The sequence below is a fragment of the Microchirus variegatus genome, assembly GCF_963457635.1.
Source record: "Microchirus variegatus genome assembly, chromosome: 11".
Classification (NCBI taxonomy): domain Eukaryota; kingdom Metazoa; phylum Chordata; class Actinopteri; order Pleuronectiformes; family Soleidae; genus Microchirus; species Microchirus variegatus.
In genome coordinates, this window is record NC_139812.1 from 10,735,645 (window position 1) to 10,796,592 (window position 60,948).

At 39.6% G+C, this 60,948-nt stretch overlaps 1 protein-coding gene across 1 annotated transcript; it reads right to left on the bottom strand.

Annotated features, from left to right (window-relative positions):
* Nucleotides 1-19,358: 19,358 nt before the first annotated feature.
* srbd1 (S1 RNA binding domain 1) lies at nucleotides 19,359-60,362 on the bottom strand (the record flags this gene model as incomplete). Its single annotated transcript, XM_083898021.1, has 20 exons — nucleotides 19,359-19,651; nucleotides 21,257-21,441; nucleotides 25,693-25,842; nucleotides 26,164-26,331; nucleotides 27,414-27,520; nucleotides 35,657-35,739; nucleotides 38,403-38,494; nucleotides 49,185-49,292; nucleotides 49,401-49,491; nucleotides 50,513-50,670; nucleotides 50,856-50,963; nucleotides 51,531-51,634; nucleotides 57,171-57,357; nucleotides 57,520-57,616; nucleotides 57,829-57,967; nucleotides 58,062-58,179; nucleotides 58,480-58,646; nucleotides 59,204-59,440; nucleotides 59,535-59,919; nucleotides 60,298-60,362. 20 exons carry the CDS (start codon nucleotides 60,360-60,362, stop codon nucleotides 19,359-19,361), a joined length of 3,042 nt encoding a protein of 1,013 aa, XP_083754147.1.
* Between the last annotated feature and the right edge of the window lie 586 nt (nucleotides 60,363-60,948).

The window sequence follows — 60,948 nt, forward strand, 5'->3', positions numbered from 1 at the left end:
AAGAAAGGGCTGCAATTAATTACTATTTTTATCACAAGACATCTGTTATTTTCTCAATAAACTCAATCACTCTCTTGGTCTTATTGTACAAAAAATATTCATTCATGTTTCTCTGTGTCCAGTTTTAGTCTTTTACTTTGTCCAACCAACAGACAAAATAGTAAATTTACAATAACACTAAACAGAGAAAGGCATTTTATATTTCTCTCTGCTTAAAGTTTTTTTTTTTTTTTTTTTTTTAACGATCTCAAGACTCCCAGGATTTATTTTGCAGACTAGGTTCACAATTTCTACTTTGGGAACATACTCTTAAAAAAAGACACGATAGAGTTACTCAGTGAACGTAGAAGCAGACAGTGCATTGAAGTGTGAGGGAAATGCAACCACCCACCAGGGATACACAACAATGTTGTGGTATATCTACAATAAGAACATATTTTAATTAAACAAAATGGATAAGGTATCTCAGGAAAATGTCCAAAATTACATTCATATCATTTATTTCTAAATGCTCCTCTATATGTCCAGTGCACACCAACAAACACACACACTAAACTATATGTTGATAACCACGTCGTCCCAGTAATATGTGCAGCTATGACGACAGACGACGGAAGGAGGTCGAAGGATGGATGGAAGGATGCAACTTTTCCTGTAAAAATAAATGTGAAACAAGCACCCAGTATGTGGGGTCTTTACTCGGCGATGCAGGGGGGTCAGGTTTCGTTGCTGTGACGACAGTGAACATGAGGCCAAGGGCCTCAATAACTGCAAGTGGAATAAAACACTGTGATTGTGTGACAAGTGAAAATCACACGCTCACGCACACAATATTATCAATGACGACACAAGACAACAGTCGATCGTCAACCGATGACATTAGCATAAATAAGTTCACATGTCTATGCATGAATGTCAATGTATGACTAGCACATGCAAAATATGCATAGAATGAGTGCAGCCAGGGTCATTTGATTAGAGGACACCATGGGATAACCACCCACCTGAGCCGGAAACACAACACTTTCAACACAATTCTGGGAATCCCTTCACACCCCACACAGACAGACAGACACAATAAAGTATACATATTAAATTAAGACAGCTTTAAAAACTTAAATCTTGGGAAGTTCTTATGTCAAATCCACCTAATTTTTCCACTTCAGAAAACAGGTCAAATTGAATGCTAGATATTCATTTGAGTACATAGTCAGTGGCGTATATAGATATCAGTATGGTGTGTGTGAACAAACTTTACTCTGTTTTCTATTTATTTCTTGCATTCGCCTCCTGTCTCACCTGAGCTAAAAGGTCCTGGGAACAACTACTAATCTTGTGCTGAGTGACGGCCCAAAGGCAGTCACCTCTGCCTGCAGGTGAGCTGTAGCCATCTCAAGTTTCCATTTCAACTTGCACAGTCATTCCTTCCCTTGCTCTTTTTTTTTTTGTTAATCAAAGCTCTGACACTTTAGATTTGAAGGTACATGTGCAGAAAAACTTGAGCATATGGATGCATCTATGTATGCCTGCATGCAAAGGAATGCATGCTGTAACACAAACATGCAGAAAGACAGAAATACAGCGACAAGAAAATAAACCCATAATGACACATCCGCCTCCCTGAGGACCAGTGTGTGTGTGTGTGTGTGTGTGTGTAGCCTGAGGTGGTGGGGTTTCTATTACAGTGAAGCTTCCTTTCCCAGGTGAAAAAGCCAAGCAGAAAGAGTGAGAGTAAAATCTCACAGCCTCTGGAGGATACAGCACCAGTCATGTACAGTACTGTGCAAAAGTCATAATCAGATTTGTTGTTTAAGCGAGGCTTAAATTATCATACAGTATAATTATTTATTGATCACTTTATTGTAACGTGTAGGAAATACAGAAAACATGTGTGTAGTTTTATAATAACAAAATAGGGGGAAAACACCTTATTCAGGTTAAAGTGTGTATTTAGTGTGACCTAGGTGGAACCCTAATTAATCCTATTGGCAAAACCTTTATTTGTCCTTATTTCACATCGAGCTTTGAAACAGCTCTATAAGGTTTATTCAAGACGAACTTGAGCATTACATACACATGTTGTACGAGTTAAACTCATTGACAGCTTGCGAATAACTTCGGTTGCATTGTTCCAATACAGACGTCAACAATCGCACAATTTGACAGATGTGAAAATATCAAAGCTGGTGGTGTCTTGAGACTTTTGCACAGTACGGTAACCTCTCATGTCCCACATCAACCAGGAAGTCTATCTACATTTATACTGATAGTTCGATCATCGTTCTAATAATGTACTGCACTTATAACAGCTGTCATGTAAAACCTCAGGGAAAAAGTACACGTGAAACAGTCGTCAGAGGTGGAAAGTAATGACTTACATTTACTTGGGTTACTGTAATTGAGTATAGGTTTTTTGTGTACTTGAAAAAAAATGTTGCCCTGAACTAAAAAAAAAAAACAAGGTGAGGACAGGACAGGTGAATGAATGATGAGGACAGGTGAATAAATCATGAGGACAGGTGAATGAATGATAAGGACAGGTGAATGATGAGGACAGATGAATGAATGATGAGGACAGGTGAATGACAAGGACACGTGAATGATGAGGACAATTGAATGAATGATGAGGTTGAGGTGATTTGGTGCTAATTAAGGTCCCTGAGTGAGTGACATGTGTGACTTTTGACCCATTTTGACTGATACATCATGTGTTTACACATTTTATTTTGTCAGCACTTTCACTTGTAAAGGTTTGCCTTTAATTAAAAATTATTAATGTGAGATTTGTGTCCCCTTGTTCTTTGTGCACGACACAAGAAAGAACCCCAACCTTGATAAAAAAGTAACTAAGTAATATTTACTCTGAGTACATTTTAAACAAGATACTTTTTTACTTTAACAGTAGTACATTTTTAGACCAGTACTTAAAATGAAAAAATAGTAGTACTTGCAAAGGTTTTCTGACAGTGTCAGCAATGTGGGTCGACTCACGGTGGCTGAGTAGCTAATGAAAATGCAACTTAAAATGACCTATTAATTAGCGCGGTACAGGAAAAAATACAATGGAGGCAAAAGGTGTTGCTATGTGGCATCTGCCACCTATGAAGTTTTCTCTGCTCACATTAAAAGAACAATTACCAGACCACAATTCATCTTATAATGTTTACCACATAATAGTGATTCAGTAGGTGTCAGCATCATACAGTCTGCATGCATCATAGTTGATGTCTTTAGGGATGTACAATATTGGAGTTTTTGCCAATATCTATATTGGGAGCACTTAGGCTGATTACCAATACCTCTTTTGTCCAACTACAGAGGTCATTTAGTCTCTTCTGTAGTAAAATAAACATAATATTTTTCATACTCATGTCGCAGCAGATGTGGATATATAATATATTTATTGTGCAGAATAAATAAGCATCAAAAATAAGAATGTGCTTGCAAACAAGTGAAGTAGGTAGCAGCTTTTTTAGCCTACTATTTTTGTTATTAGTCATATCGGCTGATCATGGCGAGTTTGCTGATATATGAGAAATCATTTTAAAGCCACTATCTGCCTGTAGCTATAATGCGCCGATAATATTGTGCATCTTGAGAGGTCTTAACTAAGTTTATTTTAGATCCAAGATCACACAGCGTAATTCAAAATGATCTCAAAGATTGCTGAAATCTCAACAACAGCACTGGACTGGTTTTATTTCCAGTTATAAGTTCCAACAAAACTTATAACAACAAATACACCCATCAGTTGCCTTCTTTTACTTAAGACGTTAGCTGCAGTGCATTAGCATTCAGATACTGAACAACAAATCATGAAGACGATAGTTAAAGGTTGTAATGTGGTTGCTGCATGCTGCAGGTAACCTTTACGGTGTCTTTACACATTTTTATTACAACTGTCATTTTTGGTCATAGGCTCTTCAACAGATTAAAGGTCTTCAAACCTTTTAAACCACAGACTGTTTTTAAGTCTATAATTTCTTTGTGGACATTGCTCTCCTTCCCACAACTCTCTGGACAAACACAACACACCACTCTTGGTCTGTGGTCTGATTTAAAAAAAAAAAATGTCATTTCCTGGAGGAGAGCATTTTTCCTGAACTACATTTTGAACAAAGTATTTCAATAAAAATATACCAACCTTGCACAGTCATGATTCATTTTAGCTCTGCGATGTCTAAAGAGCTCTCCAGAAAGTTCACTGAGCAGTCTGGGCTCCAGCTTCCAAGCCATTAAAAGTCAAAAAGTAGACCTGATACAATGCAAAAGGGAGTCAAGCTGTCTATACACGTGTAAAGCTACAGCCATAATTATATTCATATTCATAAATATGTCGGTATGATATACAGAGAGAGCAGGTGCCAGGCTTATCCTGAAAGGTAGTCTGGAGTGAGAGGCTGAATTTGTCACTTTGTGTCACTTTCTTTGAGCCAATCTTTGTACTTTGTTAAAAGTATGTAGAGCAGAGGTCAGATTGAATGCACAGAATGAGCTGTGAGAAAATAAAACAAAAGGGAGACAGGATTAATCTCAGCCATTTAAATGAGAGTTCTAGGGGGAAAAAAAGAGGTCCGTAAAAACTGTGTAAAGTGAAACGGCTGTACTTCAGGCCATTCATTTCCTGCAGGATCTGGGTAAATATTATGAACTCGACTCTGAAATATCGAGCACACTATCCATCATGACTCACACAAGCCAAGTTTAAGTTTGGGGTTTACTCCACTGCCACCGTAATTACTTTGGGAGAGAATTACAAAGTCTATACACACACACAATGTGCGTATTTGATGATGATGTTTTGCTCCTGGCAAATTGGCAAGTTAGAGAAACATATTGCCTCATTCCAGGATACTGAGTTCCTGTAACTACAACAGGAGGGCAGGGAGCAGAAATCTTCACACATATGAACACACATATGAACACACATATGAACACACATATACTGATGTACATTCTTATAGCATTAATAATTCTGCAGCTCAGCGGGCTCTGAATGCATTTTTAAGCTTTGTTATTTATATTGTGTGAGAGACACTGAATCATAATGAATGCATCCGTTTGCCAATCAACTTGACCGGTTTGACATCACAGTGTTGGCTGATGCCTCCTAAAACCACATCACACACACCTTCTCCTAATGCACCTGTGGTTACAGTTTACACATGAGTAACAAATGTTAGAGCAGGAGAAAGACTGTTTCTTCTGTCAACATATTTCTGTGTAGCTCAAAATGAACTCAAAACTATGCTTTGACTGATCTGTTTTTGAGTGCATCACTCAGCTCCTGCTGTGTCACTATCTTCTGTCTCTACATAAATGTGTCAACTCCCATGGGGGGCGACAGAAAACGACGTTGAACAGAAGACTTTTGAAACCCTCCTCTGTGTGCGAACCTGCACAAGAGGGAGACGAGGAGAAGTAACTGGATGGATCCCTCTCATTAATTCCAACACTACCTGCCAGCTGGCCAGACAGAAGCACAGACTTCTGGGATAGATTTATGTGCAGCGGTGGGTCTAAATTGGCCCCACATCGAGATGGCCTCTCGCTAAAGTATTAATAATGACGGTTCCTGTTGGAGTTCTGTATGTGTGTGCAGGATTCTGGCGGCGTTTAGACGTCTGGCTTGCCCTCTCTAAGCTGTTCTCCATCAGCAATACCACACAAGCACACACAAATGGAAAGAAGCACATGACCAGAAGCACTTGAACAGACCAACACACATGCATGCAAGCACACGTCCACACAGACAAATACACACACCACCTCCTTATTCCCACTTGGCTCTGGATGAACCGACTTCAACACAAAAAGTGGCTCGAGAGATAGAGCATGATGACTAAAACTGCTTTTCATTCATCACTCTCTTTTCAATCCTCTCTCTCTCTCTCTCTCCTCTCGTCGCCCATCATAAATACCACTGGTGCGAGAAAATCTATTTCCCCCATGTCCTCACACATGCACACTATAATGGAGCCATTTCAATGCCTGTCTAAACAATCATTTTCATATCTGAGAAGACTTGTTTGATACCCGGCTGAAATGTTCTCAATATACCCCGCAAGCCAGAGGATTCTCAAGTTAAGTGCCTGCTTTGAAAGAGGGGCTCATCTGTCAGACGCAGGATAGTTTGGCACAAAGTGGTAATACACTTCCACCAGCACCAGTTATCTAAAACTACAGGCAATCAGTGTGTGAAAGTGTCCTTTTTGACCAGGATGTGAAATGCATCACTGAGGATTAAAGGTTCCATCCTTAATTTCAAACCAACTCCAAAAGGCAATGTAAGCAATACCTTGTTTTAGGTGTTGCATTGGCAGGTTAACTCATTACAAGGGACAGAAGTTGTGATTCTACTGTAAATGATATATTGAAAGACAACCATATAACGAAACATTGCAGTAGTTGTCCAACTGTAGAATAAAATAGGCCTATAAAAACATAAAGTGCTGTATTTAGGGGCATTACATTCTTTACACCACTGTCGACCACCCTGAATCCTGTGAAGCCACAGATCGTCATAAAGTAGAGATGATAGTGAGTCAAATTTTTTGTTTAAGTAAATATCGATATTTAACTCCAGCATTATCAAACACTGTATCTCATGACTCTCATGTCCCGTTATTACTTTAAGTGTTTGGAAATGTTGGCTTGTTAAAGTGTGGATCGACATTGCAGATGCAAAGAAAGATCCACATCGTAACTTCAGTGCGTGTTGTGCTCCGGTGCCTGTACGCAGGCATCAAACAAAAGGTATTTAAAAACCTTTCGATCAAGTTAGGCTGCGACACACAAGCATATACACGCAAAGAGAGAAACTCGAGTGGTTTCCATGAAGGAGAAATACCATTATACAGCTTACTGTACATTACAAATGGGCTGCCGACTGTCTCTGGAGTATCACATGACCACATGTGGTTCCGACGATTGGCTGGCTGCTAAAACAGCAGTAGTATCAGGTTAGCAATTGATTGGGTGATGTGTGGTAGAACAGATGGAACGGAGAGGAAGCGCATTCCCAGGAAAACACCGCATACCACGGGTTTTTCCACAGGCAGGTGAGGTGGACACACAAACACAGACTAACAAGACAATTCCTGACCCTACACTACAACCCCCCCCCCCCCCCCCCCTCTCTCTCTCCAGCCCTCACAGGCCATTTGGTTTTGCATAGATCTTCATTATATTTAATTACCTTCTCAAGTTTCCTCTGGAACGAATCCATGTATGCAATAAAGGAGGGGGTCATTCTTTTCTTTTCTTTTATCTGCCTAAGAGTTACAATAAATTACCCCAAAAGACAAAAAGCAGAGCTGATACGCACTGCTCCACAGTAAGATTTATATTGACCTTAAACTGATAAATCAGCATATGCTTAAAAGACGCTTATAACACTGGACATGACATGGACATTTTGAAACAAAGAGAAAGCAATAAGGACCTGTCTCAATTCAAAACCTAGCCCTAGATTTGAGCCCTTGCCCTAGATTTTGCATGAGGAGGTAGGGTGTCCTAATACTTTAGGGAGCAAGGGGAAGTGCCTATCCTCCCCTAAAAATGCCCCTCGCCACCCCTTTGGTCCAGGCTTGCAGGCAAGGGAGTATCCCATGATGCTACATATTTCTTCTCCGTTGATTTATCAAACGAAGATAAATCAACATAGCCCACACAGCAGGCAGGAGCTCTGTTGGAACCAGCATTCACAAACGTGAATGAAAATAGTACTTCTTCTGTATGGTGGTATTGCAGTTCACAGGCAATGCGTATCACCGCCATCTACTGGACTGGGGTGAAATCTGACACGTCGATGATGCAAGTGACGTAGGAAACACGTTAGCTACGCTAATTTGCATACTAGTGATGTCCCATTTCCAGTTTAGGGTAGTTACTCAAAAAAAGTAATTTGTTACCAGCTACTTCTGTAAATTGTAATGAGATTACTTTACTAGTTACTGGATTTGAAAAGTACCTTTACTACTTATTACTTTACTTTCCCATTTCTTAATTTACAAATGATGGACAAACATCACTTAGCTGCCCACATAGTGTCTGTTTATTGTATAATGTATATAAAATGGCATGTAAAACCATATGATCCAACGGAGACTGGATCCTTTCTTCGCAGTTTCATCCATATTATGGATGTGTGGATATATATGACCGAGGATCGAGAACAGTCGCGATGAAATACAGGGGACCCGAGTAGATCTTAGTAAAACATGTTGACAGTTTCTCAAGGGCGCACTTTTCTTTGTTTTCACTCCGTGGTCTCAATCTTTGTGTAGGAGACACTATAGCGCTGCAATTAAGGGAATAACAGATGCATCAGATGAGCTGATCTCTTTAGTTTACTGCTCAAAGAGAGAGAAGAGAGTTCTGTCGTAGGGAGTTCATAATCTGCGCTGTTTGCAGCCAAGTATCGCTTTTGCGCAGAGACTTTCCAGCATTTTAATAGGTGCTGTTCCACAGTGTACTCTTGTTGGAATCGTTTTATTGGTGTTCCAAACTGATCTTGGACAGACTCTAAGTGGGTATAGAGAGGCGCATGCTGGCCACAGTTTTTGCGTGCGTCATCACAACATCGATTCGGTGGTCATCGGGGGAAACGGGAGGAAAAACATAGGCCGTCTTTAGGACGTCCTGCCTAAAAGTAGGGCATCTAATATCTCATTATTTTCAGTACAGGACATCCCCAGGACGCCTTGCTGGCTAAAAGCCTGTTCTCCGGCATCTCCATATCCATCTCCATTTCCTTCCTTCACACCAGCAGCTACATCACTCAAATCGATCTTCATGACAACAGTGCCCAGGTAAGCAAGGTAATCTGTTACTTTATAACTCGTTACGCCCAACACTGCCCATTTCTTAGGGGGAAATCTTCCCTTGCACTTCCCTCATTGAGGGGACTTTACTGTGGAGGGAACTCCCAGAGAATTGGGACTGGGCCTAAAACTATATGCCTATATTCAGAGTCTCCAGAGGTTTGACATTGTCAACAGCTTTACTGTAATTTAGTATCAAAAGATTGACTTCACTTTATTCCCTGCTCTCTCAGCATGAGGTAAGATGAGAAACATTTAGAGGCTGGCCAGTGTCTGGACAAACTCTGTGTTGTATTTGAAGTAGATGGATGGAAAGACAAGACATTGCAAAGGAATAGAGGCATGGGGGGCAACAAACCAATAAACCAATACAATGGATTACATCGTGGTCATTTTGTAAGAGAGAATCACGCAGTATACAGTACCTCTGCCCACTGAGAACACTTTGCAAGTGAAAAGGTGAAAAGAAAGTGAACATTATACGACTGTGAGATTGGCTGACTATGATGTTTTGAGGAACAGTACATCATCCAGACCTAATGGCTAGACAATATTTGCCTTGTGTGTACAACTGTATCATATTCTGGGTTAGGGAAACACAATAGGGGGCAGACAAATTGCTCAAGAACATTGCAGGTCACTGATTTTATTTACTAAAGAGCAATCTGAGCCATGCTTCTAAAAAAAAATCCTGTCTCTTTTCTCCTTGGTGAACTGTGTAGTATACATTTCAATATTTTCTTGACAAGACAGACTTAAAAGAAAATCCATCTGCATAGATTCTCTCTCTGGGTTCATTCCACAAGAGTATTTTCCTCTGCAGGGAAATAAATTGTTCGATATTTCTCCACCATTACACAGGAGCCAAAAATGCCAGGAAAATAAACAAAAGCAACGGGGAAATACTCCCAGGGGTGAGGAAATAAACAAACACTTTGTGTGAATATTCTTTTTGCTGATGCTGAAGATGTAGTTTTCTGTCTGGTAAGTGGTGAGCACAGTCACTCTCTGGAGAGGGGTAAATAAATAGCATCTTTTGGAAAAGCCTCTCACTGGGCGACGGCGGATTAATTTTTGTAACACCGTTAGTTTACCTTTAGTGACCACATATGCTTTTAAACAGTGTCCTTTCTTATATAATTAATTGATTTTTTTTGTCAGTTCTCTTCCATTTCAGTATTGCCACTAAACCTGTCAGTCTTTGGTCCGGATACAGAAGAGAGAACCACAGGGACAGCTGCCATTTTTTTGCCGTTAGGTATAAAGAATTATTTATTTGCTTATCAGCTTGGCACTACTATGACAGTCTTTCAATCATATCACATAGAATTTCAGGGGAAAAGAAACCGTCAATGTTTTTGTAATGTATGATACAGCACTAAACAGTCTACTGTATAGGTTGAATACTAGAGGACTGCTATCTTAAACAGATCTTATACCTGTGCGGTGGATGAAAAGGAATGGATCTAATCGCATAAGACTCTCATAACAGCACATCTGGGACAAATCTGGTGCACAAATGTACTCCTCCTGTACCACTATTTTCAAGTGTGTCGCCCACTGTGAGGAATTCTGCTTTGCTACAGAAACCTGTGGGGGTTTACAAAATGTCCTATGAAATCCAGCTGCTACGAGCACGCCAAATATCACTCATAAGTCTCACCAGCGAGGGAGTGGTCTTTGATTTGCTGCAGTATGACGGGGATGATTTTACAGGTGTAAACTGCATCATTCTATGATTCACTAGCTGAGCTGGTAAGAAAACACAAAAATCGATGATGGTTTAGGAAAACAATCATTTTCAAGAAAAAAACTTTCCCAGTGAAAACCAACATAAACACTCACCTGCACAAAGATATGTACTGAAACAAATATGCTTTGTTTGAAAAGGACAGGAGGAGAAGATAAATGAAAAAAGAAGTCAAAGGAGTATGATGTACTGGGTCACAAATAGGCAGTAAATACAAGTCCAGTACAAGACTGGATTTAACCCTTAGAACACAGGGCATTTTGGCTGCTTTTTTCCAATAATATGTTTAAATGTACAATATATTCAGAGGCTATAAGAAACATAGAGTGTCTTGTATCCTTTTCTTCAGCACAACCACGCAATCTGATGTTAAAAAAAAAGTTCTAAGAGCAAAAAGTAAATGTTTAAAATCGGTCTGAATTTGTGAAATTTGGAAATAACGTCAAAGTTCTCTCGTTTTTATGAACAAAAACAAAAGAAATACGGTCTAATTATGTGACTTCTGCACAATTATTGCTACTTGATATCACTACTAAAAATACAATATAAACTGAATCATTAGTTTGACTCAATAACACATAAGAAGTCAGGTCCATAAATATTGGGACATCGATACAATTCTCTTCTTTTTGGCTACACCACTACAATGGATTTGAAATGAAACAAACAAGATGTGCTTTAACTGCAGACTTTCAGCTTAAATTTGAGAGGCCTGGCAGAGCATCACCAGGGATGAAACCCAGCATCTGGTGATGTCTATGCCTTCCAGACTACAGGCTGTAATTGACTGCAAAGGATTTGCAACCAAGTATTAAACAATGAAAGTTTGATTTGTCCCATTACTTTTGGTCCCCTAAAAAGTGGGAGGCACATATAGAAAGTGTTGTAATTCCTACACCGTTCACTTCATTTGGATGTAAATACCCTCAAATTAAAGCTGAAAGTGTGCAGTTAAAGAACATCTTGTTCGTTTCATTTCAAATCCTGTGGTGTATAGAGCCGAAAAGAAGAGGTTGTCCATATAAGGAGTTGTGTATTATTCCCACAGCAAATTACCATGGGTGCACCTGCTGCATAGATCCGTGCTGCATGAGCACAGATCCGTGCTGCATGAGCACTAAGGGTTAGGCTTCCGCTCCGCCTCTGATAGGCAGTGCAACAGCTTTATACCACAGGACATCAGAACTCTTAATGCACAGAAACACCTTACTCACCATACGGATTACATCTCATTCATTTGCTGCCATTACATTATTCTTACATTACATGCTTCATATTCCTACATTATTCTGGTGTGTTGCATTGTTTATTTATTGTTTTGTACTATCTTTATTGCATCAAAATAAACGAGATAAGGCACCCGATGCAGAAATGTTAAATGTTATAGAAATAACTATATAAATTAACGGATATCTTTAAATTGGGAAGAATGAATAAAGGATGTTTATATTTTTCTTCATCTGAGTTCCTCAGATAGTTTTCATTTGGACCTCTTTTCTTCTTTTTGAACACCTGCAGGAACAGACGGACAGTATTATGATCCTTAAAGGGGAAATAAGTAGTTTATAGTGCCATCTAGAGGAGAGGCTGAAATTTACAACAAAGACCTGCTGCTCTGCTCACCCCCTCCCTTCCCTGAGCGCTACGGTATCCGCAGCTGGTCAAATGTCGTCCTCGTTGTCTTTCTCCGTGTCAGCAGATGAGGTTCGTGAGGTGAGGGAGAGGGCGAGCTACCGCGGCCGTAGCAGACGAAGCGGAGAGAGAGGAGGCGGGACTTCCGCTACAAGTAAAGAGACGCTTGTTTTGTTCTCTCGCGTTTGTCCTTACAGGCTCCGGTAGAAACATGGCGTCTCGCTGCTAACAGTGGCTATGCAACAGCGGTCCGCGGTCATGTTATTTATCATGACTTTTTGAAACACTACGAAAATTAAACAAAAACTATTATACAGCGACTAGACAATGCAGGAGCACATAATATGTATAAAAAAAGTGGATTTTGGGTTATATAAACCCATAAATACTACATATTGTACCTTTAAGTCAATACAGGTTCAATTAATATTTTAATTTTAAGTTTAATTTGTGGTGCCTCTTCACTAGCTATAGTATAAATGATGTGTAATCAGTGATTGTTGTGAACGAAATAGAAATACATTTCAGAATAGTGAGTGTTTTCTAATTTTCAGTCAAAAGTACACACATGGACCTCTCTTTGAAAAATCATCTCTAGTTGTGTTAATAATATTTAAGGAAAATTGGGACATGAATTTGAAATCTAGCTGGCAGCAACCTATTTATTAAAAAAAAATAAAGAATGAATGTGAACTAGTAAATGTTTTTAACAAAAAAGAGAACAATGATTGCATTTTCATGTGTATGAATTGAGATTTTAACCAATTCTTGTTGAGTGTGAACTGGCACAGCACTCAGTTAATGTTGCGTATCATTAAAGGTGCATCACATCCCTAAGATTCCATCTCTATGTTAAATCCATGTCCAGGAAGCACTACTTTACCAGTTCAAAATCCATGTGTAATCTGTGTTAAGGAAATTGCTCCCATGAGTGTTAATGCTTCTAACAGCACTATTAGGCCTGGGTATTAATGGCTTGCTGATTTATGCAGCTAAACAAATAACTGCCACTGGTGCTAACTGTGTGTTTACACAAGCTCGAGATGCTGCTTAAGCCTTCAGACAGTAGCAGCTGTGCGAAGAGCTTAAGTGGTTTGAAGTGATAATTTTTATAAAACAGGATTATACGACACTGGGATGAAAAATGTTAATCGCCCGTTTGATATAAAAACAAACTTGTTTCAAATAATTGTGTGTATAAAAACATTAATATCTCGTAGAGCTATAGTGACAGATCAATCTCCTAATCAGATTACCATATAGAGGGTTTGATGATGAGCAGCATCTTAGCTGTACATACTCAACAGCTACATGTTTGTTTTTTTCACTGAATCTTCCAGAGAAAAACAACTTTATCTACAAGAAATTTGATAAAACAGATATTTTTCTTTAATATTCTATATCTTGAATGTTTCCGAGTGTAAGTGAATTCCCCCTAAGCTCACACTTCCTTCCTCCCCCCCCCCCCCCCCCCCCGCCACAAGGTTATGGTCTCAGATTGTGTTCCCTATGGGATGAACGGGAGATATGTCAATGAGATACGCTCATGTATACGTGTGTCAGCAGGGCTTTGGACACCATGTCTGTATGTGTTTGTGTGAATGTGCTTTGACATTATACGTCTGTGAGCGAGTATTTTGTATTGAATGTGCATAAAGACTTTGCTTATGGTAAATCCCCAGAGGTGGCAGCCGAACCCAAACACTCAGCTGTCAATCACTATAAGCCACCAACCTCGGTCATGACCCCGAGAACAGGAAGAGGCCTTGTTGTCCCTCAACGGATCCGACTGTGTTACTGTGAAGGGAACCATGCACTGTAAAGAGAGATGGATCTGTGTGTTTTACTTCCTATTTAGTATAATGTATGTGGGAATTCAGCACAAGTAGTTATCATTTTGCATGACTTCTGTAACATTTAATCAACTCGACGGAATTATATAAATCTGAGACAAAGGTGAAGTGCTAAATATGAAAACTGTTATGCACAAGAAAAGTGCTGTATGAATCAAGTCAATTATAATATATCTTTCCTGCACGTAACACAATATTTAAACAGCATCTGAGTCAGCCATGTTATAAAACAAAAGATTGCATTGCAGTAAATCTTCCTGGCGTTTTTTATTTGTTATTATTTACTCTGTGGGATGAATCTGATATGGTGAATTGGTACCGGCCCTGATAATGACCTTATTTAGCAGGTTGGGTATCAGCCATGACAAATCAGATCCATGTTACAGAGACGACAGTTTGTTTTTCGATGTCATTGTGAATTTGTGTGTTTGCTATCAGTTCCATTCATTTAATCAGGCCATCAACTCAACTTTCAATGGAAACAGATCATTTCTCGAGTGTAATGTTACTTCGCATTGCGTTGATTTCAGTGATTTCTACACAGTGATGAACGCAGATTTATTAAACCAAGCATGGGATTAAAGACTGAACAGTTACACAAATTGTGTAAAAGTGTTTGTTTTTACCATTTGCCAATATTTGGTGGTATATTCTCTCGTCTCTATATACAGTGAAAAGTGGGAGGCACATACAGAAAGTTTTGAAATTCCTACACCGTTCACTTGATTTGGATGTAAATACCCTCAAATTAATGCTGAAAGTGTGCAGTTAAAGCACATCTTGTTTGTTTAATTTCAAATCCATTGTGGTGGTGTATAGAGCCAAAAAGAAGAGAATTGGGTCGATGTCCCAATATTTATGGACCTGATTGTATGTGGCCCCTCATTCTTTACTGTACGAGTTTAAAATAATGCTTTAATTTAGAGCAGTACACATGGTCCATTAAAGCAAGAACATGAGAGATGTAAATATAGAACTTGGTGTGTAAGTGAAGCGATTTCTGAATTACTCTCTCTCACTCCATTTTTGGCATGTCTGACAATCTGTTGTTTCCTATACAGTGTGTTTATTACGATCATGGAGTGCTGTAGTGGAGCAAAACATTATCACAATATTAGTCCTGATAATAGCATATCAAGGGAAGTCTCAAAGCCAAACTGCATTTCCACTAAACATCCAAGAAAAAAAAAGCAAACTCTCCTGACATTTCTAACTTTGTGGAGATAAGTGGCAAAGCTCGTGGAGACTGGGAATTGTGATTTATGCATTAGTGTTGGGGGGGGGGGGGGGGGGTGGGGGTTAACAAAAAAGCTGATAAAGAGTTGAAATATGAATATTAGCATAGGTGGCAGTCCTGAGAGATAATGAGATGCACTGGAAGGGTATCTCCAAAGATACTTGTTCATTCACTACCGTTTTACCTTCAACTCATCGCCAAAAAAAATGGCAGTAACAGTACTGTATTTGAGCTTATGCACTTTATGTGAGATAAGTAAATGTATGTGGTTTTCATTTTCAGTAGTGAACAGATTTTCTTCTCTCTGTGTCAATGACTGTGTCAGGCATCCCTGTGTGTGATGAAATATGTGAAAGGTTGACAAAGAGTGTGAGAGAGAGAGACAAAAACACATGTCACTGTGTGATTGTCCGCATCCAGCGAATGAAATACACACAAGTGTGTGTGTGTGTGTCCTGGCACGTGTGAGGTGGTGTGTGGGCGTCGAGAGGGAAAGCTCATAAAACCCATGATCACACTGATGAGGTCACAGGGAGTGAAACTGGAGAAAGCCTTTCATTTCCTGTCTCGTTCCATCCCTCTCTCTCCCTCTCTCTCCTGCTTCCATTCATCATCATCTCTTCTTAACCCTCCTGCTCATTCTTAACTCCTGTTTCTCACCAGTGATGCCAGAAGCCAAAGTCTATCTCACCCTCTGGTTTTCAGGAAATTTCTGGAAATATGTGCTGGGAAATATTTTTTGAAGTGACAGATGTTGGTGTAACACTAGTTTTTTTTGTTAGCATAGTTAGCCCGGTTTATCCTGCACCAAAAGTTATTTCCAGTCAATATAACGAAACACACTTAAAGGCACCCTTTGTAAGAATGTGGCCAAAAACGGTTACTACGCTCAAATTCAAAATACCAAGGTCTTTTAGGTATCGTTTTCTCCGCCATTGTAGCTCAAACGTAACTGGTAACCCACGGTTGCTCGGCAGCGGAGACTCTACTGACTGCTATGATTGGTAGACGGCGGTAGGTTAGCGCCACATGCCGAAACATGATTTCAAAACATAAACATGATTTGCGGTCATGTACTCAAAGAAGTAGTACAGAACAAATATGAATAAAAAATAGTTAAACTTGCGTACTAGTACTACAGATGACCTACATTTCAGTACACACTGCACTGAAAATTGTATACGAGCAGGAAGTTGGTTGTAGTTTTTCTCTGGCCGCAAAAAATCATGGAGAATACAGTTGGCTAACAGTGGATTTTGTAGAAGTGAAATGCAGATGCTGAGTTTATGCGAGTATAACCTTTAGCAAAACTGTTCAAATGTGCACAGACCACAAAGCATAGTTTTACTCCTGACACACATCTGTAGGCCAAGGGAGACCAAAATAATGTCAGCGGTCACGCCGCTAACCTGGAGTTATTTTCAGTTGGAACGAGAAACCAGCTCAAATCTTTGTAATCAAACTGTGGCAATCATAGCAATGAAACAAGAGAAAGGACGGTAGAGTGGACCAACACAGGCATCTGAGCAATGGAGACTACAAGACTGGAGGTGTAACCCCCCCCCCAACTGTTAAATACCAGGAGCCATTATAGCAAGTCTATTCAGTGTACGGATTATTACAACTGCAGCCAGAGAGGCATCTCCTTTTAAAAACAAAATATGTGCATCTGCTATGCTCCTTCATATTTTCAGTCAGTCAATCATGAGCGATAAGCACTCACTGAGTTGCTGCTCATGCACAGCAGCAAAATTCGTCAACTGTGTCTCATGAAAGTCCACCATAAATGCCAGAACGTGTTTTTTTTTTATGTATTACCAAGACAATTTCATGTCCAGATATTGTAGTGAAAAGCAGTATTTGAAACGAAAGGAGGGCGCATAATAACTGCGGCTTTCCAAGGGGTTATCTTCGGTGCTCGAGATTTTACTCTTGTTTTTTTTGACAGGCGGTCTGAGAAATCTGAGCTCACCAGAGAAACATACATTCTACACTCGGTGCTCGCTTAGCAGGACACAATTACTAGCTGTGAGAACCATTCCCTCTGCTACTGTGTGAGAAAAGTTAAGATGACTTCGTATCCACCTGCGTCTCCATGGCTGGATGTGGAACCAAAGATGATGAAAGATAGCACCACATGATCAATACAATTTTTTTTGTTATGTTGACTTTTAACAGCTTATAGGACTTCAGAATCAATGAATGGCTCGGGTGTTTCACGAGTGCGTCTGTGACATTCATTTAGATGCTTGCTTACCATCAATTTCATTCACATTTCACCAAAATCTCAAGGCACACCTGATCTCAATCCATAAAACAACAGCTGAGAACCAGTGCAGCGCAGGATAACACAACTACAGAGCTTCTCCCGCAGTCACTCTGCTTCTTATCACAGGCTCATTACTGGTCAGTGTTTGTCAAAAACTCTAAGGGGCAGCAGTAGCTGGCTGCCAGATTGCCTCTCCCATCCGTGCACTCACGTTTAGTAGAGAGAGGAAAATTAAAGGTGGGAAAAGCAGGAATGATGCTGAGGGAAGCTGTGTTTCCGTGCACAAATATGTGTGATCCCTACGACATAAAAAACACACTGGAAACATTAAAACAGTGTGCCAAGCTACAATGTGAGGGATCAAAAGAAATAAAAGACAACAAAATGACATAGGGACTTAACATCAAACAAGACACCTTGATTACAAAATGAAATTCCCTTTTTTCAAAAATGACCAAGTCAAAAAAAGGCAATGAAATGCAGCTCCTGAATCAAGTCTGAAAGTGTATAGATTTTCTGCCACTAATCTTGCTCTAAAATCTCTGATTGTGCTTGTAGAATATATTCCATTTGTTTCCCTGAGGGGAGATACTGAGGCAGCAGTGCTGACAGTGATTGGGTATTCTGTATGCAGTATAAGGTTTAGCACAGGAGACCTCGGGCTTTCTCGGAACCATATTTTATGTTTTTTTTGTTTTTTTATTTATTCCAGTTTTCATAAACACAAACAGATTGGATAATGTGCATGGGGAGTCTGGGATTAATTTTGAAGCAGCTGATTAGAGTGTGTTTGTGTCTGTGTGTGTCCTGGGCTAATTGTGTCTGGGACATTGCCTAAAAAGCCTTCAGGCTTCACTGCAGTCTGGAAGATAGAAACACTCCCCCCTCTCCTCCTCCTCCTCCTCCTCCTACTGCTGCTGCTCTTCTCCCTGTCTCTGTCTATCCCCCCCTACAGCCTACTTGATCTGTTTTCTCACATCTTCCTGTTGTCTGGAGGAAAAAAAAATGACTGGAGTCCTCTTTCTCTCATCACTTCACACATCTGCTGTTATTTCTACCACCACACTTTTTCCATGTTAAGTTTCACTCGTCCTCTTTTCCACTTCCATCCATACCTCTCCTCTGCAGAGTGGACTAGACTAGACACTATCATTGTGAGAACAGTCAACATCAAGACATACAGACAATATTTATAATGTTAAAAGCCAATTCTGACCATGTTTGACATGTTAAGTGCTACAGACGGATTCATTTAAGTCCACTTTTAATAACACAAACATGAAAATGTGTCTTCAATTAACTTTTTATGGTGTTACAAAACAAAAGTTGAATATTGATTTATCCATTAACTATTTATTTAAAAAAAAAAAAATAGTTAATCAAGTATGAAGTTATAAGCACAACTGCTACAGTGCAAACTCAAAAGGTTTTACCATGACAGTCAAATGATCTGTAACAGATAGCAAGCAAGAATCAAGGTTGAATGTTTTTCTTGAAAATGCAGAATCTGGTGTAGTGTCCACACACAGGAAGCATTATTCAGGTTATGAAACAAAAGGAAGTCTGCTTGTATGTATGTTTTTGACTGAACTGGCTTTAAATTAACAAACCGTCTCTGATTGGACCATCTTACAGGAAAAATTGCAGAAATGCAGATTATAATTTGTAAGTTGTCAGCAATAATTACAGTCAGTGTAACCATCAAGCAGTCATTTGAAATAAAGTCTTGGGTGTAATTTCCTGTCATATATCAATTCCAATTTTAAAGGAATTCTAACGGTAATGAGTGAGTCTATTCTAGAACCCTGATCAGGTCCAGGCCGATCCGTCCTCTCTGAGGGTCAACATTCAGGACTCGGACTTCCACACGTTCACCTGGTCCCAGAGCCAGGCTGCGACGGCGCAGGCTGACGGGCAGCTTGTCCAGTGTGATGTTGCTCTTGTGGATGAGGCCAGAGCGGCCCACACCGATATCTACAAAAGCCCCAAACAGAGTGGTGTTGTCGACACGGCCCGTCACCACTGCACCCACCCGCAGATCGCTCATCGACACAATGCCCCGCTTAAAGTCCGCCTGCCCAAAATCTGGGGTGGGCAAAGAGAGAGATCGGGAGAACATTTCAAAAAGATGAGGTGGCAATGTGACAATGAGGACAGAAGATCAATTACAAAATCTGGTACGGGTGGTAGTTGGAACAAATGTTTGGGAGAAGAAACAGGAAACAAGGATGCAGGAAAGTGAGGGGGTGGGGCAGAAATGACAAACAGGGATTACATTTCAGGCAGTAACCAAATACTTGTGTCCACATTCTTCAACATTTCTCGGCATTATACACGACCCCACTTTCCACCCGGCCTATTCATGAGATAATTTTTTCCTCTCCTAGCATTAACACAAACAAGGAAGGCTCGTGCCCCAGGAAATAGTCTGTTCCAATTATCCTCCCTACAGCACTGATTTCATGTGGTAGCTTCGGTCCATCTGTTTACTCAGCTGAGCACCGGGTAGGAGGCCAAGCATAGTGCACTGCAACTGAATAGGGCCAAACTGAGAGTGAACCTGGAAGTGGCGTTCTTTAGCACTGACTGGACATCCGGGTTTTACTTTGGTCCTCATTACAGGAAAGTGTATGAAAATGGACAGCTTGGTGATAAATAAACAGGTGAGATTTTACTGTATATTTAACTAGCCGGTTGGGACTGGGTTTTATTTCTATCATAATAGATACTTATTCTTTAAATTGTGCTTCCAGAATCATTCACAGATACACATACCCCAGAGTAGTGACTATACTCTGAAATGTAAGGTTTTCTTATTTGTTCAATAGTAGCAAAATTACAATTACTAATCCTGGGTCACAGATATGAATAAGTCTACTGTACGTAGCATACGTAGGATACATGGCTCTTAGGTAACTACTATAGCACCATTTTTAACAAAGTAGACGAGGGAAAGCAAATGTGAGACAGCAATGTTATGTGAATGTCTTGAGAGAAATAGTCCAGGGGGAAACAAAACAGAAAAATATCTATAGGTTTATGACTGTATATGATTTCATTGGGATATTTATGTATGCCTGATCTCACATTAAGGAGACAGACAGACAGTCTTTGTGTTTTTGCGTCTCTGTCCAACACCTCAGTCTGTTGGAGCCATCACACCCTGTCAGAAACATACTGCTTGTGTTGTAGGACTAAATGGAGGCAGCCACAGCACTGTCAGATTGTATCAAGTTGCACTGCTAACATATGCTTATTATAACAAACGCGCAAAAACAGAGTGGGCGCAACTAGTAAACGAGTCAAAGTACTTGACAAACACAAGTACAGCTTACTGAGAGTCAGTGTGGAAATGTTATAAAAGACAAAATGGCAGACTTAAGATAAGTTACTGTGACAGCTAGGATACATTCAATATTTTGTTTCATATCATCAAAAGCACTTTTTTTCACACTTTTTTTTGTACAACTAAAAGAAACTCCCCCGCGACCCTCCTATGGAGGATAAAACTAGAAAATGGATGGATGGAACTGAAAGAAATATTTTATTGTATGTTTATGATAGTTGTGTCCTAATAACTTGGTATTTTCATTGATGTTCATTGATTTGAACACACCACTAATCGGGTTTACTTGCCTACACTGTAACATAACATTAGTGGATGCCTAACTAATTGTGATTGGTACTTACTTTGTCTTATGTCAAACCCAGGGGGCTGCGTGAGTCCATCTATGATGAGTTTGAGGGTCTCGGGTGTGGTGTCCACTGTCCTGGCTAGTTCCTCAACACTGCTGGTCTTAACCTTGCTTTCCACACACTGTCGCAAGCCGGCACTTCCAATATGGTCCACACTTTGACCCAAATGGGACAGGAATCTACAAAGGGATGACGTGTGAAATATATGTTAAATATAGCACAGTATAGAGTATAAAAGTTAAACATTCAAATCTACAAGAGTGACATAAACAAAATAATTTATAATAACTGGGCAGAAGGATATACACAATATACTTTGGCACCTGAGGGAGAAAACGGATTCTATAAGGGATGTAGACAGAGACAAGATGAAAGACTGAATGAGGAGGAGAAAAATGATGACAGACTGGGTAGAATGACGAGGAAAAGAACAGTAACGCTGTAAAAGATGAGAAAAGCAAATGAAAAAAAAAAGGCTAAGCTAACACAGGTAAAGTGAGAGGAAAAAAGTGGGGAGGAGGGAGGCCACAAGAGGCATAAGAGTAATTACACAAAGTCAAAAGCTGCTGAGACCTGGCTTTCTGTTCTGGGAAAACAAGCCCACAAATACATGTATGTTAACCCACTAGTAAATCAGATAAGTCCGTAGTGGGCTGTAAACGCCCTTACACCTTGTCTCATGAAACGGCCTCCACTTTGCCGAGATTGGACTGTTTGTCTGTCAACTGCTTGGAAAAAAAATCTCCTTATATTTCTTTATTCTAACAGGATGTTCCACCTTCAAAATGTCTAGACACTCAGTCAAGCAGCACTACTAAAACTGAAGCTGTGAATTAAATCCAAGCCAATTAGCTGGTCCACAATCAAAACAGATTTAGTAATAAACTGGCATAGGAGCCAAAGTAGCAAATAGGGTTGATGGAAAAAATGTGTGACATGTTTCTGAGTGTGGTGTATTGTGCATAATGTATACATTATTTACAGTAGGCACTTTCCACAGTTGGTGATAGATGTGATGGCACTTTCCTCTATGCATGCATTCATGTGTGGACCAGCTGGGAAAGCATCCATGATAGATGTTGCTCACTGGCAGCTTGACGCCAAACAGACGACGCAGCTGTCCCCACCCCCCGTGATGGACACAACAGGTGGACTTACACACAAGAACCTACACACAAAGTTGATTCATATGCAGTGTTGTTCAGAGATGCTCATTTGGCAGAAGCTGGAACAGTGCGGATGTAACGCGACACGTCTTGTGTACAAACTATGTACAAGACAGCTGTGAGTGGAGAGGCGCCTGCCAGTGGAGTCCCCATCTACCATCCAATATCTCATCACCAACAGGCAAGACCAGTACAAAATAGTAGCTCAGTTTGCCCTAAACTGGCTTAGTGGTGAGGAAACAACACCTTTGGACATATATTTGCCTAAGACAGGGATTTTCCCTCCTGTGTCTCCAAAGGCTTCCAACCAAATACATCGCTGTACAGAAAAAGAAATGTTTCAAGGTGGCTTGAAAGTAAATCACACAAAACACATCATCCCACTTCATCTCTCTGACAAAATAGATACCAAATTCAACTTTTCTAATATTGCAAAGGCAAATAGACACCATTAGTATTTTCAAAGTCTCCTTTCTTACACACAAAGTAAGGAGAGTTCAATTAAGAGCAGTCTACTGTGGACCTTACACTAGTATGTGTGTGTATGTGGGTGCGCGTGCATGTGTGCGTGTGTGCATGTGTGTATGTGTTGCCCATCTCATTTTTCAGGGATGTATGTTAGTATTTAAGAGGTACCAGGAGTCTTGAGGCCCCTACCACTGTTGGATTCATACTTGTATAATTACCACCAACAGTCTCCCTCTCTCTGTGTGTGCGCGTCTGTATGTGTGTAGGTGTGTGTGTAGTTGGGTGGGCTAGGATATAGATTTTATCCAGGCACCACAGCAAGAGTCCATTCTGCCTTGTATTATAGAAATATTGGGCCCCAACTGTTACATATCAGAGAACTATTCCTCATGCAGCGGACCCCTCACACCAGAGTAATACAATATGAACCAATGATGTTTTTATATTTATATCATAAATCTGAATATCAGCATTTCTTACGCAAACATTTTACTCTTCTATCACAGATAAGGTATGCTGTGTCTGTTGTGCCTCTGTGTTTCTGCTTGTGTGTGTGTGTGTGTGTGTGTGTGTGTGTGCATCGTATATGCTTACAAAAAGGAGGCGATGTGTAGGCTGTGAGCTGTAATGGAGGATCCAGTTTCTCACATGTGATGAACATGATATCCCTTATAAACCATAAAGACACATACACACAAACTGCATTCCTCCACAATCCTCCCTAAAGGCCTTATGCCCTCGGCTGCTGTTTATGAGAATGTGAGAGGAGCAATGAGGCATTTCAGTGACATCCTCTCATCTAATGGCCTGAACAAACAGCATGTGTTTAGCTCTAAATAAAGTCTATTAAGTTTATTTTTTGTCTGGAATCGTACAACTTTGTGAGGAGACAACGAGAAAGTACTCAACTATACACTGACCAAGTAAGAAGTTGAGCAGACGTGTGACATTCTGCAAGATTTATAGTTCAGGTTCAGGTCATTTATTTTGTTCTGGATCAAAATTACGCCAGAGTGTTGAAATTCTTGGGAAGAACAAGTGCTGACACGCATGGCTTTTCCTTTCGTCCATCGACATTAAGATTTAAAGAGGGACGTGACTTTCCGTAAAACCACAACATTCGCTTTGGGTTGTTTTGGAAAAAAAATGTGTCTCTCAAATTCTGCAAGGGCCTGTAAAATTGAGACCATCGCAAAATGTGTGTATCGAGTGAGATATTAATCAGTAGTAAATTCCCAGACAGGGATTTCAAGCTAGTCAAAACAAAGGATATGACATTTGCCAACACGGGGTTAAGTATTCTGAACAGTAGGCAAAATATAGAATGATATTGGGGACTGGTGAGAAACAGGAGAAGGGTTTAATTGGGAGTGGGAGAGAGAAAACAACACGGATAAAAGCACATCAAACTCAGTTTATACTATGAACTGCCACCGTCTCAGCAAAATGTAGAATATTTAATGTACAAAATATGATGTTTTGAGCTACGAAATGGGATGATGATGTTGTAATTTTTTTGGACTTGTATTTTTTTCTTATGCTTCAGTTTATTATTTATTTTGTAATAGATAAGAGCATTGCTACAAGACACCACCCAAATATTAAAGGACCAATATGCTGCTGCACCTAGACTGTGGAACATGTTAGACAGGCCCGTTCACTGCTCATTTTCATGTATGTCTTTTCGCCTTTAGACACAATATGAGACGTTTTATTTGTGTTGTTTTTATTATAGTGTATTTTATTGTTTCATTGTTTGTTTTTAGGCTTTTTAGGTCTTATGGTTCTATATTTTATTTATCTCTGATGCACAGCACTTTGTTTCAGCTGTGCACTTTAATAACTTTATATAGAACTATATATTATATTGCAAGTTTGAGTTAGTCAAAGATTAAAAATTGTTTCCAACAAATACAATTTTTTTTAATTGTAGAGAGCCAACAACAATTTCATATTGAACCACTACATTTCAGCCTTTGTAATTTGATCATTTCATTTTTTAAATGAATGATTGTAAAGCCCTAATGGATAGATGGGAATGGGCAAGATGCCGAGCCAGAAAATAATACATCTGAAGACACATAAAGCTGTGTGACTTTGGAAGAAGGTGTTCACATGAAAGGAATATTGTGTGGATTAAAAAGCTATCAGTTTTGCTTCTCTCATATCAAAATCATTCAACAACTGCATACAGTACTAATCCAACAACGCAGAAACACAAGTCACTTAGCCGAAATATGAATGACAGACAAAAACAGTTTTAGTCATAAGCAGCATCGATCTATCTTCACATGTGCACAAAGAGACACATTAACCCACACACATGCACTGAGGCTATTAGAGACACATCAACATGAGGGAGTGATGCTTAGAACCACTAGTGTCAGAACTTATGTAGACTAAACATAGTTGAGTGAATACAGCTGTATTAGAGTAAGCCCACCCTCCCCCTCTCTCCATCTCTCTATCTCTCTCACTCACACACACACACACAAACACACAGGACAGAGTATTGGGCAGATGTTCAATGTGCTTTTGATATCAGCATCAGCAGTGCTAACAATCATTTCTCACACAAGGACACACACAGAGGCAAACACACATCCAAAGCCTATGGCTCCTCTCCGCCTCCTCTCTTGTATCCCATGTCTGTGTAAATCAAATCACACTCCTCCACCACTATAACCAACCCCATATGAGACGGTGTCAAAATCAACTCCATCTCTGCCAGAACACGCTTTGGCCAATGGGGTAGGCTGTGAGAAATGTGTGTGTGCATGTTCATGTGCACTATACCTCTGTGCCACATGGTAGGACTCAGGGTGTATACAGGTCTGGTCCAGAGGGTTAAATGAGGTTGGTATATTGACACAAGTCTTTCCTCTGCCCTTCTTAGCTGCTGGTTTCTCTGGGACCGACGGTCCAGGGTGAGGTGAGGATTTTGCACTGTTTCAATGAAAAAAAAAATTATATTTTGAATCCATGAAGTCAAAATCCCAAATATCCTTAATGTGAAAACAAAATGTATAAAACTGATTTTTGCAATACTTTCTAGTGTGATCAAATTATTATTTTTGTTGCTCACAAACAGGAGCAGTAATCTAATTTTTGTCTTTACAATTACAGAGAAGAAAACATTATTTACACTCTTTACATCAGTAATGTGATGCACACGCTGAGTCAACCTGATGAAGCCATACTATATAGGTTATAATGTACCTATTTGTGTCTATATATCTGTGCATACAGTGTGTATACGGTATTTACCTGTGTAGAGTTTGTGGGTTGATTCTAATAAAGCCGGCACACTGCTGGTACGACTTAGGCCCCATTCCTTTGACCAATTTGAGTTGTTCCCTGTTGGTGAAGGGACCATTCTGTTCTCTCCACTCTGTAATATTCTTCGCCCGGCCCGCATTCAAACCTGCTACATGTCTGAAGGGAAAAAAGTCCTGTTTATTTCTGTCATCTACGTTTTAAACTTGATGCTACATTTAGAAAACACAATGGAAAAGAATGAAATCAAATGTTTCAAGTAAAAATAAGATATGTTACTAAAGAAACACAAGGCTTTAAACTTTCCTTCACACACTTTTGATCAGATTTCTTTAATGCACAAACAAACAGAGTGCCAACTGTGACCAAGCACGTCAACAAGTAGACACACATAAGCTGACACTAAATGAGTGCATTTGACCACTTAAGGCTGAGCAAAAAAAGAGGTGATTTGAACTCAATTTGGTCTGCTCTGTTAATGTCCACAGTGAATCACTCATGCTACAACACGTTGCTATGTCAACGCTCCACATAATACCTCCATCATCAACACGTCTGCATGTGTTAAGTGTGCGTGTGTGTGTATGTGTAGCATAACTTCTGGGACAAGTGGAAAAAAGCTCACTTTCAGCGCAGCCAGGTAAATAGATGACCTGATGCCTGCACTGCAGCTAATGCCAGCTCACTTCATAGGGTTAGTGTCTCCTGCAAATGTGTGCAAATATCACAGTCAATCGCTTGTGATGACAGCGTAGGTGCTACCAATGACATGTGTTAGTATGTGAATACATAAATGTGTTTTTGTATGTGTGTGTACTTTGTCTAATCCCCCCTCTTGATTATAGTCGGCCCAGTAATTGAGACAAGGGCGTAAAGCATTAGTCTAAATAGAAAGCTGGCTGGCCGTGTGTGTGTGTGTGTGTGTGTGTGTGTGTGTGTGTGTGTGTGTGTGTGTGTGTGTGTGTGTGTGTGTGTGTGTGTGTGTGTGTGTGTGTGTGTGTGTGTGTGTGTGTGTGTGTGTGTGTGTGTGTGTGTGTGTGCGTGTGTGTGTGTGCATGTTACATGGACCTGTGTGCAAGTGTGAATGAAGCGTTGCCATGTTATGACTGCTGAAGGAAAGTATGTCAGAGTTCTGATTCCTACTTCTTTTCAGCATTTATGCAGGAGTACAGGAGAAAGTGCTCACGTATGCACATGTTTATGAGGACACGGGTACATGTGTGTCTTTATGCATCACCTACCTCATCAGTGTCTCAGAGCAGATGTTGATGTCCACCCCAACAAAACTCACACACTCCTGCACCACACCGTCCAGTGCCGCCTTCAGAGCTCCAGCTGACACATCATGCTGCAAACACACATTTAGAAAACCAATTCATTTAAGTGTGAAAGTGGGAGCACACACCCACATACACTGAAGAACAACGTCATGCACTGTGACATTTAATCATAATATTTAATTTGTTTGCAGAGAGGCGCAAACACAGAAAGAGCAAAAGAGAGAAAGGATAGCACAAGGGTTGGTGGGTTTTATTGACAAGTAGCAAAGCAAGTAAAAGGCAAAGAAAGAAACCGAGTGAAAGGGAGAGTCCTGATTGACAGACAGACGAAGCACAGAAGGGAAAAGAGAAGGCGAATGTTTAGTTTGGCTTGCTAACACAGTGTTCTACTGTGGCCTGCTGTCGATCAAGATCCTGCAAATGAACTTTTCTCACTTCTCAACCACCAGCCAATCAACCACTAATCAGGACTTTTTTCCCCCCAAAATGGCTGGAATCGTTTTTTCTAATAAAGAGCAGGGATGGCAGCCAAAAGAAATGAGAGGAGAGGATTTCTATGAACACTAAAAAGGACAGTATAAATATAAATTGTAAGATGTAGAAACTACAACACAAACAGAAGCTGTGGACTGTACGGAAGAACAAAGAATTATATTCAACAAAAATTATACCTTCATAAATGCTCTGGGATTATCTTAAATTCTAAATTAGATGAGTGTTGAGCTATGTGCCTGTGTTAGTGTGAATGTGACGGAGAGCATCATGGGGTGTTCTGTAACATGATCAAGCGTTGAACAATCCCTCACTTGTAAACAGATAACGAGCAAAAGCACCGTTCTCTGTGAGCAGTAATAAGGTACTCAAGGAGGGCAGATGAGGACAGAAACACAGTGTTTGAAAACAAATACTGACCTCCACCTTCACTCATTTTCTGCAGTTTTTTTACAGTTTCCCTTACAAAAAATATTAACACACATTTTGTCCACAGTAGCTAAATGCAATAATGTTCATTACACTTGAACATTACCAACAGATCAAAGAAGGTTATTACCAAACCAAAATGGGTGTTAAGTAATAATACTGGAGAGTATAAATGCTCTAGTACATGCGTAACATATCTTAATGATGCGTGATATTTAAAAATATCATGCGTCATATCATTTCAGTAATTGTTCCATTTGATTAACGTTATTTATTGGGCTCATGTTTCTTTTGTGCCTGTTGGCAGGCCCTTCCTTTTTTTTACATAGTATCAGCATTAGCATATTAACAGTTTAAACCTCACCTGCATTTATCAGCAAAGTAAGTGTTGTAAAAGAGTGAGCGGAGAGGGGATAACAGATGAAGACAGTTAGAAGATGAAGTAAATGAGATAATGGGTGATTCAATTGGTGACCTGCAGCCTGATTCTTCGTGAGAATGCCGAGACTACACAGCCAGAGGCATTTTACAAACAGTAAAAATAACTTTCCTGAGAAGAAGTAGGACTGACAGATTTATGACTTCCGATGACGCGAGAGGAAGGGGTGAGAGATGAAGACTGTGTGAGGGCACAAAGAGGAAATCACCTGTAATGTCACACCGGAGAATACATTTTTCACATGAGAAAGGTGGAGGTGTGTACGAAGGAGTGAGTTTTAACCTGCAGTAAAAGCCCAATGAATATGTTCTCAAATTCTTATTGAAACCTTATAGAGGTGGGAGCAGCACAAGAAGACCTCAGCTATTGTAACTGCTGACACTGAGGACCATGTGCACGACAGCACATAACTGTGTGTCTAATGGGGATGAGACCAAACTGATCTTAACTTTACCAATTAACTAACATACAATAAATACATGATAAAGTAAAGGAGAGCACAGACACGGAAAAATCACTTAAATTGTTTTGGGGGGAACACTGCCCACTTCTTGTTTATGATGTTTATCAAAAATATTTACTTCTACAATTATATGCCTCGATAAAGATACGAGTTGAACAGGACAAGACTTATGTTATCATCTCCTCAGTTGTACATTATGTGTACTTGAGCTGTTGAGCTTATACTCATCAAATGACAGAGGTCCTCATTTATGACAGTAGCTCTAACTGCACCAATGGAGTCAGAAACTCCAAACACAAGTTACAAACTTCAAAACTGTAATTTAGCTACAAGTGTGTGAGGGCTGCATCAGTATATTTTTTATTGGTAATTTTTGATCAATTACTAAATAAGTCCCCAACTATTTCGGTCTATGTTTCAGATGTTGTTTTTAAAAAATAAAATCCCCATTTTCAGCTTCTTTCGTTTCTTTGCTCCTCCATAACAGGAAAACTGAACAGCCTGATCACATTGCTTGGCAGAGCCTGTTTGCAGTTGAGGGGCGCAGCACACAAATAATATTACATTACATGACAGCGGCAGAATACTAACATTAACAGAAATCCCCAAAAGTTACGCAATGTAGATTAAATGGATGAAAAGAAGAAGAAAAAATATTTAGAGAAAAGTCACTACATTCCAATTTTTAAAAACAACTCAACTCTCCCATGGTCTATGGATCCAATAATCTTTAAATTTGAAGGTTGGGTTTGGATTGGCCAGAAACCATCAGAAGCCAGCCAACCAATACACAACAATGTGTTTCTGTCTGCACTTTAGGTACTTAAACTGCAATGTTACTGTCAGAGTGTGTCCTTGTGAGTTATTTCAAGAAGATTCTGAAAAACAATGCATTTATCTTACAGTTCATACAGTATGTATGTAGTTCATGTATTGTAGGTACTATGCATGTGCGTGCTAAGAATGTAAAATAGCAGGCGTAATACAGAAAGCATTCCGTTTCCGAGTTGTTCATAAATTTTCTCCTACTTTGTCCATGGAGGGTGATATGGGATTGTATTTCTGAATCAATAAGACGAAAATGGGAGATGATATGACTGCAAACTCTTAATACTGTGTGTCTGAAAACAAGGTCAATAAGGTTTTTCTATGGAGTAAATCACACAATTCTCCATGGGCTCCAGAGATTAATGTTGTTTCTGAACACAATTTTGGTGTTAGATTTGAGAATGTATCTATTAGGCTTATATCAGGGTTAGGTATTAGTTGCAATGGTTAATGTTTGGGTAAGGAGTCTGGGAATGCCTATTTATGTCTGTGAGTGTCCTCACTGAGAACACTGTACAAGAATGTTTCGTGTGTGGGTGTGCACATCGATAAATCAGTTAAAATCTAGTGTTAAATGCCAGTTGTAAATCAGTAGCTGAAAGTGACATTTCAGGAAGAAGATAGATTTATGGTTTTCTGACAATGCTTAATGACTATTCCTCAACTTCCAACCTCAACCACATACAGGGAGAGCGAAAGACATTAAGCTGAGAAACTGCAAAACAGAGCATGAGAAAAAAAGAACACGTTGCAATACAAGCACTGGAATGGGGCCGAGGATTAACCTGTTGATTATTTTCTCAATTAAATTGTTTTGACCATAAAGTGTTGCAGAAGGTTAATTTTGCAAACCTCAATGACACTCACTCTCGCTTTATCTAGAGCTTTATCCTCTTTACACGAGGGTCATGGTGGGCTGGAGTCAATCCCAGCTGCCATTGGGCACAAAAAAACAGAACATATTTGTTTTTATAAAATGTGAGAACTTTGTTGTATTTTATAAAAAACTATTTATATGAAACAAATTAATTTATTATCAAAATTGTTGGGAATAAATCAAGTAGTCATAAGTAATCATTAAAAAAAGGTAATCATTAATCATTCCAGTCGTTCACTGGATGACTTTTAATATAGATTATTTTGGTGAGTACTGCAGTAGAAAAAGTGTCCATTATACAGGTGACAATTCAAAGCCAGACTGATCTCAAATACTCATTCAATACTGAATGACAGACAGACGGTGACAAACCTAATGGGAATAACTGAATTATTAGCAGATAATGTTTGGCAGCTCCTGCCACTAATCATCTTAAAAAACCAGATTTTTTTTTCCCACGCCTTAAATCTAGGGGCAGGAGCCATCAGTCACTGTCAACGCTACATTTCTCACTCTCCTTCCTTCACTGAGCTCTGTCTGCTCCTGTCTCCCCTGTAGGCACAACCATTCAGGAATGAAAGCATGCTCATGTGCAGATACACTTGCAAGGCAAGTGCACCCACAACGCAATACAGGCATGTGTGTGAAAGTGACATCATGTCACAAAAAATTTAGGCCGTGGGTCAATAAGATATTCTTACTGTAGAGGCTACTATCAAAATAAACTGAGTTTTAAATTCTAACCACTGTTGTATCAATTTCCTAATTTCCTGGAAACTGACAGTCAGGCAAATATACAATTTAATGTACATCTGAGGCCAAATGTCCAACCAGGCTTATTATACATGTCCACAATACAAGCTGCACCACTTAAAGGAAAGAAAAAAAATGACATGGGTGACAGAGAGGTAGAGGTCAAAAGCATTATAATGCCAGAAAAGAATGGAGTGAGAGTTGGAGTGAGATATAAGTATAGGAGGTAAGAGGAAGAGTGACAGTTTCTTTCATGTCCAGATGGCAGGCAATGTTTTCTTACACAGCAGTGTGTGTATCTCTGTGTATTTTCCACTAGTTAGTCTCACAGCCCTGGGGATTACCCAGCTGTCAACAGACCACTGCAACATGAAAAGCTGATTGACAGAGGAAGAAGCTGTTCAAAGACCACACCCTTTAAGTGTTTAATTATAAAGGACAAGACTCTAAAACGTGTTTTCTCAAATCTATAAGGGAATCCACAGTCTTAGACTTTGAGTGTAAAGTAATGAAAACAACCACTAACGTCAAACTAACATTGTCTATCCATTGAAACAGACGTGCAGTATCTGGCAATCTGGGTTGTTACAGAAAAGGCTGTGCCAATGGTGTCAGAGTGAAAACAGTCAATAGTTACGTCCAATCTGAATTTAATGGGGCTCACCTTTTAGGCCCTCAGCTCATTTCCTCCTTTCTCTCAAAGCTGTCACTCACACGGTGAGCAGAGGGAGATAGAAGGAGAGAGCATGCTGTGCCAACTGTCTAGAGTTACAGCTGCCCCTATGCTTTTTTTCAGTCTAACGGCAATAAACTCTTAGAAAGCTCAAAATGCCATGACTCGCATAAAGAACTCGCAAAAAACACCAATATGCATGAATGGACTTTTCTCACACATACACTAATAATGCAAGCACATATGCACTTAGTAATAGAGATGGGGAGAATAACGTGTATATGTGTGTTAGTGTGAACTCACATGTAGGTCAAAGTGATGTCCCATCTCATATCTGTCAGCACCCAGAGTTTATTTACTTGGTTATATTATCATTTGTTGACCTAGTCACATGATCTGAGAGCGGGAGGTGCAGAACCCCAGGCACCCCAGAGAGCCCAGTCAGGACATGATGAGAGAAATGGGCCTGTGACCTAACACACTCAACCACACATAAATAGACACACACAAGCACTTGCACGTTATGACCTCCTGCTTTCTCTTTCAAATCTCCATTTCCCCACTCACCCTTAAAACTCCTCGTCACTCGTTTCCCTTTGACTTTTGTCACCCTCTGCTGTCCTTTTTCACCCCCCAGCCTTTCTTCCCATCTCCCTCTCTTCTAAAGTGCTTGTCCATTGAGGCTCTTACTCAACTGTGGAGTGTCTTCTTTCTCAACTCTGAAACTGCTTCTCTGGCAGCCAAGACCAACAAATGACAACGCTCATTTCACACGGGAGGAAAATATAATCTCAATCTCTCTTATCCACAGCATATGTTTTGCATTTGTGACTTAGTGGACAGGAACCTTGTCTCCGTAATCCTGATAGGGGTCCACCTGAGTCCTTTGGTAGGCTTACTGTGACTGAACGAGTGCTGTCACTTTTTGTTCAAAATTCAAACTAATTTTTGAACTTGGGGAGTGAAGTCAATGTTAAAGCTGTAATAGACTGTTCAAAATGCCTTGCAGTCTCATAGATCATTTTATGTTGTCCCCCTATCCAACAGAGCACTCATAAGTTTTCCTGCCGTATCATATGACAGTGACTCTGCTCAAGCCGAGAGACTTTGGCAAAGGTAGCCTCAGCAGCGACAGCACCTTGGATTTGCAGGCCTACATGAAGAGGAGTCCTCTCTCTGCAGATAGCAAGCGCTGCTTTGGTGGTTAAATGGGGTGTACAAAGTAACCACAAATCTCAAAGCTGCTCATAAATATCTGTGTGTCGGAGACGCCTGTGAGCTTGGAACCCATATCCCCATCTGTGACTAAAATTGTAAATAAATAGAGTCCCGGTAAGAATAAGAAATTGTAAGAAATTGCCTTAAAACTGTTAGAGCTTCCTCCTGTTGTCAGTGAAGAAAGCATGAACTGTTATGGGACACTTTTGTCCAGTACACATTTAACTAGTCACATTGAAAAAAATCCTTTCTCTATCCGCATCCTAATACTTTTGTTGGTTACTATTTCCATCTTCTTATACTAGTTTTATTCCATGTTCTGGGAGAACAATACTGTAGTAACAGCCATGCAAACAGAATACACACTGACCTAATGCTTGTCTTGCCTTTCTCCCACCATTACACACATAGTGGCCATGTACAAAATCAACACTGAGCTGACTCTTGTTTCATCTGCACATACACATTTGTACAAGCTTTGAAGAGAACACACTAGCAAAAACAAATGTCCAAACATACGTCATGCCTCAACTTCCATTAATTGAATTTGCTGTCATCTGTTGACATAGGTCTTCGCCAAGTTTATCTACTTCCCTGCTTGCTTCTCTTCTCTATATAGGTTTAAACTTTTGTCATAAGTTCCATCTCAATTTATGTTACTCAATCATGAAGTCTGAGGCCCCACTTTCTGCTTCCTTTATTATTATCTGTTATGGTTATTATTCTCTGTAATTATTAAATACAGACGTCAGCTCTCAAATCTGCGAGTCTCAGGAAAATTAGGTGATTAACAGGAGAAAGGGGCAATGAATAAAAACTATAGCTTTCATTTCTGTTGAGAAATAAATTATGAACATTTCTTTAAAATAGTATGAAGAATAAGTGGACACTTCAGACTAAAGTAGACAATGTGCATGAAACGCACAACATTCATGGGACAGGATATTATCGCTCATCGTGATAAATGAATGGAGATAATCATTAATATTTCATATGAGTGACTTGAAAATCCTTTTTAACTCATTAATATACAGTCCTTGTGATTTATTTTTGAATGTGCCACAATGGGGAGCCGCATCTTTCCCTATGACTTATTGAATTCATTATTTGTCACAAAAAAAATGTATCCCATCTATGATGTTTCTGGCCAGCATAAGTGCAGACAGAATGCTATGCCCGTTAAAAGTATAAGAATCAAAGACTCTCGTCATCGCAATAATATTGTGAATCGTGCAATTATTTTGGTCACGATAATCGTGACGGGAAATATCGTAGGCATATTGTCCCATGCCTATAGTGCAAGCTCACAATTTTTCTTCATTTATTAGTTATTGAATTGTATTTTATAAAAACAAATAATAGACATCCCATCAGAATTATCATCTACCACTGGGGGTGGGCGATAGGGGCAAAATATAATGTCTCTTTTGTTGGATTTTGATGGCAATGATAATTATAGTTCCACTAGTGGTCATGTGACACAGAATACTGCTCCCTTCTGCTGCATTCAGGGAATGCATGCTGTCCTCTCTTACAAAAAGAATCAACAAGCAAACACATAACAACAGTCCAACACCCACACAGTAGTAGACTCTGCCTCTCAGGTGACCCCTTAACGACCCGTTCACACCTTGTATCATGTGAAACCAACAACCTGAAACTGGGAGGGGTTTACGATCTGCATTGTTCAACTTAACGACTCTCTAGACCGGCATCAGCCTCAGATGTTTAATACCTGGTTCTTCCCACTAGTTAGTCAGAACTGAAGAAGCCTCTTAGAAGAAAGATGAAATTAATTCTACTACAGTAACTACTGAAGAATGGAACATGTGGAGTTTGAGTGCATGTTTCATCGTTTCAGTGAAGTAATTTAAATATTCGATAATGTCAAATTGCATATGTTTAAAACAACAATAATGATAATATCTTCAACAACATATCTTGCCCACCTCTATCTACCACCCCTCACGTCTATTGCTATAGCAGAAAATGCTGTGAAAATCTACAAAAATAAATAAAAATACACATTTACCTGATACGTTCCGATGCCTATGTGTTTAGGATCAATCTTCACAAGCTCAGCTAGAGGATCTTGGACACGCCTTCCAATGGACACTGTTGAGACACACACACACACACACAATGAGATTCTACGTCTCATGAGACCCTGATTTTGGTTGTGATTAACTTAAATCTCAGTTATTAAATATGCAAATCCATATTATTTACAATTACTCAACATGCAAATTGTCTGCATGTGTCAACAGTGGAGGCCTGGGGGTATAGGGGAAACCTAATTGTCATTCCCCTACTAATAATAACAATTAAAGCTGGCTTGTAAATGGAGTTTCTTCATTGAGCTTCTTGATAAATGCCGAGAACACACACACAGTAATATACACTGGCACACACAAATTAATGCAGAGTCTATGCAGATGAAAATAAGGTTTGCTTTTAACAATAGAGTCTGTAAGGCTGCTGCTGTATATGAAGCCAAATGTCTTTTCCATGAATATGCTGGCAGGGCCTCATGACAAGGAGAAAAATTACAAACAACCCTACTCACTCTCACACACATGCACCATAATACATGACATCATCCTTTCACACACACAGATATATAGAGAGAGGGTGAACAACATAGCTAAACAACTGTTCTCACGTTCCAGTAATGGACCAAGAATGAGCCAACTATGGGTTTATTTCTGTTATTATTATTTGCAAAGTTGGAATATATCCTGTCATAAAAGAAAATAATATCTAACGGGATGTGCAGATGTACAGTTTCAATGACAGGAGTTGAATCTCGGACTGACCAAAACGGTATTGCTACATGTTTAATTAGAGCTTCTAAAATTCACTCTATGATAAACGGAAAAAGTACAAGACACAGTTTGTCCCTCTCACCATCCTTCCTGTGAAGTGGCATGTTGTGGTTTTGCATTTCTACATTTTATGTCTGTTTGAATTTCAGTGGTCAGCAATGTAGTATGATGCATGAGACACGTCAGGCTTAGATCCCTGAGGCGGAACTGACAGACAAAGAGAATAAGAGGGATGGGATGTAACAGAGAAAGAGTATGTCTGGAATCAATGGCTTTTCTCTCCTCTCTCTCCTCTGGCTGCGGTGCAAGGCTGTTGCCTGAGATAATATTTAGACAAGGATGGAGTTTCAGCCCTGGCCTTGCTCATTGCACCACCAAAACTCTCCAGTACTCTTTCCATCTATTCTGTCCCTGGCTCCCTCCCTCTCTAACTGAAAGAAGCAAATGTGTAAAAGGGTTTATCATTACTCCTTCACAATTATTTGAAGTTTATGAACCAAACACAGCATTGCAAAGAGGAAATCAATTAAGAAATCAACCATAGAAGAGGGCTCTGTGTATAATCAGATGCATTGCTAAGGAGGATTGGAAAAAAGTCTTGTTTTCCATCAAGTGGTACCAAGTGGTTGCTTTTCTAGCATGGGGTGTCTAGGCCAAATGGTGAGCATCTGCTACATAAATAGCATAACAGCACAACACGGTGTCCTTTGTCTTGGAATGTGGCTGTTCTGGTGAGCAGTGTGGCACACCTGTGATGTGTGTGAGGTGCACGCATTTACTGCAACAGGAAAACCGTGGGTGACACGGGCCGAGAAAGACCCAAAGCATTCTTTCAACAAATTATTCATTAACTCTTGCTGTCTCAGTCAGGAGAATAACATGGACAAAGGAGTTAAAGTATAGTTCTCCTGTAAAATAGATGAAGTTTTGCCTATTACCACTAGGTGTCTCTAGATCTCCCAACAACAGACGGGACAGATTGCCACAGGTTGTTATACAGTAAATACTCCTGTGCATTTCATGGACACTTATACAGACAGACTTAGAACCAACCCCCCAACCTAGAAAAGACAAAACAGATGGACAAAAACACTATCACAACATCCGAATCTCCAAACAGCAGCCCCCTCTTTTTATACCCAACCACTCAACTCAATCACCGTAACTTCCTCATGGCTTTCAATAGGAGTATAAATATGACTTTCCATGGCTCTCAGTGATGCTGACCACAGGAAGCTTGTAAGGAATAATCCAGCCTCAAGTGATTTATGGTTTTTATAGAGGAAGTCTGTTGGAAGCATTTGTTCTCCGAAATTCAGTGCGATTCTTTTTGACTCTGCTGTGTTTTCAGTGATGCAGTATGTGGAGTGAGTGAGAGGTGGCAAGTGAGAGTAAGAGGGGGAGGTGGGAAAAGAGGGAGAAAATGAAACGGACCAACAGCAACCACACTGAAGCAATACATTTAAAAAATGTAAATGGTCATGTCCTCCAAACAAACGTTAATAGTGTGTCAGTAGTCAATTGTATGTGGCCTATTTACCTTGTGAACTCTGCTGTGTTCTTTACTGTAATCCAGCCTTTAATACATGTTACGTGAAGGCCATTCAAAACATGTGGGTGTACCTACTTCAGAGTAATTAGAGGTTTGCAATTACGAGATCAGCCATTAGACTATCATCAACCAATCTACATCAATTCAAAAATATTTCTCTTTGAGTTTGTTAATAACTGCTTGTACAAAACAAAACAAAACAACTATTTTAATTGGTCTCATTACATAACAAAATTAAGTAAATTAAGACTAGTAACAATAATCAAAATAACTCTTAGTTGCAACCATGTCACCCCCAAAACCAACAACTTTGCCAAGGCCATTTGAAAGGAAGACCAATATCACACAATCACTTGGGAGAATGTTAAATCATCATCAGAAGAAAAGCTTTGCTAGCGTACCTGCACTCCTAATATTAGGGTCCAAGTCTGGCATCTCTTTAACGGCTTCAGGACTGACGCTGTAGATGGATGCTCCTGCCTCATTGGTTATACTGGGTAAAGAAAGGGAGGGGAAGAAAATTGTGAGAGAAACAAACAGCAAAATGGTTTTAATATAGTTATAGCTATATAATCAGCGAGTTTGCCAGTGGGGGAGAAAGTGAGGAAGAGGTGGGTGCAAAGGGAGAAAATCGGAGGGTAAATGGGGGAATAAGAGAAGATAGTGGCCACTCATTTAATGCATGAAAGTCAAAATGACACTATTATTAAATAAAACAACAGCCTGGCACCTTCAATACTGCATTTCCTTATTATATCAAAATTTGCCACAATTGTCCTACACAATTGTCCTACTGTGAATTTCTCTGTGAGATAAATAAAGTATCTATCTATCTATCTATCTATCTAGCGATCTACACACATACCAGTTGCATATAAGAGCCACTGGCTTCATACAAAACTGGTGCTTCACAATTGGCTAGTAAATATGTCAAATAAGTGAGAGATGATTTTGCAAAATCATCATTTCAAAATGACACATTTTAATGACAGTCAGCCAGGTGAGTGTTTGTGTGCGTGTGTGTGAGATATACTTTAGTTGAGGAAATGCCTCTGACTTGCACTTGCATTTTACAGGACACTCTTGCCATCTAGAGGTCATTGTGGTGTACTACTTATAATTCTTGCCCAGAAATTGAGAAGATTCTTTATTGTTGGGTAGACCTGAAGACATAATAGACCTCTAGAAACCTCCAAGTAGATTTTTTCAGAAATATGTGCAGTCAACTTCACATTGTCAGTCAACAGGATAAGGTAATGAGGAGTTAATGAAGAACCAAGTTGATTAATTAAATTGTCATTTAATATATTCAAGGTAAAAATGACTAAATTGATAGGTCTACAGTGGCTGTCTCATAAACAGTTTATTACTTTGTATATATGTATAAACTAATTTATTTTGCATATCAAGCATAAGGATGCCTGTATATGACATATATATATTATAGTATGACAAATATGGACAGATTCCATTCCCATGTCAATGTATTCAGTTGAAAGTAGGATGCTTATTATCCATCACAACACAGACAGGATGATGGTGCGACAAAGCCACCGATACCCGTGTTGATGCTTCCGACATACAGCTGAAGCTGTCGTATTGTTTCGTGCCTCAGCTCTCTCGGGTGAATGGAGAAAGCGAGTGGGAGAAATGGAGGAAGAAAGGGGAGCTTTTTCCACAGGGTTGACCGAAACGATGAAGGGGTCAGAACCACCACAATGCGCAAAACTCTGTGTGAGGCGCGCACACACACTCACACAGTCCTAGAGGCTTAGACCTTGCCAGAACAACCTTGCCAATTATGAGTATCTTGTTAATGAGGAGTGGCAGAGGCCTTCTGATGAGGATCACATTTAAATGAACTTGTCCTCTGTCCCCCTTTTTCCTTCCTCTATTCATCCCTTCCTCCACTGTTCTTTTTGTCAGCCTCTTATCCATCGTGCTGACAGCTGACATATCGCCATGGTGACGCGACTAACGAGCACTGGCACATGACCTTCTAGGAGGTCAAAGCAGAGCTGGTCATTAACCTGACACACACTGTCTTGCACGCACACGTACACATATGCAGATATTTCTTTACACCGAGGAAGATAAGGAAAATACTACATATGAATGTTATTCAAAAATATCCACTCTGCTCTCATTAAGTCCCCTTCATGCTCAGATAGACACGGCTTTCAGTCAGCTCACCATGATGTGGAAACTGATCACGCACCTCCAACTTCCCTCTCTTTCTTCATTCAGAGGGAGTTGGACAATGGAGGTCAAGTAAAAGAGTGGCAGAGACAAGACAGACAAAGTAGAAAAGTGAATGAAAAAAACACAGGCAAGAACCAAGCGAAAAGAAAGAGAGGCCACCAGGCCCTATCATGTCCATCTTAATTAAGGCTGCCACTGGGGCAGCTGGGTAACAGAACTGTCATGGATACAGCTCTGAGCTCTCATTGCCACAGCATCCATGGCTGTCGCCATAGTGAGGCCATCGTCCTGGCAGCTAGCAGAAGGTTGTCAGCTCCCCGGCTCTCTGGCCTAAGTGGGCAGATGGTCAAAGCAAGGACACACATATGCACACAGTCAGAAAAAAAAACACTATCTCAGTGTAAAGAGGCCCAAAATGTTACCATTTATTCACACTCTCTTTTGCTCTTAAATGTTTACACACACAAAAATACACAGGTCTACCGTTAGGCCTGACCTGGGGCAAAGTCACAAACTGGCTACTCCATCTGTTCTACTACTGGTCGTCTCTGACACACCCTTGGGCCAGACACACAAAGACACTCATGCTTGGCCCCCTGCTGCCCCTCAAAAAACATAACATTGGAAGAGATGGATACACACTTTGATACTTCATTAAAGCCTTCTGGCACACACCCCTAATCTAAATTAAAACAGCTCATCAGATCAGTCAGAGAAGAAACGGGGCAATAATATCACCAACTAATCTGATACAGAGGACAAAAAGAGTAAAGAAGGGGGAAGGGGGGGAAATATGACAAGTGAGTGACCAGGGACAGACAGGACAATTTACTCTGTAACTTTCAAGTGTTGGACAAGTGACAGTTACATATTCATTATAACGAACAAAATATGTTTATAGAAAAGTGCATGCGACATTACACTTTTATTCATAGGCAGAAAGCTCCAACAAAAGTATAGTTTGGGTTCAGAGAATGTGAACGTGACCCAAGATTTTGAAAGGGCCCAACATAACTCTTGTGACATGGAACTAATGCAACTTCATCAACAGTGTCAGCCAGTAGGTTTGAAGGGTAAATTCAGGTCAAATACGTAAGAGAGAAGTCTTTGTCTAGTTTGAAAGGATGTGGCTGCACTGCAGATTAGAACATTTCCAAAATCAAGTGTCATTATAGCCGAACACAAGCAGCTATGCTGGACGCAACAGTTTAGTGAAAGGTAACTCTTTTTGGCATCGACTGTGTGCTGAGCTCAACAAGCAACTTTTCCAAGATCGCATTCTGACAATCATACACAGTCCATTTTTGCAGTGACTGCTAATTTTCCCCGAGAAGCTGATAGCTTACTCAGAAGGAGAATTTGTTGCTACTGTAGACCAGCTAAGACTGGCTAAAATCAGACGTTATAAAAAACATATATATATATATATACATAAAAAAGTAAAGAAAGTGCCTTAAAAACAAAAACATAAGACAGCAGACATATTTGTGCTGTGAGGGATCACAGCAGATTAATGCAAGAGAGGAATTACTGTACTCTGGACCATGCCTGGTACAGCTGAAACGAGGTGAAAATCATCTGGCATTAGATGCCACAGATAAACAGGATCATAATATACGTTGATGTATGATGATACACAAATTCAAATTTGATTGAACAACGGTGCTTTAAATCATACATTCAACCTACAGCTGGTGATGATTTTTCATTAGGGTGACAATATTCATATATGGAGGCTATATAAAGTGAAATATCACAGATACATTTGGTTTTACAATGAAAGGGATTCTATTTTTTTATCTAAAACATAATGCCGTAATGTGTGGTTTAGTTGAGTTTTAATTTATCTAGTAAAAACATAAAAAATATGAATGATGTCTATGTCCATATGAGCCACAATATCTCCACCCGCAAAAGTTACAAATACACAATTAACATGCTATGAGATGAAAAATGTTATCTATAGTTAACCTGTGGTGCTATGAAGTGACAGAATCCGTGGGGGGGAATTCTAGTAGTCAATTAATACTGACCGACACACACGCGACACACCAAACTTTAAACTAGTATCACACCACAACTCAAAGTGTATGTGTGAAATTACTGGACTCATTTAACTGTTTTAGCCGTTTCATATTGTCGGACCATAACACACGCGCACAAGTTATCTGTCCTGGCTACTCAAACAGCTTGGGTCCATTGTTCAGTCAGCTGCAAAGCTTGACCTCAGGGAGACACATTGAGGAATGCACCATCTCTCTCTTTCTCTCACAGACACTCACACACACACATGCATGTCGGGTCTAAAGATGATGACATTTTTCACAGAGAAAAGCGTCCAAGTGGCAGGTGTCATGGGCCGTCAGTCTCTAGCAAGATGCTAGAAGGCAGGCAGGCGGGCATGCACACACACACAAAAACTTCAACTGCCACTGTGAGGCACATCTAAAAAGAGCAAAGCCTCACAGACACTCGTGTCAATCGGGGAGCTGGAAAGGCCCACACTTGTGTTAGGCAAAAAACATATGCACACCACCACGCACACAAGGCTACACTCCTACCCCAAAAATTGATAAATATACAATACACAAATATAAACAAGGTGTGTCACAGACTCATCACACGATTGTCACATGCAGGACTATCACAGGGAACAAGAGAACTATTGGGGAAGATTGTCCAGTGGATAAAAGGAGAGGAAGAAGAATGGACGAGGTATAGTGGGAGGGGAGAGGTAGGTGGTATGGACAAGACTGGTTGATATTCACTTTAAACCACCTGTGTAAGCCAAAATAATTTAATTCATACTAAATTACAATGCTGTGCTATATTTTTGTATCTCCACTTTTTAATTAGACAGCTTAACACTGTATAGAAAAAGTGGACATAATCAACAGTTACCAGATGAGGACAACCCAAAAAAAAAAGAATATAATGAATAGCCACCAAAGGGTCGATTGCACTATTTGCTAAACAATATTTCATTTTATAGGAATTCAATGGGAAAATCAGCTAACTTGTCACTTGATTTAAAATGTTAGTAAACATTTTACTACTTTAGGGTCTTCTTTAATAGCACATGATGTCAAGTGTGTAAATAACGTTGCCATTTAGAGGGAAATGGAGCTGTGTATACACTGCCATGATGGCAGGAAAGGCTTCTGGAAAACTGGTTTCAAATTTACTGTATACTGTATAATCAAATACTTGACAAACTCAACATATCTCACCCTAATAATGGTGCTTTTCATGAGCATGGAAACAGCTAAGTAGGAAATGATTTCATACCAGCAGCTACCAGACATCTTCAGATAGAGAGCACTTGGAAAATCCAATAAAACATGTAAAATAACCAAGATATTTAAGTAAGAAGTGTTAGATTCTGTTTATGCATGTTTGAAAATGTTTATGCAATGATTGAACTCTCCCGTTTCTTGGGATCTTTGAGGATCTGGTAAAATGTTCTCACATTTGCTTGTCCCCCCCGTCTGTTTTGGCATCCTGGTGCACAACATCTATCCACCATCTTCACACATTATGAAGCCAGTGAAGAGACAAGTTGCCTGGCATATTACCTGGTATATATATACTGCTGCATATACAGTATATGTGTATGATTTTAACAGCACAGCTTTCTGAGAAAATCACGTTGTTTTGTTATTGCGTGATGTCAGTCACTTGGGCTCTACAGACAAACTCTTGCATACATGAGTGGAAACTGTTGATTGACAGCTGGTATCATCCAATAGATGCCTGTTTGCAGATGACCAGGTGATGTCTGTGAATTTCCAGTTACAAAACTTCAACCAGGTGGTGGCCAAAACACCGATCTCAAGGCTTCAAAACAGGAGTTCAGATTCTTATGGGTGATGTCACTACCAGTTGCCACTTGGGTTGCACACAGGTCCCTTATGGTATAATAACAAATATATTTCTTCTTATATTTATACAGTAGGAAGGAAAATGCCTTTATTGTAATTTAACCACTTTAAGCATCCTTTTGTAAAGAGGGTACACTCAAGCCAAGGCCTTCCCATGCCTCTAAATCTATCCATCCCTCTTCACCTCCTTCTGTGCAACCTTCAGACCTTGGGTGAGGCCCAAGTGCCTGGATTTCACTCAGTCATCACTGGTCCTGCCACTGTGTGTTCATCACTCACTCAGCCTGGCCCTGGAAGCGTGCCTGGACACAGGTCATGATGGGGGATACACACACCCTTAACTACACACACCACCAACTATAGTCTACACTACTGTCCTCCAGGTCCATCAGCTAGCCAGTAATTATGATCTCATCCCAAGAGGAGTGGGCTAAAGGGCAAGACGGTCAAGGACTTGTGAGCTTGTACAAGTGCAAATGTACACTGTTGGCTATTTGCGTATGTTTCCCACTGTAATGGCTTGTACTGTCCTCAGACAGCTCAAAGTACGAACCAGTCAAGAGAGAAGGACGACTACTTCAAGAAAGAGTACAACATTAATGATGATGATGACAATGATGACAATTATGATGGGAGAGAGGAATTTCCTACAACTGCATTGTAATAAATCAACTAATAATACAACTACTAGATACTGTAAGGCTTGTGACTTGAAGGCCCTCAAGGATGTGTTAGTGTGCTCATAAAAAAAAGAGTAGTCAGGTCAGTCATCTCAGAAATGACCAAGCAAGTGGTTAAGAAATTGGATGTCATTTTTGTTCGCCTTCAGCTGATGTGTGTATCATCAACACTGTTTCTCTAAAAACTGTTCAATTAAGCAGCAAAATGTTTTGTAATGTCAAATAATCACAGCAAAAACAGACAAATGGAAGTCAATTCATACAGGTGACAGGCGGATCTCACAATTACCACACTTTATACAAAAAATAATAAACACAACACATACACACACCCATGTATTCATGTTGAGTCCACTGTTAATTATACTTATAAGCCAAGACAATGCATGCCTTGATACGTATATACACACCGCTAGTAAATACGAGGGTTAAGCCCCCAATAACACAGAAAAGTATTAACATTACATGTAAGTAGTAAGTGGATAATGAGTACCAAAGAGACGCAAGTGTTGTGGTTTAAACTAATCTGTAAAAAAAATGACATCCAGCATGAGGTCTTTAAATTATTGAGACACAGCTGTATGGCAGACAACCTGATGTGAATTCAGAGGGGGCCATCGCAAGCACAGAAAAACCTTGTCAGTTAAATAATACCTCATGCTGTATAATGTACAGCAGGATGCGGGTCAGTGATGGAGGCATTACTCAGACTTTATCATGTAGGGTTACTTTGTTATAAATCTAAGAGGCAGATGAAGATCCGAGTCTGGTGGGGATTTTTTGTCAATCTGTCTTTGCTATAAGTTGCTATATGTGTAGTTTTGCTATGTAAATCGTTGTATGGCATTGGTTTCTTTTGCAGCACATAAGGCAGTACATTTTCTCCAAATACGACCTTCACTTTTTTCTGTATTTCTACTTCCTTCTACTTTTGTTAGTGAGGGCATAGGGGGAGTAGTCATTTAATAATTTGGTTGACCAACAGAGTGACAAGCCTTTATATATATTCAAACCTATTGTCCCACCTACAGTATATAATACTATTGTTTAATATAAGATACACAAATATGTGCGTTAGTTTGGATGCCTTTTAAAAAAAGGCCACATATTACAAATTATGAAAGAGGTGACTCAGAGAGTGCGATGAGGCTACTCAAACAGGACCGACTGAGGCACTGAAAAGTGCGCGTACACGCACAGATGTAAGGATGTCCCACAGGCTTTCATTTCTGGTTGTCATTCCAGCTGAGCACTGAGGCAGAAGGACAGAGAGGGAGAGGGAAAGAGAGAGAAGCAAGTAGAGAAGAATGGGTGGACAAGGGTGGGGGTGGTAGAATGAAGGTTCGCAGGGAGACAGGAAGCAGACGGTGCAAATGAGGCCGAGGTCTTTTAAATGAACTAATGCACTGTCAGAAAGCAGAGGAGAGGAATATACATACATCTATAAAAAACTGAAAAGAAAACTTTTTAAACACTGGTAGTGTCATAATCTTACTGGCTGCTACCCACAAATTAAAAAATCCTGAAAATCAAAAACTACTTTTGCTGAAATAACAGTGAAAACCAAGTGTTTTCTGACACACACATAAAATCCATCTTTCCAAATGCACCATTACTGGCTGAGGATTTAAAAGAAAGTGCAGAAACAAACACGTGAATCTGAAGCTAAAAACACTGAAAGAAATGGGAAAAGTTGGTGGAGTCAGTCACTCCGAGACTGACAAGACAGTATCGACATTTTTGCACAAGGTGGCTGTACCGTCTGCTCATGAGTGAACCTGTTTCCTAGAAGCATTGGGTGTCTGAAACATTTTCTCATTTTCAAAAAACTTCAGTAAGACCAAATATAATGCTTACACTGTATGTAAAGAACCCCACAATATCACAAAGTGTACCAGAAACTGGGTCAATTAATTATATTGGGGACATTCACAGCAAGCACTAAGACCCCTTGCTGTTTCTGAAGCTACATAGCTATTCTCTGTCATTGCCATCACGTTTGTTGCTGTAGTAATGAGGTTTCCCTAATGGCAGGTCAGGGTCAGCTCTAGGTCAGTCAGCAGGGGAGTAAGACCCTCGCAGTTATCAACAACTGCCCCTCCATGAGGCCGGTCATCTACCACTGTTTTCCTTTCTAATCGACATATCTGTCAAAAATGAAGTAAATAAACACACATTACTAATTAAGTTACAAAGCAGCCATGTACTAGTTTCAACTACTTCACCGCTACCTCAAAAGCGGGTGGTTTATACAATTAATGACAACCATATGACGGGGTAAAGACAAAGAGAAGGTCTCTGTATAAATTAGAATGAATCTGTGATCATTTAATAATCGTTATTAAATTGGGGCAATCAAGAACAGATTTTCCAACAACTAGGGAGCAGTGTGTATTCAGATATAATAACTGCACAATGTATAAATCCATTTTCAATAAAATATGACAAGCTGACCAATGAAATTCATGCCTGTCATTTTATATCAGCAGAGCAGAAATTAGCAGACCACAAATTATTAGGAGTTTGTAATTTGTAATTATTTGTAGTTTATAATAATTTTGATGATTTATTCAAAATATATACACTTAATTTATTGCTACAAACAGTGTATATCTTAATAGCTTTAAACAATTAACCAATGACTGATCACAACAAATAAAGGCCTCTTCTTAAAATGAAATAAGTACACTGAAGCTAGGCTTTGTTAAAACATTCAAGATCACTACAAAACCACAAGTGATTTTTAAGGGATACATTAATAAAACATTGAGAATATGCGATTTGTGTAACACATTTTTTGGTTTGTCCTATTGCTCTCCAGTGGACCTGAACATTTTTATCTGGGGTCAACCCGACCAAGGTATCACATGTGGTACAAAGTGCGTCCAACACTTTAATGCAAAGTGGGTCCATATTTCAGAGTCTTGTATTTCAAAGACACACTGTACATGGGGGACCCCAGAGTAGCATTTGGACTTTGTAGTGCATTTCAAAAGCACCTTTAATCGATTGTACTTTTATTTAAGAAATCTATACAGGGGAGAGATAATGGGGAGGGGGGGGGGAGAGAGGTAAAGAGGACAGGAATATGGAGAATGCCACAAACAAGAGAAAATCATGTAATTCAAATTTAAAGCAGGCACTCACAGACTCGGCTTAAACATCTAGGTTTCTGTAAGTTCATCAGCAAATCAAATCAAAGTGAGACCACATGACCCCAGTGAAATATCGCCTGGATAACAACAACCATATTCCTATGGCTTGCTTTTAGAGTACAGTTAATCATAATAGGTGACAAAGGACATTCAGCCAGCTTCAACACCACATCAAACTGTCAAAAAGGCCAACATTCTGACATGTTGTGAAATGTATCAATACCAACATCTGCATCAAAAGAAGGAACAAGAGACACGATATCAAGATGGGACATTTTGCTGCTTTGAAGATACTCAAATAGTCTCTCTGAAAATAATTAAGTGGATGTTAGCTTAATAAAAACCTATTTTGGATTGATTTTTTTGCAAATAGACAGAAATGTAACTGTTAAGCAAATACCTGGGCTATTAAGCAAAATCTTTGACCTCTCAAAAGTGCATGTGTGCATGAACTAAAAAATACTGAGAAATCTCTTAAATACACACACATCCACGCAAAGCTCCGTATCGTTCTAGACTGTGGTCCCACTGCTAACCTCATGTCAACAAACACACATGGAACTCAGCAGAGAGAGTGGGAGACGGAGCGAGGAGCAGCCAGTGGTTATTATGCTTGGACAGAGGTTCTGTGCTGTTGTATTCTGAAGTGTAGACTGTCCTATTCACAGACAGAAACGCGCACCACCAACCTTCAATTGGACCAAAGTGGAACAAAGTCCAGATGGCTGTAATAGCCAATGTTCGCTTGGGGGACATATTACAATTTGTCTTCTCTCCATCTGTGTCTCGCTGTTTCCCACTCCCCACTCCCACATCTTTTCTTCTGTTCTTTAGCCATTCACATTCCTGACCCCCTTTGTTCACACACTTTTTCCTCTCAACAATCTGATTTCATTTATACAAATACCATTATTTCTTATTTAGTTTCTCACCATCATTCCTGATCTGACTGGCATCACTATTCAGCCCATTGTCATTGCCCCATTGTTGCATAGGCACCAATCTACCCGTCTTTGACAATGGCAGATTGAACTGTGGCATTAACTCTTTTCAAATGGTTGAAAAATTACAGTGAAAGTGTATTCATGATGTCTTTGATATTTTTAAGTATTTAAAAGTGACAAGTCTTCTTTTCTATACTAAATAACACATTAAGTATTCTGGAATATTAGTTAATTACAGCACATGATGCAATAAATCAGACTATGTCATGGATCAAAATAAATCAACCCCCGTTACAGCCTGCACTTAGTGAAAGAACTTACCAATACGACACATCCAGAGGGTGAAAGCGGCGCCTAGAGATGAGGTCTGCAAAGAATGACTCAGTTTCACGACATGCTGTCCCATTGCCAATGACAACCTTGGTACAGCTAGGAGAAAGCAGGGAGAAAGACAATGGCCTTATTAGGTTAGTTACATTCACTCTCCCTGATTATAAGCTACTGGCAATCAAGGAACTGCAACCAAAGCAGCAGTACCTGTATTCGATCATGAGGTGGCACAATTTGTCTGCTTCTCTGTAGTTGTTTGAGTTGTGTGGGTAGACAACATCAGTTTGGAGTATCTGTCCTGAGAGCAGAAAGATGAAGATAAACGGAAGGAGAAAACAATTGATATACATGACAAGAGGGAGCTCAACATAGTCAACTATGGACTATTAAGCTAGTGTCTTTCAACTGTACTGTATATCCTATGAAGAAAGAATGCTAAAATGAATTTAATAATTTATGGACTCCACATCTGTGATGATTAATCCTCCACAGGAATCCATCCTCTGTCCGGTTCCTGCTTCCTCAGAGGAGAGGTGTAGTAAATGCAAACGTGAATGGAAAACTCAGACAGGAAGTCAAGTGAGCTAAGACCCACCAAACCGTAGTATGCTGGTGTCCGTCTGTTGTAGGTGTGTCAGCGTGACTTGTGGCCACACAATCAGTCACCCAGAGGGCGGGCACAGTGTGCGGCCACACATACTGTGAGGCATGCTGAGACATACAGTACAGTACAGAAGACACACATTAAAAAGACAAACATTGTCGATCCACCAGTATCATCATGCCAGCTGGTATCTCGTCTCTGATGTGCACACACACACACCTCAGTGGTAGTGACAGACGGTATCTATAATGTGTGTGTTAATGCTTCTCCACTAGCTTGAATCATAAATAATGAAGTGACCAAAGCATGTACAAGGCTCAGACATGAGATGTGAGACAGAGATAAGAAAATATAGCACATTAGCCATTAATGTATAGGCTTTACTTGGCCTTGAATAAACCTTGAATATGTGACTAATCAGGGATTGTTGATAAAATACATTGATTCTGCTTTTTTCATAGAAATTGGTGATTCTACTACTCATTTCAAGTATTAATACATACGTGAAGCTTCAGTTCAAGTGACTGAGATATTTGCAGCCTTATAGCTGTACTTTGATTATTCCTTCCTTTTATGCACTATGGAGAAGAAGGTCTCTTATTAGGAGTATAGTAAAGTAAAAACAACTATGTAGATTCATTACTCGAACTATTCAGAAAGAAAGGTAGGTAGTTGAGCTGATGTTTTTTATCCAGTACAATATGAGTTTACTTACCAGTTGGGGAGAGGACTGCCAGCTTACAGCCATGTCTAAAGCCAGGGTCCACCCCCAGGATGGCACAACCCCTGACTGGACACACCAACAGGCGCTGGCGGAGGTTCCGCACAAACAAGGCAATTGATTCCTTCTCTGCTGCAACGGTCAGCTTAGTCCTACAGAGAGGACATAAAAAAAAAAGAGTAATAAAAATTGGGGCAAAGACAGGGAAAAGCAATGAATTCCAACAAAGAGTCAAAAATGAAAGCACGGGGCAAAAAGAGGCATATAGTGAGAGTGTCAATGAACAAGTGGTCATCAAGTAAAGAAAAGCCTTAAAGCAAACACTAATATAAAATACCTGTAACTTCTGGTGAGGAAAGGAATAATAAGCCTTTTGTAAGAGTCCTCCACTGCATTCTTGATGATAACATGAAGCTCTTCTCTCACAAATGTTCTTGGCCTCCACCTGTACCAAAACAGTGAAGAGAATGAGGATTTTGGATTTTCAGTGATAAAAACAAACTATAAAAACAGACATGCTTTGAACTTGTACAGTTTCCACAACCTGCTCATTAACCTCAAACCAACACCACTTTCAAAGACATGCTTCTTTTAACACTACTTTCTTTGGGGAACAAAAATCTATTACAAATTCTTTATCTTCTTTTTGTAATTCAACTCAATTATTTCCAAGGATTTCCAAAAATCTCTGCTAAAAAAAAAAAAGAATTAACCCAATTTCTGGATTTTATAATAGTGAGGAGCCTTCATGCCAGCCATGTTAAAAGGCAATTTAATATTCAGTTTTTCAACATCAATCAAGTACTCATTCACTGATTAAATCATTTCATACCAAATATCTACTAATTTGACAAAGTATCTGCAGTTTAGTGATTATTGTAACAAACTGCCACACACTCAAATCTTTGATCTCTCCCTGTGTATTGTAGGGAGAACTTTTATAAATGGAAGACAGTAATACAATAAAAAGTTGGTGTGTGCAAAGCTATTTGTGTATTATTGTGTTTCTGACCTGTTGTTGATGCACCACCTGGTGAAGTCACTCTTCACCCTTTCAGGAATGTTCACCTTGACTGTCAAAATCTTTAGACTCTCCCCGCGGTTAATTGCCAGGGTCTGAACACATACACACACAAACACAGAGAGAGAGTTCCCATGGTTAATGCAATATAATAAATCTTATTATTAGAACATGGATAAAAGAGTGGCAACAACTCACACAGGCAGCAGTAAAAATGCAAACAGAAAATTGCTCCATTAATGTGGGTCTATTTCTATATTTGTAATATTTTTGTTATAATTGTTGTTGCATTGCTTTGTTTCTACAGTTGAAAATAATCACCTACTGTTTAAAGTTCAGCCGAATTTCAATTGATTTCTGAACTACAAACATTATAATCTTAATCTGATTATCTTTGTGTTCATAATATTTGGTTGTTTTTGCACCACAAATAGATTATTAATCATTTGTATGCATGGCATGTTTTTTTCATAACCAGCACACATAAGCATAAAGGCAAAACTCTCTATACATGTGTAAAAAGTAAAAGTGATGAGCATAGGAGTGTGTCCTGTGGCCATGCCTGTTATGTGCTGGTCCCCCCTCAGAGGAACTGTTACATGCTGTTAAGCAAACAGTAGTAAGTGTCTGACCTTTTCAGCGGGGAACCTTTACCCTGCCACAGAACAGGACCAAGAAAAAAAGACGTCAATCTGGAGCCCAAGCGGAAGAAGCAAGCTGACAAATGCCACCACTGTGCCACCATCAGTGCTGAGACCGCAAGGCCTACCCCCACCTAACCCAAATCTCACTCACACACAAAGTGCCACAACCATTACCACTCAGCAGCACCCTCAGATGTGCTGCACCCATGTGCAGCTCACACACAAAAAAACAGCTAATGGCATTGAGAAGCAAGAATAAACGCAGCAAGCTTTTTCGAATTATGATGAAAGTAAAATTTCTCTTCTGTTGGCATTTCTCTGCTCCAGGCAGCTACGCTGACTGTGATGTTATTTCTTAAACAATCTTCATCAAAGCAATGAAGTTTAACACTCTGTCCAAGGAACGACAAACGTCTTAGAAAAAGTCACAAGTCAAATTAAAGAGGTAAATACAAAACTCGCTAAAACATTTCATGATTGCCAAGTATTCCACGCTGATGATGATGAACACTGAACCAGAATTTAAGGATAGCCATTGTGGTCATTTTGACCATTCAGAAATTACATATTAGTTCAATAATCAATGTTATATATATATAATATTTTACACAAGTACAAAACCTTATATTGCCCACAACAGTCAGAATGACAGCTACAGAACAATCTATGAACTATTTGTTTAACTGCAAGAAAATGAACTGATTCAGAAACTGTAATGCTGTGAAATGACTTTAAAAAAAATGAAACAGAAAAGCAAAAATAAGTGGGACCTGTAAAGCAAAACATTGGCTTTTGGGGGAGAAAATGTCACAAGGAAGTTCTAGTGTTCAAGACAAATGATTCATAAACCGGGTTTGAGAGGTTTCAAAATATTAAGAAAGAGTACCAAGTCCCACAGTGATTAGATGTTCTATTGCTTGTCAAAGTACCGAAACAAAAAATATGCTACATTCGAACCACTGTCAAATAAGTTCACACAATGCTGATGAAGCCATGACTCTCCGTGTTTCTCAGTATAGTAGTGTTTTGTTTCCATGTCTGTGGCAAAGCACACAACATTGAGTGAAGCACCATAGCTTCATAGTTGCATCAAACCAAGCACTCCCTAAACCACTGCTTGCATGTGCCAAGTACAACATAGTAAAGTATGAGGCGATGCTAAAAGACAGGTGTACAATTAATTCAACACATATAAATTACCAAAGTTTGTGAGAGGGAGAGAGAGAGAGGGCAGGGATGTGACAGAGGGCACAGTGTTTTGGTAATCGAAGTTGGGACTTTAAGTAATCACATAAAACAGAAACGACAACCAATTGTTGCCACACACAAAACACTCCGAGTGGATAAAATCTCTGTTCATAAGTATTTTTGTAGATTTGGTGTAACGTAATGTGATCATTAGCAATCCTTCCAGTTGTTTCCTGTGTAATGACAACAATTTTAGGAAATACAATTTAACACCACTTAAAATCCATAAAGCCTAAACATATACCCAAAAAATAAACTTTTCCTGTGCATCCTGTAATTTAACTGTCAAAAACTTCAAATGAATAATTTCTTAGCATGACTGCCAAACTGGCATGGTGCAGTATGGGGTCTTGCCGTTTTTTTTTTGACAGCTGGCTGTTGTCTGTGTTGATGATGTGTATCTCTTCGCCTCTCAGTTTCTGCCTGCATTGGGTCATTGGACGGATACAGAGACTGATCTGAGAGGAAGGGTGATGTGAGAAGTGTGTGTTTGCATGTTGGATGGGCCACACGTGACAGGTAGCCAAGTGCTGGCCAAACCCTGACAAGACAAGACACACTGTCTGCTCCTTCATCCTCTTTCATCCTCCCACCAGCCCTCAAGGGAGGGCAGTCAGCCAAAGACTGTCCTCTCTCTATCTGTCTCTTTGTCCGTCTCATCGTTTCTTTAGAGGAATACTGTTATCAACACATACATTAACCATCCAGTATATCAAGGATACACAAACAGATGGCAATACACAGAATCACGGCAGATTTGTACAAATAAAATCCTTAAATATACTTTATAGATTGCCTTACCAAAAAAGGTATGGCCTAGCTGTACTGGTGCAAGAAGGTTGAAAAAAGCTACACAGGCCATAAAAATATCTTGATAAACAGTGAAACTGTCACATAAAGTGTGTGATGTAAAAACGTTACATGGGATCATATTCAAGCACAGGGGTCTGCAACCTGCGGCTCTAGAGCCATATGTGGCCCTTCAACCCTCCTGTTGTGGCTCCTTTGACGTAACATTGAATTAAAACAAAGGTTATTTTTATTTCATATTCATTCTTTTCATTCAAAGTGAACACCTCTTATTTAGAAATCAACATGATAAAATAGTTTTAATATCTTGAGCATCACATCCAATGTCCTGTCTGTACTGTACTCTTATTTTTATATTTTTTTTATTTTTGTAGTTCTTAATGCAACAAACTCTTATTTTGTATATTGTATATCTGTATAAAAATATATTTATGATATAATCTTAATTTCATGGGTCAAATGGGTTTTGTGGCTCCAGATTAATTTTATTTGGGTGGAGAGGGGACAAAAATGGCTCTTTTCATAGTAAAGTTTGGAGACCCCTGTTCTAGTATGATGCACTCATTGTTTATATAAATATACTGGCTGCTCAGAGAGAACAAGCTCTCTTCGTACCTGGAATTTAAACAAGTTCAGAATATCTCTGCACTCCTTGAGTCCCATTTACACTCTTATTTTATCCAAAATTAATAACACAACATTTTGATGAACATAGGTCTTGGATGTTAATGGGCCAACCAACTTCAGATCGGACCCAAGTGCAGAGATAATCATGTGCTTACAACTGTATTTTTGTTGTAAACTCTGGATGATTCACACTATTTTATATTTAAACATTGTATGTTTAGCACCAGTATAACACAAGTAGTGGTACAAAACTATCACATCTTATGAGGACCCGATATGACTTGAACCCAAATACACATTACACACACAGTTGAGTATTGGTGTGAGAGACTGACATTGCACATAATGTGATGTGTTTCTTCCACCCGTTCATCAAAAACAAGTGTTTAATTGACAAAACAGTTCCATCTACTTGAGCTCTACTGGAGGGGATACGCATACAAGAACGATAAACTACCATTTGATCACAGTGTAAATCGCATTAAAAGTAGCCCACTTCACATTCAACAAATACGGTCTGGCACACTGAAAAGCGTACCAGCTGCTAATAGCTATAAGCTAAACGTGTACCCCTCGAAGATTTCAAATCAAATCTGACAGAATTGAATCAAAGCTAATCATCTCAAGTAGATATGTGAAATGGCTAATGAAAGACGCGTTGAATGCCAGTGCTTTATATGTAGTAACATTAAATTACTTCAAATGAATGATTCCTTAAGAAGAAGAACAATAACTCTTTGTCTAGTTTGATTATGCATTTCTGAGTTTTGGAAAGTTGGACCGATAAAACAACTGACACAAATTACAATAATCAGGCAAAGCATTTTATGGATTTAAAAAATCTCCCTTGATTAACAAACAATCTTAAATATCAGCAGAATCAATATTAATGTCTTAACTTTCTACAATCTACAGGTGAACTTGCATGTTCACTGGCTCAAATATGACATCTTTTCACTGTTGCCTTCAAACAATCTCCCATCCTTTTAATTTAATACTTGAGCAAGTATGTTCACACACATGCCTACTGTCACAACACATCTCACACCTGCTACTCTTACCCGCCAACTTGGCGGCAGAAAAGGTTCATTTTAGCCGGAGTCCGACAGCTAGCAGGGTCACAGCTGCTTGTGGATTAATACTTTGTGGCAAAAGCGAGTCATCAAATTAAAGGAGAGCGGAGGGGAGGTGTGGAGGAGATTGGAAAACTGAGGCTTATTCGGGAAAAGAGGGAGGGAGGGAAAAGAGCTAAGTGAAGTGACAGATGTACCTTAGCAACGCTCATCTGTTCACTCTCTCCCTCCCTTTACTTCCACTCCACACCCGTGTCCGCCTGTGCGCCCAGCAGCAGTGACTGTCACTACAAGAGAACGCCTGTCAATCAAAGCTTCCTAATCCAATGGCATGTCGGCAGGGGACATGTCACATATGTTAAGAGGAGAGAATGAGGGGACTTGCTGGGTGCGCTTGTGTGTGAGAGCAAGTGTGCATGCGTGCATGTATGTGTGTGTGATTGTATGACTGCAGGGCAGCGCGCGGTTGCTAGAGAGTGTGATGTGGCAGAGAGGCAGCGGGTGATGGAAGTTATGGTGACACATGAGGCTCGGCACCAACTCTGAGTAACCCACCAGTCACTGGAGGGACAGAAGGGGGGCAGAGGAGGCAGAGCAGGGCACAGGAGGGGCAAATGTGGAGACACAGACAAGGCTAACTGTGACTGACATCACCAGCATTCAGAAGCGACACACAGATAGCAGACAGAAATGGCACAAACATAAACAGATGCTGTGTGTGCGTGTGTTTTTGGGACTATCAGTCAAAATACACTTTATTACAGCTTATTACACAAAATGACCATATCTGTTCTTTCTTTTGATTGCCAGCTCTATCAATTTGCCTTATTTATAATATCAGTTAAATGTGCTTGTTAGGAGCACACAGCAGAATAATGGTTAGTACTGTTGCCCTGCAGAAAAAAGATGCAGGTTCAAGAGTTGGTCAGTAGAAGGGCCTTTCTGCATGGAGTTTGCATGTAAGGATAGAGGATAAAGCGGTATGTATGTATAGAAATCTGCTATTGTTTATTTTTAGGATTTTATTAACACTTTTATTGTATTATATTTTATTTATTTCATAAAACATATATAAATATAATATTTTGGTTATAGTGAGGCGTTTGTTTGTATCTTAAGAATGTATTTGTGTGGGTGGGGGGGTGGGGGTTATGTGAAGCACTTTGTGTTATATTTTATCTATATGAAAAGTGCTATGTAAATAAAGATTGACATTGACTAGGACCTACCTGGTGGGGTTGAATGCGCTCAATGTTGCAGGTGAATTTAAAGTAGAGGTGGAACTTGTCAATGTCCGTGTTTTTGTTTTGCTGGGCACCTGGTTTTCTGTGGTTTTGTACCGGGTTCTCCTGCTCTTTCTCCTTTTGCGCTGACTTCGACACAGAGGACTGCATCGTGACAAAGTTGTTCTCACACCTGACACAGCATTAGGGGGATGCAGAGACAAAGCATTGAGATAAAAGACACTTTGATTAAGTATGAGATGAAGTATGGATGATCCACAAATACAAACAGTCACCTTTAAGTCACATGTACATCAAAAACAACTTGATATGTGTGCATGCATTGTGTTCTCACAAGGTTTTTACGTAGGTGAGTGTCTCAGGATCTTTAGCTATCATATCTGCCAAGATATGTTCCACACCTGTAGCGACTTCTTCCACTGATGACAGACCTGTCAAACAAACACATGAGCATACAGTTTATCAAAACAGACTTTTAATGAGCTCTTCTACAAGGTGTAAATATATTTTTCTAAAAGGCGTTGATAGTTCAAATCAAATGTAATTGTACTTTTATGTTAGCTTGTCTGAGAAATTAGTTGACCTTACAAGCCAAGTTAGAGTCAGTTTCAACAAAACTCATCATTTAGGGTTTATGCCTTACCTTGGGTATCAGGTTTTACCCATGCTCTTAAATCCATCGTGTGTGGCGAGTCCATGAGTGCAGAGGCGGCCTCCTCAAGGCCAAGTGCTTTAGCTTTGCGAGCCTTTGACAGCTTACTGCCTTTTTTATAGGGAGAATACTGCAAACAAAGACAAACACACTCAAATTAGATGACTGAAGGAGGACTTAAATGTAATTTAATAATACTGCTAGATGAAAGATGTGATTCTGACCACATGATCAAGTTCATCAGCTGATCGACACCTCCTCAGGTCTTGTTCTAACTCAGATGTCAAAACTCCATCCTTCCTAAGAGTCTGAATCACAGACTGGGTCTTCTTGGCCAGCGAACTGAAAAAAACACACACATACATTAACAAAAAGGAAACACACACAGGATCAAGCAGTACACAAGTAAAAGATTAAAACAATTACATACTGTTTCAGGTCTTAAAGCTGGAACACTTGCACCATCTAGTGGCCAATGTCTGGAAATAACCTCAGATTTTCTCAACTAAAGGTTGCTACATACTGGACCTGAATCTCCATATCTAAATGTGCTTTTTTTGTGCTATGATGTGTGCAGGAAGAGTATGAGTGGAGAAAAGGTGTTAGTTCTTTTTATGTTGTTTAACTGAAGAAGTTTCTTACCATAACTCCTCATATACCAGCTGGACATCACGGACTGCATCAGCATCCATATGATTGATCTTCTCTTTGCGGTAGCGCACCATGAATGGCACCGTGTTTTCTTCGCGTAGCAGTGAAATGATATTGAAGCAAACCCACTTCTCCACACATGTCAGGGTGGACAAAAGCTGAGGAAAGAGATACACAGACAGTATAACAGTACAGCTACTGCATATACAGAAACAGCAAGTAAACCGTTAACAAGGAGTCAAATACTAACTGAATTACAATTACTTAATAACTCAACTGCCAGTTTGATTTAAATTTAAATCACACCAGTGGGTGTGTATACAACATGGAGAGAATTTAGATATTTAGGTGTGCATTAGAAACAGGCATCTAACTTTCTCTTTGAATCTCTTGTATTGAATAACTTGCATTATTGTTTTTATGGATGATCTCTGTGTTCATAGTAGTTTGGGAAAGAAGAGAGAGCAGGTAAATGTTAAGCTACCGCTTGACATTTCCCATATACTCCTTTTCTATTCATCGTAAAACCCCACTTTTAAATGTAGTTCTAATATTGCAAAAATGTGTAATGTCTCAAAGTTTATTCACGTTAATCTGGGTAGTTAACTGTCTAACTTTAGCTAACACAGGTAGAAATATAAATGTAAAAAAAACATGCACATACATTGCTGATATTTACGCATGTATCCCACCAAATAAAAAAACGCAGCAATACCTCAATCAAGTCCCAGCTCATATTGAGCTCATTCTTCAGAGCGTGTGCTTGTGCTGGTGGTAAAGTTGTTGGTTGTCCCAGACAGGGACCAACAGTCTTCAGTTTCTTTAGAGACGGCTCATCAAATGTGTAGTCCTCATCCTCCTCTTCCTCTTTCTTTGCTTTAAGTCCAGCTAAAGATGGCCCCTCATCTGCCCATCTGTCTGCATGGGCGTCTGCCACAATGAAGGACACTCTCTATCAAAAAAAGAAAGAAACATGTAGTTAGAGTATACAGAAAGAATGTTTGGGTATTTGTTTGTGTATGTTTGTGTGTGTGTGCAGATCTCACCTCCTCTTTCATTCTGGTGCTTGGTCTACTTCCCTCAGCTCTTCCTCCCACTGAATCATCCATTTGTTTCTCCTCTTTGTCTCCTTTGTTTTTAATATCATTTTGTTTCCTCTTTGTGCCAGCCAAACCAGACACACCAGAATCTTTGACAGCTGTACTGGCCTGTGTTTTTGTTTCTGCTTTGGGTTTGCGTGGTGCCCTTGGCTTTGGTTCTTTATGTTCTTTGGGAGCTTTTGGCAGCTTTGGTTTTACAGTGCTCTTGGCAGCTGCTTTCTTCTCTGTTGCATCAGCACCGACAGCCTTTCTGGGTACTTTAGATTTTGTTTCTGGTGGACACCATTCCTCACTTTCCTCTTCACTACTACTCATTGTTTGAGAAAAGGACCTGATGGGAGTGGAAAATAAACAAATTATATTACGGCAATAGATCTGGCACTTTCTCTTGAATCGTGATATTTTTCCACAGGTTTGCCTTGTCTCATAAAGCATTCACCATACGTTATACATACATTGTCACTGATAATTGTAGTTGTAATGCATAACGAGAGAAAGCAGTCAGAGGGCACAAACCTCCACCATGTCAGTATATCTTTTTGCTTTAGGCCATAACCTACTACATCCCAAAAATTGGAGGAGCCGTGGTAGAGGTTTGCACTCTCTCAATGCGATAGCGTTCCTTATCCTGTGATTAACGATTGATTTGATGAACTTCTTACATGCAATTTGTTTAAATGACTGCTGTAAATCAATAAATGGTACTTACATGTCGGAGTCATCGTCTCTGTACTTAACAACTTTGCTAGTTGTTGCACGGGATCTTCGCATCATCTGTTAGAAAACGTATTTGGCTGTCAATCTCTACATCAAAGCTGTGCCATTAAATGACATCATTAACAAAATATTGTCTACAGTGCGACAACATGTCTAACTATATTTACTGGTTATGCTAATGATATAAAATAACAGTGAATAGCGGATTAGCACTCTTAACTGACGTGTATCTTTAGCCACAGAAAAACTCACATTCGCACAAAGTTTTTACCCAAGAAATTCGTATTCAGATAGAGAGCAAGAGTATTTAATCAGTGCTCACATTAGCACAAACACTGAATTTGCAAAAGTGGATGTGAATATGAACATGTTTGTCAGCTAACGTTAGCTGCTACTTCAAATTTGCCGCTTCACACTGACGCTAGCAAAGGCAGCGTGGCTGAATGTCTCCACCGGGAGAACATTAATTTGTCTAACTGTTCCTTCACATGTTATAATGTAAAACATTAAGTCAGTACTTGTACCTTTACACCCCTTGAAATACCAAAATGTTTGTTGGTATCCTGTTGGAAATTGTAGCCGGTGGAATTCTGCTTCCTGCAACAATTTGAGTTTATCCAATGACTACGCCGCAAAATCTTAA